A 72,089-nucleotide genomic window follows, 5' to 3' on the forward strand; every position below is an offset into this window, starting at 1 on the left:
CTGATTGTAAGCATTTGCTAAGAAGGTGATGATAATTATGTTCTCTCATAGAGAGAAGACCTGTGGTCAGCATGTGGTGCTGGCATGTTCTGCACTGAAGAAAGCCTACAGAAAAATCCTGACAACTGGAAAAAACTCGCTTTTTCCTGAGAATCGAAATGAACACAATGAAGATGACATTTCTTCACATACATTGTTCATTTACTTGCAAGGTTCAATGGAACTAATCTCTGAACGGATGCAGAAAAGGAGAGGACATTTCATGCCATTAACATTATTACAGTCCCAGTTTGACACATTAGAGCCTCCGGCAGATCCTGAGCATTTCATGGCAGTTAATGTTGAGAAGGATATCTCAGACATAGTATCTGAAGTCAAGGCTGAGCTAGAGTGTAAGACACCCAGACATCACGAAAAGTAGTTAGCCTGTGTTGCAAAATCCTCATTGAAAGAAACTATGTTCAAATCATGTATACGTCTAATGTGCCCATCATTCATTAGCCAGAATTATGTAAGCCAAAAGAGCGTCGTTTGCAAGTTTCGCCAGTATATCATTGCCTCAACTAGACTTTCTAATGGCATACAGTTGCATATGTTTAAAGGCATATATTTGGAGGACTATTTCACCCAAACATGGTTTGAACCTAGCCTTAGATTGTAGTTTCTGGACTCCATGTCAGTAAGTCTGTTGAAGAATACAGTGGAGGCTACCTTTCATTTGAATGGGGCTTGGAGAAATCTGTAACAGATTTTCAGTTACAGAAATTTCTGCAACAAACGTTCAGCATCTGAACAGTATACACAAACGTAATGTGGTAGTTTTTGTCAAATGCCGGGTAATTAGGGCCATATGTATACACTGAACATAGTTCCCAAACATGATGTGAACTGAGGTTTAGAAGTATACTTATAAGCAAAGCAAAAATAAAGAAAACATGTCGTTTCTGAATGCAATATACACTGCAACACACACCTGTAGTGCTATTAAAGGCGAGCGCTAAGCCGCTTGTTTTTTGATCGGCTCTTCTCGGAAAGCCGAACAGTTGGTGTACGGGCCCATAGACTTTCTATTGAGTCTGTACACCATTACTTCGGCTTTCTGATCAGGAACCAAGCGACTCAGCGCTCACCCGAGCGCTTCTGACGCTTCCTTTTACCGATTAGTGGGGGTCTAAGTGTCACAGTGGTCTTCACGTCCCTCTCCACTATGTGTGCTTTGCCAATCCTATCCCTTCCTTGTAGCTCTCTTCTACACCAGTAAAGTCTTTAATTCTGCTCATCTGAAATATGATGCAGTCGGTCGTTACGGTGCAGAGGTGCTTCTGCACAGATTCTTGGGAGAAACACAGGATTCTTCTGCACATGCTCGGTCACTTTACTGACAAACCTCAGCATGACTTAACCTAGGACACCTTGAAATAAACAGAGACCAGGACATGGGGTAAGGGAATATCTATGCAGTGTCTCATTATTTATAATGACGGTACTTAGCCTACGTGATTATGATTGCAATCTCTGTTTAACTAACCACATTTTTGTTAATTGGAGAACAACTGTCCTCAAATCTTTCATCTTAACTCTCATGTGGCTTAAAACGCAGAATCTGTAATATAACTGCATTTTTTAAATTGCTGTATACTTTTCCTGGGTTTTAACCACAGTCTTTGGCCCCATGCACACGAACATGCTTTTGCGGCCGCAATTCCCCCGAAAATCCACGGGAGAATTGCGGCCCCATTCATTTCTATGGGGTCATGCACATGACCGTAGTTTTTATGGTCTGTGCATGGCCCGGGAGCCCGCACCGCAGAAAGAACAAACCTGTCTTATTACGGCCGTCTTCTGCGGTCCGGGCTCATTGAAAATAATGGCCGCGGCCATGTCCCGCGATTTGCGGGCGGCTCGCGGCTGACTGTCCGCAGCCGGCCAACCCGAAAATCACGGCCGTGCACATGGCTTTGTGTGCATAAGGCCTTTATCTTTATCCAAAGTAAATCAGTCAATGGTACTACCGGTTGTTGTATATTTACTATGCTATGTTTACTTTTTCTTTTTAAGTGTCTATTAGGGGGGATTCAGACGAGCGCGATTTGCGCGCGTGCAGGCCGCGTATTTTCTGCGCATCACGCACAGCACTATAGAAGTCAATGAGGCAGTTCAAATAGTGCGTGATTCTTGCGCAGCGTTTGTTCGCTGCGTACTATACGCGACCGGTTCAAAAACTCTGCGTATTTCACGCATCACGCACCCATTGAAGTCAATGGGTGCGTGAAAATCACGCGCACCACACGGAAGCACTTCCATGGGACGAGCGTGATTCGCGCAACAGCAGTGAAAAGGATGAATGAAAACCGAAAAGCACCACGTGCTTTTCTGTTTCCGAACATCCAAACGGAGTGTCTTTGCGATGAGCGAAGCCGGACAAGCGTACCGAACTTCACCGGGTTCGGGCAAACTCGTTTTGGCCGATCCCGGCAAAAAAATTATCGGTACGCGACGTCAGGAGATAGTCACTGTCCATGGTGCTGAAAGAGTTAAACTGTTTCAGCACCATGGACAGTGACTTGCGATCCCAAAATACATTAACCTGTAAAAAAAAACCGAAGTTCTAACTTACCGATTACTCCTGTCTCCTTCCTGCAGTCCGACCTCCCGGGATGACACTTCAGTTCAAGTGACAGCTCCAGCCAATCACAGGCCAAGCACAGGCTGCAGCCAATCACAGGCTGCAGCGGTCACTTGGACTGCTGCGTCATCCAGGGAGGTGGGGCCCGATGTCAAGAGAGGCGCGTCACCAAGGACGCGTCACCAAGGACGCGTCACCAAGGCAACGGCCGGGAAGTTCTCGGTAAGTAGGAACTTTATCTTTTTTTTTTACAGGTTTTTCGCTGTTGTGTTCGGCATTCACTGTCGAGGGTGCTGAAAGATTTAGCTCTTTCAGCACCTTGGACAGTGACGGGCGTCGACAAGCCTCATCTCTATGATGCCGGCTGCGCGAAAATCACGCAGCCGCGCATCAGACACGCATGACACACGCAGCTGTCAAATGGTTTTTGCGCTCGCAAAACGCTGCGTTGTTTGCGCGCGCAAAAACGCAACGTTCGTGTGAATCTCCCCTTAGACTAACAAATTACTAAACAGAAACATTAAATATACACTATTCTAAGGGCAGATTTACACGAACGTGATATACGTCCATGCCACCCACGTGTTTTTCATGCAGACTGTCAGTGATTTTTGCGCAGCTGCGTAAAAGTCACGACAGGTCCTATATTTCTGCGATTTTCGTGCATCACGCACCCATTGAAGTCAATGGGTGCGTGAAAATCACACGCACCACACGGAAGCACTTCCGTGGGAGGCGCGTTATTCGCACAACAGCAGTAAAAAGTGTGTTTGGAAGCAGAAAAGCACCACGTGCTTTTCTGTTTACAAACATCCAAACGGAGTGTCATAATGATGGCGGCTGCGCGAAAATCACGCAGCCGCGCATCATATGTGATGACACATGGAGCTGTTAAGTGCCTTTCGCGCACGCAAAATGCCACGTTTTTTGCGTGCGCAAAAACGCACACGATCGTGTAAATCCCCCCTTAGGCTATGTTCACACGGAGTATTTTGGGGGAGGAATATCTGCCTCAAAGCTCCAAACGGAATTTTGAGGCAGATATTCCTCCCCCAAAATACTCCGTGTGAATAGCAATGATCGCGCCGTTTTTCGCCCGCGGCCATTGAGCGCCGCGGGCAGAAAACACGCTTTCTCCTGCCTCCCATTGAAGTCAATGGGAGGTCGGAGGCGGAAGCGCCCGAAGATAGGGCATGTCGCTTCTTTTTCCCGCGAGGCAGTTTTACTGCTCGCGGGAAAAAGACGCCGACGCCTCCCATTGAAATCAATGGGAGGCGTTCTCGGGGAGTTTCTGCCGAGTTTTGCGACGCGGTTTCCGCGTCAATAAACTCGGCAAAAGACCCCGTGTGAACATAGCCTTAGGGTCAGTTCACACGTTGCATAAATACTGTGGAAAATCCGCAGCATAATACAGAAGCAGCAAATGCGTAAATGCTGAGTGGAAAAAACGCTCAGAGATAGACATGCGGTGTGTTTTTTAATCCGCAGCATGTAAATTGCATTTGCGTAAACGCTGCTTATTTGTAGCGAGTTTTCCCCATTGAATTTAATGGGGAGGTAAATCCCACAACAAATAGCAGATGTTGCGATTCCGCCGCAAAAAAATCTTATACTTACCCAGAAGTCTGTGTCTCTTCCTCCAGGCCGGCCTCCTGGGATGACATTTTATCCCATGTGACCGCTGCGGCCAATAACAGGCTGCAGCGATCACATGGGATGAGACGTCATCCCAAAGCTGCAGAGCATCATGACGTCAAGACGTTGCCATGGTAAGTATCCATTTTTTATTTTATTTTATTTTATTTATTTTTTGTGTGCAGTTTACTCCAGGGGACATTCCACACGGAAAACGGCACCATTGAAAACTGCCCCCCATTGAAATCAATGCAATGGGGGTCAGTTTTTTGCCACTGATTCTGACATGGTTTCCGCATCAAAATCAGCGCCACAGAACTGTGTAAACTGACCCTAAATGGTATGTACACTTTTGAAGAGAACTTTTTTTTTTCTTTAATAAATCAATGTTTTATTTCATTTTGAGGCAAGGCTTAATAGTAAAGCACAGAGAACGGCAATACACTGCAATACAGAAGAATTTGCAGGAATCTATGACCTGCACATTTGCATTTGTTCTAGGGGTAAGCACAGCCACCTAGTAATAGCTGATGGGTGCAGGCGGCAGCCTTCCCAGGCCGTCTTCAACGTGATCGTGGCCACTAATAGCAGCCGCGGCCACGTGATCCCGGAGGGAGAGTTCTCGCGATACCACTGGAATTTTTCCAAGGAGGCAAGATTGCTAGTCCAAATCCCCATTAAACTAGTGGGAATTAAAAAAACATGGAAACGTGACCAGTAACGCTGTTTGAATGCTTTAATAACAATAAAAGGTCAAAACAGCGGTTTAAATGAGGTCTAACAGATGTCTGTCTCACCTGGGAATGATTGATAGAGAAAGAACTGAACTTGGAATTGAAAACCATTAAAACATAGGTGAAGGGTCCTGAGAGTGTTAAGTAAATCCCAGTCTAGGAATGAATCCTCAAGTCCAGTGTCTATTTCTTGGATTCGGCTTGCGCATGGCTCCATTGTCTCTGGTGTCTTAGCTGATACAGAAGATAGAGACAATAAAAAGGCAGCTACCACTGGCACATCTCCTTTGGACAATCTCTCTGAAAATTGGGCTACCACCTTTGACTATTTCCCTTCTGGAACTCTTATTGTACAGGCAGGACATCACGTTTAACTGAAGCCCGGAAACATGAGACTTTGAGTGGGTAGTAGAACCAATTTTCCTGTATTGATGGAAAATCCTGGTTCCCTTAGCCGTGACATTGTGGTATCTTTCGGAGAGAGTTGTGTGTCCATATTGGGATGGAAGAGGAGTAGTTTGTCTAGATATACGAGACATGTTATACCGGATGACCTTAGACGTGAAACTAGTACTTTCATGACCCCTCTAAAATATATGGGGAAATGGAAAGGCCAAATACCATCACATTCCAATGGTAAATTCTCATTTCCAACAGAATTGTAGAAGGCCTCTATGTTTTGAAGCCATAAAATAGAATGGAAGGTTTCCTTTAAGTCTATTGAAACTGAATACATATGCTTTTCTAGGAGGTATCTCAGTTCCGACATGTTCTTCATGCAGAACTTTAAGGGCATGTTTACACGGCACTAAAAAAAACAACAATGTGTAAACTTGTTAAATATGCTACCGTTTCTTGTGAAGTGTATTTTTTTTTTAAAAACAAGCGTTTTTGATGTGTTTTGTGCTCAACTATGGGAACATTTGGCGCGTTTTACTTAACAAAAAATTTACCTGACGCTTCTTTTTTCATGCGTTTTTTTATACGCTTACTTAATAAAACCGCATCACATGTACTAACTGTGCCCTTTCCCATTGATTTGAATGGGAAGCTTAATCAAGCATTTTCTGACAAGTATTTCAGCACGTAAAAAAACACCCAGTGTGACAGGGCCTAAGGGTTTTTTTTTTGTTTAGGAACCTGTTTAAGGGTTTTACCTTCAGGACTGGTCTTATGGACGTGTCTGATTTCTTGTCTGAGAACTTTTGTATGTATTACCTTTTGTGTGTTTTTGTTTTTCACTCAACCATTTTTTGCATTTTAACTTGACCTCTGCCCCTCCTGACCCTGTGTGATGTCAGAGGTGACCCCTGACCTGCTGTTTATGGCGTTTTTTTTTTCTCCCTCATTTCTCCATTTTCCCACTATTTAAAGTTGCTCCCTCACAATACAATGTATATAGCCTGATGAAGATGCTGGTCCAGCGTTGAAACACGTAGCCTAACTTAACCTGTCTCAAACCTAATAAAATTCCTTTATTACTAATTTACGTCTTAGTCTGGATTTTCAAATTGATGTTAGCAGCGCTGCATTCTGGTCCCATTTTTCCTCCTCTCATACATGCTGTATTGTGCGGTCGCCTTCATGCAACCGGCCTGGACCTCAGCTACAGCACTAATTATTACCCAGGGGCGTAGCTAGGGGGGGGCAGGCGGGCATGTGCCCCGGGTGCAACTTAGAGGGGGGCGCCAGCGCCACCTCCTCCTGCACTATACTTGTACCTGTGTCTATAGGACACAGGTACAATTAGAAGCAATGAATGACCGGGCACGTTCCGTGCCCGGCTATTCAGCGCTTTTGCACCAGTGAAGCTTCCGTCGATGAAAGTCATCCTGCCCAGCCAATCAGCGCCTTTCATAGAAGAGAGCAGGTCTCCATTGCTCCATTGCTGCCCGGACGGCGTGGGGGCGGGATTAAGGTGAGTTTGAATAGTTTTTTTTTTTTAATAGTAATAAAAAAGTGTGTGGCTGTATCTACAGGGGGGACTTTATCTACGGGGGGGGGGCTTTATCTACACGCGGGGGGCATGTATCTACAGGGGGGGGGGCTATATACTGGGGTGGGCTATCTATGAAGCACCATATACAGGGGTGGGCTATAGCTACAGGGGGGCTATATACAGGGGTCGGCGATCTATGGAGCACTATATACAGGGGTGGGCTATATCTACAGGGGGGCTATATAGTATATAGCCCCCCTGTAGATACAGCCCAGCCCTGTATATAGTATCCCACAAATAGCTCCCCCTATAGTGCTCCACAGAAAGCCCACCTCTGTATATAGCCCCCCTGTACATATAGTCCACCCCTGTATATAGTGCTCCACAGATAGCCCACCGGTGTATATAGCCCTCCTGTAGATATAGCGCACACCTGTATATAGTATCCCACAAATAGCTCAACCTATAGTGCTCCACAGAAAGCCCACCCCTGTATATAGCCCCCCTGTACATATAGTCCACCCCTGTATATAGTGCTCCACAGATAGCCCACCCCTATATATAGTATATACACGGGTGGGCTATCTGTGTAGCACTATATACAGGGGTGGGCTATATACAGGGGTGGGCTATATCTACAGGGGGGCTATATACAGGGGTGGCCTATCTGTGGAGCACTATATACAGGGGTGGGCTATATCTACAGGGGGCTATCTGTAGAGCACTATAGGGGGTTATTTGTGGGACACTATTTACAGGGGTGGGCTATATGGGGGCACTATCTACACGGGGCTCTATGGGGGCACTATCTACAGGGGGCACAGTGTGTGTTTGTGGGACACGGTGTATGATGCTATTATAATTAGAGGTGCAGTGTATGGTGCTATTATATTTAGGGGTGTAGGGTGTGGTATAACGAGAATGTAAAGGATCTGCCAGGCACAACTTCTGTGGATACGCCCATAGGTAATCAGTCTGCACCTGAGTCTATGTCTTTGAGACTGACTCCATCTTCCACCACTCAGGATGGCAGGCTTAGGAGTGGGAGAGCCTATCGCAGCCTGGCCAGACGGAGCTAGCTCCCGCCCTCTGTCTATTTATACCTGCCTTTCCTGTTCCTCCTTTGCTTGTGATTCTTCTCGTGTGGTTTCCTGGCCCAGCTACAGCTTCTACTATTTTATCCTGCTCCATACTGACCCTGGCTTACTGACTACTCTCCTGCTCTGCGTTTGGTACCTCATACACTCCTGGTTTGACTCGGCTCGTTTACCTCTCTTGTTGCTCACGGTGTTGCCGTGGGCAACTGCCCCATTTCCCTTAGCTTTGTGTACCCTTGTCTGTTTGTCTCGTGCACTTACTGAGCGTAGGGACTGCCGCCCAGTTGTACCCCGTCGCCTAGGGCGGGTCATTGCAAGTAGGCAGGGACAGAATGGCGGGTAGATTAGGGCTCACTTGTCCGTTTCCCTACCCCCATCATTACAGAGAACTTTATCTTTATTTATAGGTGTAGAAATGTTGGAAAAGTGAGAAGCTGAAGACATCTGAGCGGCAAACTGCAGAAATGGGCTGTGACCGGGAGAAGTCATCATAGAGGTCTGGACCAAATGGAGAAAAAGAACTAGAATCTGAGACGTCACCGGTGAGTCACTTAATGTAAATGTTTATTCTGCCTCTAATCAGTAATGTAGTCACTGTATGATCTGCAGCGTGATGATGGGTGGTATGATTATGATAGGATTTATTTTTTGTGAAACAGCATCTTCCAGCATATCCTTACCATTGTTCGGGCCATGCTGGGAGCTGTAGTTTTACGCCGTACATACCTATACAGCAGGGGTTGCACTAAATTGAGCTGTATTTGTGCTGGTGCTGTATATATGTAATGAGCTTGGTTCTGGGGCTGTATTTATGTACTGAGCACTATTCTGGTGTTGTGTATAGAACTATATTGCTTGTAAAATGTAAAAATGTTTTTATGCTCACGTTACACAAAAAGAAATGTGGAAAAGAAATGACACATCGATTGGTAGAGAAAACAAACACGGGGGAAGGAGATGTCGGGAAAGAGGTTGGGGGGGCGCCATACTGAATCTTTGCCCCAGGTGCTGGAGAACCTAGCTACGCCTCTGTATTACCTGCTTTCAGTAGGGTTGTGCCTACCCTTGCACAACAACCAAAGGTGAGCATACTCTGCACAATTGTTCATCGTTCATATTTCCCTTTGTGATCTGCACCATGTGGTGGCATGTTTTTTTTCTTCCTTTTTCTTTAGGTGTCTGATTTCTGGACAGGGAAGATATGTCCTATTAAAACCATTCTCTCCCAGCTTGGACAGAGAAATAATTCCCTGAGATAGCTAGTTCCAGCACCATGTCCGAGGAATTCTTGGTGGCAAACTTTGGGGTGTGCCTTTGAAAGAGGGAAGAACAAAGTGGCGACATAAGGCCAAGTTTCATTATGTTTGTGACCCAATGGTCCGTAGAGATTTGGGCCCCTATTTTAGTATGAACTGAAGCAAGAGAAATTGGGCTGCCCCGGATAATTCCGGGCCTGTCCTTGGGATCTCAACAGACGGCCCTCTGAACAATATGGCTTTTTAGAGATTATGGGTTTCTTTAGGTCAAATGATTTGCGTGTTCTATAACGGGCCTTCACTTCATGTATGAGATTTAGGAGCAAGTTCTGCCAGCTCGCAGCAATTTGGTTCTTCTCACATTATAAATATGATAAAGTCTGGCCTATTATTACAGCCCTACTGGTTGCTTTTAGTAATTCCATTTTGGAGGATAATAGATCCTTAGCGTTTAGAGGTGTGGAGAGTTCCCCTCTTACGCCAGTTTAGTTAACATAAGGAGCAAAGGACCCGTCCCAGCCGATATTTTTCTGTGAAGTGAAAACATGCAGTACAATCTCCCATGCGATAACCCAATCCCGATTAGCCGCCTTAGATATTGGACTGATTTAGATATTTTATGGGCGAACCATATCCATCTCTCACACCTTGTGTATGAAGTCACAATGACCCACAAAGCCAAATATGGTAACAAGTGCCCCTCTGTCTGATATTTCACCACATCTGTAGATAAAGATGTATATAGGACCCATCGGTTCAGGTCAAACCAACAATCAAAACATGAAACACACATATGCAGCTCTATAAGCTGTAGAAAAAACGAGGGATAGTCACTTAGGGCTTGTTACCCAAAGACATGACCGAACTCCCTGAGGCACTCCGTTCTTAGTATAGCAGCTCTTCAACAATTGTTCCTTCGACGAGGCATCACCACTTGCCATTCAGATGCCAGACGATGCGAAACAGCAGGATCAACATCTGTGAGGTCTGGAAGTGGAAGATTCAGCAGCTGAAGAAACTTTTTCCCTTCTGACACGAAGAAATTATGTGAAGGGATCCATCATGGAGGATTAAAAGTTTCACCGGAAAACCCCATCTGTATGCGATATAATTATCTCTCAAAATAGTAGTAATCGGAGATAGCTGCTTGCGCAGACGTAGTGTAGCCATAGACAGATCTGCGAACAATTTAACGTTGATATGGAGATGGCAGATCCCCTAGTGACCTTGCAGAGGCCATCAATGCCTCCTTAATATGATAAAAATGAATGCGAGTGAGAACATCTCTTGGCAGTGTATCCGGAAGGTGGTTAGGTCGAGGCACCCTGTGTGCCCTGTCAGTGATGACATCTGCCGTGGAGCATGTGGGCAAAACAGCCCTGATGAGGTCTTGAATGTAGGCCGTAAGTTATTTTGGTGGGACATCTTCAGATATGCCACGGATTTTTACATTATTCCGCCTTGAGTGGTCTTCAAGATCAATAACTTTAGCCTGCAGGCTAGCAATCTCAGCAGCCATAGCATTCTGCGTATCCGCGAGGTGATTATGTGCGTCAGCAAAGTCCCCCATTTTATTTTCCACGTGATGTATCCTATGTCCTAGGCCCTGCAGTGTAGCATTGACAGGAGCTAACAACGCTGTGAATTATTTTTGCATGGAGATGCGGAACGCCATCAGCATTTCCTTCATCAAGGAACCTGATGCATGACTATCGGTAATCGGTATGTCCATAAATGCCGTCTCTACCAAGTATGGTAAGGTAAGGGAAGCAGCAGCATGATCGCTTACCTCCGAATCCTGAGAAGTCTGATGATGAAACTTAGGCCTCTGCTTCACAGGACTCACTGAGGGAGAAGATGGCGACAGCCGCATGGAGCTTTTGGCGCCCATAGGATCCGAGGCTTCCATTGCAAGTGGGCTGTATCTGGAACCCGAAACCATCCCCGATCTATCAGGCCGAAGGCGATCTGAGGCTGTCGGGTTGCTGTCTCTCCTACTCGACGAGCAGGACGAGAGTGGAAAAGCTGGTTTCCCTGGACTCGAGGTAGGTGAACGGGAAGCAGTACTGCAGGCGCCATCATCCCCGTCGCAGTCTTTATCGAAGTAAAATTCAAGCATGCCCTGCTGTTTAAGGCTTCTCTTGCTTCTGGTCATCATTAGCAGGTTTGTCAGCGTCTTCCAGTGTCCAATTAAGTGGATTTGAAGAGCCGTGCTGTCACAATAGCTGCTATAGTGCCGGAGCTCGCGATTCAAGTGGCCATGTCTCTCGGCTGCCAAGCCACACGCCCCCCCCCAGCCGATATTTTATATTGGATGTGTTAAGGGTCTAATCAATATTGTCGAGTGGGAAAGCGGTTTTAGAAAGCAAGGCCAGGTCACTCAGGTGCTATTGGGGCCTGAATATCAGGAATCCCCACAAGAGTTCTAAGGCCTAGATTGTTTTCCTTCACTAGTGACGAACGGAAGGCGAGTTGCGCAAATTCCTTCACCTCTGAGGTGTCTGGTATAGCACACCTCAGGAGAGTACTTTAGAAGAATGTGTTCTGCTAGCAAGGCCCTCCCAATCTACCTCAGACTTGGAAAATTTAGCGTTATGGACAAACACATTTTTTTTCTATCTGTGGAGACATCTTGCACAGATAAGAAGGCTGCTAAAGACCAGACTTCTCCCATTTGCCACATGAAAAAATTCTGAGAATTCCTGCGCTCTCGCGAGAACGCGATCACGTGACCTTGACTGCCTTTAGTGGCCACGACAGAATTTAAAAATTGCCCGGGGAGGCTGCCGCCTTCACTCACTAGGTAGCTGTCCTTACCCCTAGAACAAATACTATTTGCAGGTTATAGATTCCTGCAAACTCTTCTGTATTACCGTGATCTGTGCTCTACTATTATGCCTTGCCTCAAAATTAAATAAAACATTTATTTATTAAAGAAAAAAAAAGCTATTGCCTTAAAAAAAAAGTGTACATGCCACTCAGTTCACACAGGTGTTTTTTTTGTCGCAGACTTTGACGCAGAAACCACATTAGAATCGGCCGCTCGCAGGAAAAAAAACAAAAACTCTGAACTCCCACTGAAAACAATGGGAGGCAGAAAAAACCAGACGCTTTTTTCACCCACAGTCCTTGCATTAGCTTCAATGGCCCGACAAACAAAAAAATATCGCAGTGTATTGCATGAGTGATCCAAAGATCGCATGTTTAAGTACCCTATGGGGTACCTAAGAAAAAAAAATGTTTAATAAAATTTTAAATAATAAAAAGTTTAATTTTTTTTCAATTTTTCATCAAAAATTACTTATAATGTGGTGACAGAGCCTCTTGAAGTGCCCATACATAGGTAGTGCAATGTATTAGAACATCAAACAGTTAGAACTTCATGCACCCTAGTGGGACTAAAGAAAATTGTAAAGTAAAAATAAAAGTTGCAAAAAATAACATAAAAGTTTCAAGTAATAAAATAAAACACAATCGCCCTTTTTCCCCTATAATTTATTAGTCATTTATTATTGAAAAAAAATGAAATAAAACCATATTTGGTATCTCCACATCTGTAACAACCTGAACTATAAAAATATTGTGGTATTTGTCCCGCGCAGTGAACGCCGTAAAAAAAAACAAAAAAAACTTAGAAATAAATACTGCCAGAGTTGCTGTTTTTTTTGGTCACTTTGTCCTCCAAAAATTGAAATAAAAAGTGATCAAAGAGTCGCATGTATCCAAAAATGGTACCTATAAAAATTATAACTCGTCTCGCAAAAAACAAGCCCTCATACAGCTCTGTCGACGAAAAAATTAAAAGGTTATGGCATGGCTCCTACAACATGGAGACAGAAAAAATACATTCTTTTTACAAAAGTGTAATTGTGCAAAAAGTAGTAAAACATAAAAAAGTTCTATAAATTTGGTATCGCCGGAATCGTACTGACCCGCAGAATAAAGTTAACATATAATTTGACACGTGATGAACGCTATATAAAAAAACAAAAACAATGCCAGAATTGCTGTTATTTGGTCACGTTGCCTCCCCCCAAAAAAAAGGATAAAAGTGATCAGAAAGTCGCATGTACCCCAAAATGGTACCAATAATTAGTAGAGCTCATCACGCAAAAAAACAGCCCTCATACCACGTCTATGAAAAAATAAAATAAGTTAAGGCTCCAATAAGTCAGGAAAGAAAAAGATGCAGTTGTGCAGGCACAAGAGGAACATTTCTTCTGTTTCAAGCGACAATATATCAAGGCCCTAAAATTAGGGAACCAGGAAGGGGAGGGCCCAAACATATCTGCTGGAAGTGAGGGTGCCCGTATTATACCAGGACAACACTTCCCCAGCAAAATTCCCCAAACTGCAAAGGTGCGAAGTGTGGACCAAAAGGGGATAAGAAAGGACACCATTTATCAGTGCAACACTGGCCTGTGCATAAAAGATTGCTTCCCAATGTAACAAATATTTATGGATTATTTTATGGTTATTATACCACCTGACCATGCCCCTGATTTACTCTGCCCAGTTTACATGTACCCCCACATTATAAACTGAAATACCAGCAATACTCTAACAAATCTACTACCAAGCAAAATCTGCTCTCCAAATACCAAATGGCGCTCCCTCCGCTCTGAACCCTACAGTGTGCCCAAACAGCAGTTTCCTTCCACATATATGGCATAGTCATACCCAGGAGAACCCTATTAACAATTTTTGGGGTGTGTGTCTCCAGTGGCACAAGCTGGGCACAACATATTTGCCACTGAAATGTCACATTTAGGGAAAAAATTTTTTTTTAACTTTGCACCATCCGCAGCGCAATCATTTATGGAAAAGAACTGTGGTGTGAAAATGCTCACTACATCCCTTAATAAATGCCTTGAGGGGTGTAGTTTCCAAAATGGGGTCACTTCTCAGGAGTTTCTTTTATTATTTCATATCAGAGCCTCTGCAATCGTGAACCAATACTGTGTAAGTCGCCAAATTAGGCCTCAACTTCGCATGGTACTCTTTCACTCCTAAGCCCCGTCGATAGTCCAGGCAAAAAGATTAGGGCCACGTGTAGGGTGTTTCTAAAACCGGGAAACAGCAATAATTAGAGAGCTGTCTTGTTATGGTGGCACAAGCTGGGCACCACATATTGGCATATCTATGGAAAAAAATCCCATTTTCACTCTGCAACATCGAGTGCACACTAATTTCTGCAAACCACCTGCGGGGTTAACATGCTCACTACACCCCTAGGTGAATGCATTGAGGGGTGTAGCTTCCAAAATGTGGTCACTTCTGGGGGGCTTCCACTGTTTTTGCAACATAATGACCAGAAACCAATCCAGAAAAATATGTACTCCAAAAGCCAAATAGCGCTTCTTCCCTTCTGAGCCCTACTGTGTGCCCAAACAGCAGTTTATGACACATATAGGGGTATTGCCGTACTCTGAAGAAATTGCTTTACAAATTTTGTGGTTCTTTCTTTCCTTTATTTGTCGAGAAAATGAAACATTCTGAGCTAAAGCTACGTCTTATTGTAGAATTTTTTATTTTTTTTTCCACTGCCCAATTCTAATAAAATCCATGAATCTTCTGTGGGGTCAAAATGCTCACTACACCAATAGATGAATTCTTCAAGGGGTGTATTTTTGTGAATGGAGTCACTTTTGGAGAGTTTCCACTGTACTGGTACCTTAGGGGCCTTGCAAAGCAGCATGGTGCCAAGAAATCAATACAGCAAAATCTGTACTCTAAAAGCCAAACGGCGCTCCTTCTCTTCTGAGTCCTGCCGTCTGTCCAAACAGCAGTTTGACCAAATATAGAGTATTTCCGTACTCCAGAGAAATTGCTTTACAAATGTTGGAGTTCTTTTATTCCTTTATTTGTTGAGAAAATGAAAAATGTTGAGCTAAAGCTACATCTTTTTGAAGAAAAAGGATTGTTTTTATTTTCACCGCTCAATTCTAATAAAATCTATGAAACCCGTTGGGTCAAAATGCTCACTACACCCCTAGATAAATTCCTCAAGGGGTGTAGACTCCTAAATGGAGTAACTTTTTGAGCGCTCTCTGTTTTGGCCCTTTAGGAGTTTTGAAAACACGACATGGCCTCCACAATCCATTCCTGCGAAACTTGAGCTCCAAAAGCCACGCTTTCCCTTCTGAGCCCTGCCGTATGTCCAAACAGTCGTTTATGACCACATGTGGGGTATTGTTTTACTCGGGAGAAATTGCTTTACGAATGTTGTGGTGCTTTTTCTCCTTTCGTCCTTGTGCAAATTAAAAAAAAAATTAGCTAAATCTACATTTTCTTTGAAAGAATGTAGATTTTCATGGCCTGCTTCCAATAATTTCTGCAAAAAACCTGTGGGGACAAAATGCTCACTATACCCCTAGATAATTTCCTTATGGGGTCACTTTTGGGGGAGGATGTTCACTGTTTTGGCACCGCAAGAGCCCTTCAAACCTGACATGGTGCTTAAAATATATTCTAATAAAATGGAGGCCCAAAACCTACTAGGTATGCCTTTGCTTCTGAGGCCTGTGTTTCAGTCCATAAGCACACTAGGACCACATGTGGGATATTTCCTAAAACTGCAGAACCTGGGCAATAAATATTGAGTTGCATTTCTCTGGTAAAATTTGTGTTGCAGAAATTAAAGTTTAATCAATTTATTTTTTTTGTAACAAAAAAAATGAAATTTGTATATTTCACCTCTACTTTGCTTTAATTCATGTGAAGCATCTAAAGGGTTAAGAATGCTTTTTTGAAAACTTTGAGGGGTGGTTTTTAAAATGGGGTGACTTATTGGGGGTGTCTAATATATAGAGTCCTCAAAGCCACTTTGCAAAAATAGCCTTTGAAATTTTCTTGAAAATGTGAGAAATTGCCGATAAAGTTCTAAGCCTGGTAACGTCCTAGAAAAATAAAAGGATGTTCAAAAAACGATGCAAACATAAAGTAGACATATGGGACATATTAATTAGCAACAATTTTGTGTGGTATAACTGCCTGTCTTATAAGCAGATACATTTAAATTGAGAAAAATGCTATTTTTTGTAATTGTTCGCAAAATTTTGGTGTTTGCCACAATTAAAGAGGCTCGGTCACCAGATTTTGCAACCCCTATCTGCTATTGCAGCAGATAGGCGCTGCAATGTAGATTACAGTAACGTTTTTATTTTTAAAAAACGAGCATTTTTGGCCAAGTTATGACCATTTTTGTATTTATGCAAATGAGGCTTGCAAAAGTCCAAGTGGGTGTGCTTAAAGTAAAAGTCCAACTGGGCGTGTATTATGTGCGTACATCGGGGCGTTTTTACTACTTTTACTAGCTGGGCGTTGTGAAGAGAAGTGGATGATACTTCTCGTCAGAACGCCCAGTTTCTGGCAGTGCACACACAGCCGTGTTCTCGAGAGATCACGCTGTGTCGTCACTCACAGGTCCTGCATCGTGTCGGACGAGCGAGGACACATCGGCACCAGAGGCTACAGTTGATTCTGCAGCTGCATCGGCGTTTGCAGGTAAGTCGATGTAGCTACTTACCTGCAAACGCTGATGCTGATGCAGAATCAACTGTAGCCTCTGGTGCCGACACGATGCAGGACCTGTGAGTGACGACACAGCGTGATCTCTCGAGAACACGGCTGTGTCTGCACTGCCAGAAGCTGGGCGTTCTGAAGAGAAGTGGATGATACTTCTCGTCAGAGCGCCCAGCTAGTAAAAGTAGTAAAAACGCCCCGATGTACGCACATAATACACACCCACTTGGACTTTTGCAAGCCTAATTTGCATAAATACAAAAATGGTCATAACTTGGCCAAAAATGCTCGTTTAAAAATAAAAACATTACAGTAATCTACATTGCAGCGCCGATCTGCTGCAATAGCAGATAGGGGTTGCAAAATCTGGTGACAGAGCCTCTTTAAATACTGAATGTATCGAGCAAATTTTACCACTATCATAAAGTCCAATGTGTCACGAGAAAACAGTCTCAGAATCGCTTAGATAAGTAAAAGCATTCCGAAGTTATTACCACATAAAGTGAAAAATGTCAGATTTCAAAAACGAGGCGGTCAGGAAGGTCAAAAGTGGCCAAAGCGGGAAGGGGTTATCTGTAACCACATTATTCAGTCTTCTGTTTTTATTTTCATCTTACTTTGCAATAAATGTACATCAAGCTGGACTTTTCTCAGACCTAGCTCTTTGGCGGAGGTTCAGAAGGCAGGTAAAACCCTGTGTACAGCATTTCTGAATTATAATAGCTTCCCAGGAGAATACAGAGACAAGTCTGCCTTTCTAGATCGTTAATTTGCCTAAAAGTCTGTGAAATACATCAAAGGACAAAAATGCAACTTCGTTGAATTGTGGCATGTTTACCCGGCTGCTACAAGTGGCATTGGAAGAAAAACTTCCATTGGGCCACTCCCCTTAACCAAGGGAAAAATTAAGAAGTAATAGGTGAAGCTGGTGGCAATGCAGAGTTCTCACTCTTTATTTAGATGAATATCAGAAATTGGTTAACACCGCCCTCTTGTGGCCACACAAGTCATAGTTTTCTACTTTTTAGGCTTCAAACGAAATCCAGCAACAAATATGCAGTGGGAACAAAGGTAAGAGGGGAGGGGTGGTCAGGGGCCCCTGTTCTAGGGATAAGTGCGGGTCCCAGAGGTGGAACCCACATCTATTAGACATTTATGGCATATGTCATAAATGTCAAAGATTGAAAAGCCCTTTAATATTCATGGTTTTTACCCCTTATTCACAAACACCTCATTTACCGAATAACTGCAGTTCTGGAAGCCCAAACCAAGGACTTGGGATATAGAATATGACTTGTACAATAAAAAAGTAATTCCGATTGTGGGGGTCAGATCCTAGTCTGAGGTTTCTATCCCTTGTCCTCCCTACCCACAAGGAAGCAGAACAGACTAGAAGTTGTAAGTGTTTTGGCTCTTTTTGTAAGCACTGTACCTTTTATATGAAAACTTAAAAAATATTAAAATTTGTATGCTCTAAAATATTCTATAGCCTATTGTTAACTCTTTGACTGCTGAAGAGAAGTGTATGTTGGGGTACAAGCATGTGTCAGCTGAGAACTCAGTAGGTGGTGGCAGAAAATTATGTATCTGGGGTGTGTTGACCGTGTTGGGGTGTGTTGACTGTCGGGGTGTGATTTAACGGAAATATTGTATAAAGAGACCCTAATAGTTGGCGGGCACAAAACTACAATAATGCAAAGAGCATTGCCAAAGGCAATAGCCATTTTTTCCCAACTACTTTTAACTGATAGAACTAGTTTAAATATATAAGATAACTTCATTTATTAACGAAGGACATACAACAAACTTTGAAATGACAATAAGTGCTGGCAAGTAAGGTAAGTGCACTGACAATCCTATGTATAATTAAAGAGACTGTCACCATATAAGTGCCATATCTCCTACATAAGGAGATCGGCGCTATAATGTAGATGACAGCAGTGCTTTTTATTTAATAAAACGATCTATTTTCACCACCTTATTAGCGATTTTAGATTTATGCTAATGAGTTGCTTAATGCCCAAGTGGACGTGTTTTTACTTTAGACCAAGTGGGAGCTGTACAGAGGAGTGCATGACGCTGACCAATCAGCGTCATGCACTCCTCTCCATTCATTTAGTCAGCGCCTCTTTAAGATTAGGTAAAAACCTGATTCAAGTGGTTTCTTCTAGGTGTCAGCGACTATTGAATTTGAACTAAAAGAATTAATACAGCTCCCACTTTATTCATGAATAGATTAAACCCCCTCCAGGCAATGGTCAAATGATGTTATCTGTAGAACAGACACTTTCCGGTCTTCTATCTGCATTATTACACACACAGCCTATTGGTACATTCAGAATAGATCTTGCCACAAACACATAATTATAGTGACCACCATATATCATTATCACTATTACTTGGTGCATGGATCCGTGATAATATATATATATATATAAAAACTACAAAAAAGGTTCAATTAACACAAGATGTAGAGAGATGCAAAAATTACTTTATTTAAAAGACACGCAAACAGTTTAAAAAAATGAGTCATGCAGAGCATGAAGAAGGCGTCTGTCTATGCAAGGAGCATATACAAAAAATGGTATAGCAGAGGCATGAAAAACAGATCATGTCATGAGGATATAAATATATCTGTAAGGGGAGACCCTAAGTATAGGGTGAACCCAAATAAATAGATAATTAAAGTAGGTTTACATATAAATTGAAGTATACACTTTTAAGATCGATAGAACCTTAACAGGTAAATTGAAACAGAGCTATGAAACATGCCCAAATCTTCAACATAGTGAGAATAGAAACCTACCCATAATGCTGCTCCTGCAACATAGTGAGGATAGAAACCTATCAATGCTGCTCCTGCAACATAGTGAAGATAGAAACCTACCCATAATGCTGCTCCTGCAACATAGTGAGGATAGAAACCTATCAATGCTGCTCCTGCAACATAGTGATTGAAACCTATTCATAATGCTGCTCCTGCAACATAGTGAGGATAGAAACCTACCCATAATGCTGCTCCTGCAACATAGTGAGGATAGAAACCTACCCATAATGCTGCTCCTGCAACATAGTGAGGATAGAAACCTACCCATAATGCTGCTCCTGCAACATAGTGAGGCTAGAAACCTACCCATAATGCTGCTCCTGCAACATAGCGAGGATAGAAACCTACCCATAATGCTGCTCCTGCAACATAGTGAGGATAGAAACCTACCCATAATGCTGCTCCTGCAACATAGTGAGGATAGAAACCTACCCATAATGCTGCTCCTGCAACATAGTGAGGCTAGAAACCTACCCATAATGCTGCTCCTGCAACATAGCGAGGATAGAAACCTACCCGTAATGCTGCTCCTGCAACAGTGAGGATAGAAACCTACCCGTAATGCTGCTCCTGCAACATAGTGAGGATAGAAACCTACCCATAATGCTGCTCCTGCAACATAGCGGGGCTAGAAACCTACCCATAATGCTGCTCCTGCAAGAGACACCAGACCTGACACGGGTTGTCAGAATGCCTTTAAACTGTTTGCACATATTTAAATAAAGTAATTTTTGCATCTCTTTTCTGCATTATTACATTGTACAGCTGCAAAACGGAAAGAGATCAAGTGAGGTGGGAAATGAATAGTGACCAAGAAACAGACTTGTTGGCATTTATTTATTACCTGTGCACAGGAGAGAGAACTACTGATAAAAACGCAGGATAATTGGTTTGTACAATGTGGTTAAAAATTATTAGAGCACAACACTTTCTCACATCCTGAAATCAAGTCACATGAAACAGAACTGGACTGTGGCGCCCCCTGCCTGTGTGAACACAAACTGGTGTTAGAAGCAGGAACTGGTAGGACTGCGGGTTAAGTTGGTCTTGACTTGATACTAAAGCAAGGAAGCCACCACAAAAGGCCTTGCATTGGATGAATGAAGACCTATGTATTCTCTTCTACAACGTCTCTAGTAAAACCTACACTCCGTGCCCATAGTAATGTTGCCGCTACAGTGGGTCTCTGACCTCAACAGTTCTTCTTCAAAGGCTTACTACTTCACAATTTCCTAAATACACTGGATTACCTGATCTGTGTGTGGGTGCGCGGTCATCACTACTTGAAACGTATTGCAGAAAAATCATAATCTTTACATAAAGGGAGGCAGAGGAAAAGTAGAACGCTGAATGAAAACCAAGCAGTATGAATGGTACAGCAGTATGCTAGCAAAAAGACATGCTCAAGTCACAAAAAGTGATATTGGATCACCAATTAGAACATTATTCCTTTTCATTTCGTATATGGTCTCTTTGTTTTCTATATAAATTACTACCAATGGTTACGGAATTAAACAGAAGAAATAGTTAGTTAAAACCTGTTTACCAACTGCATCGAAAGTCAAGATAAGAGGGGAGAAAAAAAAAATAAAATAAAAAATAAGTCACAAGGAACGAAGTATAGGGAAGAGGCGGCCTGTGATACATGCGACACGTTCAAATGAGAAAGCTTGGATTCCCACGGTTCAGATAACTACTGCACTTCATCCAAACGTAAAGGATTCATTAGTTTGTAAGGACAATGAATTCCAGGAGTCAAACTGAAATAAAGCAGGTGTTTTATCGGGACTTAAAAGCCATTATCAAAAATAAATTACACTTTTTTCTGTGTCGGAAGGGGTCGCTATGATGGTTGGGATCCCAGTAGTCGTTCAATAGCTGCATTGATGTCTCCTCCGGTTGCTATTAAAGCCTGTAAATTTGCTTCTCGGTTTAGGAATCCCATTGCAGTGAGCTGGTCCAGCTGCTGCTGAAATCGGACTTCTGGATTCTGAACCTGCTGCAGAAAAGAAGAAATAAAACCATTACAACAGCCACTAATAGTTCAAACTTTATTGTATAAGAAGGATGTCCTTGTAGATCTTTTCAAAGAAGCGAACGGTTAAAAAAAAAAAAATCCTTTTGGACATCAATGCAATAGCCAGAAACGTGCCAAACCAAGGCAATAGCCAGAAACGAGTGATCTTTGCCAATAAAGCAGATCAGATAAAGTCCCTCTAGGAATCCAACCGGTCCGCCACCGGGTATACGACCTTGTAACTGTGGCACATGGTACTTAACCAAAAATTGTGGCCGGCTCCCACATGATTACTTTAAAAAGGACGTTTCTCATTGTAATTAATCTACTGCAACATCACTCACAAGACAACGACATTGGAAATCTGGATGTATCGGTGAGCGGTCAACGCTACCAAACAAGTGGCTTAGAATGCCGGAATCTCTTTTTTTGGAATCTTTGACATTGAAAGCAGTGGCACAAATTTAATGGAGCTTCATATATTTAGTGAAGGTTTGTATGAACACGTTATTTTTTTTTTATAAGTGTTTTTATAATTTAAGCAGTTATTAATATTGATATGGTCCAGAACTTAAAAATGTGCTCAACGTTTTACATAGCCTTTATTTAATTTAGAATATAACATATTAAATGGATTTTAGGCAACTTTGTGTTTTGTTTTTTTTTATACTTTGAGGTACAGCTTCTATGTATCCTGGATACATAGAAGCTGTATCTTGTGCTCAAACCCAAATCGGTAAGGTCAGAGGGACTGCCGTATTTGGTAACAGCGAGTCCAGAAGGAACCAGCCGTTATCGATCACATCTAAATTCATGACATAGATGTGATCAACAGGTGGATCCTTATTGTCAGGCACGCAGGACCATCTGTTACCAAAGGAGTCAGTCCCTCGGACCTTACGGATTTGGGTTTGAGTGGAAGATACAGCTTCTCTGTATCCAGGATACAGAGAAGCTGTATCACAAAAGATACATATAAAAAGAAGAAAAAAAAAAAAAAAAAAAAAAAGTCTAAAATCCTCTTCTACATTTTTTTATTTTTTTTTACATAAGGTTCACATAGCCTTTAAGCGGGACTTGCACATAAAGGTTACCTGAGTATTAGCACCAGAAAGGGCCTGAAGCATTTGCTGTACAAACTGCTGGTGACCTGGTTCACTTATTCCAGACAATGGACTTGTGTTCTCAGTTGGCCCAGAAGTGGCCACGGGTGCAGGATTTGGGTTGGCAGTGCCTCCAACACCACCCAAACCAGTAGTCCTAGACGTTACAAGACACAAAACCCTTTTAAGAGACGTTTTTCTTTATAACTTCAGTGCACTGCCCATTTTCAGTGGACCGCTCTGCAGTATATACAGGTCCTGCTCAATGAATTAGAATATCAAAAACTTCATTTATTTCAGTAATTCAAATCAAAAAGTGTACCTCATATTACCGTATTTTTCAGACTATAAGATGCAGTTTTTAGCAAGAATAAATCTTGCTAAAAAGCCCCTGCATCTTATAGTCGGTAATCAAGGGACCCGGCAGCACTGGGCCCCCTCTGACAGCTCCTTAACCCCTCCCCGACCCGTGATGTGCCGGCACATCATGGAGCAAGGAGGGGATGATGTATGGATCGGGCTAACGCGCTGAGCCCGCACCATACACTGCAGGTGTCAGCTTCTGACACACTGCTCTAACGGCCAGGAACAGCGATGGCGCTGTTCCTGGCCGTTTAACTAGTTAAATGCTGCAGTCAATAGCGACCGCGGCATTTATAGTGGTATTCCCATGAAGGACACTTATGACATATCCACAGGATATGTCATAAATGTCAGATAGATGCAGGTCCCACATTTATCTCTAGAACAGGGCCCCCTAAACCCGGTTCTATCTTACCTGGCTCTGCTGTGTTCCGGCCACTTCCTGGTTACAGGGTTGGGTTACACTGCTTCTGTAACTGCCATTCACTACTATGGGAGTTACGGAAACAGAGTAGCTCAGCGAGTTACGCGGTTTTCGTAACTCATCCATGGATTGCAGTGTATTGTACCAACGATCTAATGATGGCTGGTTCAAGTCCCCTAGGGGAACTAATAAAATGTGTATAAAATAAATAAAATTTTGTCAAGAGGAAGATGACACCAGACGAGCTGAAGGCCGCTATCACAGCAACCTGGGCTTCCATAACACCTCAGCAGGGCCACAGGCTGATCACCTCCATGCCACGCCACATTGATGCAGTAATTCATACAAAAGGAGCCCCAAGTATTGAGTACATATTCTGTACATACTTTTCAGTAGGCCAACATTTCTGTATTAAAAATCATTTTTTGAAATTGGGCTTATATAATAGTCTGATTTTCTGAGATTAAATTTTGGGCTTTCATTAACTGTTAGCCAAAATCAGCAACAAGAAAAAAATGCCGGAAATAGATCACTCTGCGTAATGAATCTATAGAATATATGAGTTTCACTTTTTGAATTGAATTACTGAAATAAACTTAGATGATATTCTAATTCATTGATAAAGACTAGTATATTCAGATCACTCCTGCAGCTAAAAGATGAAATTCTGATTATATTGGGGAGCAGCCATTTATTCCAAGCCTTTATCTTTATTTTAGCGAAGCACAGCTCTAACTTACCCTGGGACAAGTGAGGGAGCTTCTCTAGCCAGAGTCTGCAATCCCTGCTGGATCTGCAACAGAGCCTGCATTGCTCTGGGGTTTGACATCGCTGATAACGTATCAGGATTTTGCATCTAGAAGGCAAAAAGAAGAAAGTAATAACCAACGACCCTAGATACATTTTTAAAAGGATTTCACAAAAGGTTTCCCATTTTTACCAGATAAACATTTAGCATAACACAGACATTTGTAGCAACAAAATGTTTGTATAAAAAAAAAAAAAAAAAAAACAACAACAACAACCACACATACTAATTTATACAGCAAGCGTGAAAATTAGAAATCTATTCAGTGTTCAGCCTGTTTTGGCCTTGTAGACACAGCAGATTTTTTTTTTTAAATCTGACACGTGTCACTTTCTGTGGTAATAACTTGGGAATGCTTTTACCTATCCAAGCGATTCGGCGATTGTTTTCTCGTGACATATTGTACTTTATGATGGTGGAAAAATTTGGTCGATAAACTCAATATTTATTAGTAAAAACACCAAAATTTAGAGAAAATGTGCAAAAATGTGAATTTTTCTAAATTTAAATGTATCTGCTTGTAAAACCGATAGTAATACCACACAAAATAGTCACCATTTCCCATATGTCTACATCGTTTTTTTGAACATCCTTTTATTTCTCTAGGACGTTACTTTAGCAGCAATTTCTCGCATTTTCAAGAAAATTTCAAAAGGCTATTTTGTTGTGGACCAGTTCAGTTCTGAAGTGGTCTGAGGGCATTATAGATTAGAATACACCAATACCCCATAAATCACCCCATTTTAAAAACTGCACCCCTCAAAGTATTCAAAACAGCATCCAGAAAATTTAACCCTTTAGGCGTTTCACAGGAAATAAAAGCAAAGTAGAGGGGAAATTTAGCACCTAGAGGATTTTGGGGGTCTGTTTTTTTTTAAAATATATTTTAGGCACCATGTCAGGTTTGAAGAGGTCTTGTGGTGCCAAAACAGTGGAAACCCCCCAAAAGGGACCCCATTTTGGAAACTACACACCTCAAGGAATTTATCTCGGGGTATAGTTAGCATTTTGACTCCACAGGTATTTTGCTATATCTATTGGAGTTAGTCTTAAAATGAAAATCTACTTTTTTTTGTGTGAAAAAAACATAGAAATTTGTAATATTTACAAGGAATAAAGCAGAAAATGCACCCCAACATTTGTAAAGCCATGTCTCCCGATTACAGCAATATCCCATATGTGGTAATAAACTGCTGTATGGACCCACAGCAGAGCTCAGAAGGGAAGGAGCACCATTTGGATTTCAGCACAGATTTTGCTGGATTGGTTTTCAGTGCCATGTCGGGTTGCAAACGCCCTGGAGGGACCAAAACAGTGGAAACCCCCAAAAGTGACCCCATTTTGGAAACTACGCCTAGAAAAATTCCTTGAGGGGTGTATAGTGAGCATTTATACTACACAGATTTTTTTGCAGAATTTAGTGGAATTAGGCCGTGAAAATGAATATCAACATTATTGTCCACTAAAATGTTGAAAAAGTCGCCCTAAATTTGTAACGCAATCTCTCCCGAGTACGACAATACCCCACGTGTGGTAATGTTTTTTTTTTAATAGAAATTAATTAACCTTTGCAGGACTGATCCTTTCTCGCTTTTCCATTTTAGTTTCACTCCCCGCCTTCCAAACTGCATTGTTTTTTTATTTTTCCATCAATAGGGCAGTGTGAGGGCTTATTTTTTGCAGGAGGAGCTGTAGTTTCTATTGACACCATTTAAAGGAATATATAATGTACTGGGAAACTGAAAATAAAATTCTATGCGGGGGGTGAAATTGGAAAACTGCGATTCCTCCATAGTTTTTTGGGTTTAGTTTTTACCACTTTCACCGTGCGGTAAAAACGACAACTTAAACTTTATTCTGCGGGTCAATACGATTAGGGCGATACCAAACGCATATAGTTCTTTTTTTATATTTTACTACTTTTACAAATAAAAAAAACTATTTGTTAAAAAACAAAAATTTTTTTTCCATCAACACATTCAGAGAGCCATAACTTTTATTTTTTGGTCGATTGATCGGCGTGAGGGCTTATTTTTGGCAGGACGAGCTGTAGTTTTTATTGGTACCATTTTTTGGTACATAAAACTTCTTGATTACATTTCATTTAGAGCCAAGATGACCAAAAAAATAGTGATTTTGACATTTTAAATCATCAATTTCTTACGGCGTTCATTATGCGCTAAAAATGACTGTTTTACTTTATTCTGCAGGTCGATACGATTACGGCGATACCATATGTATATAGTTTTATTATGTTTTGCAGCGTTTGCACAATAAAATCACTGGATTATAAAATAATTAATGTTTTTGCGTCACCATATTCTAAAAGCCATAACTTTTATTTTTCAGTCAAAAAAGCTGCGTAAGGTTATGTTCACACAGTTTTTTGACGCAGAAACCTCTCCGCAAAACTCGCCAAAAAAGCCTCCCATTGATTTCAATGGGAGGCGTGGAAGAAAGGAGGGACATGCCCTAACTTCGCACGATTACGCCTCTGACATCATAGGGAGGCAGAGAAAACTAATATTGCGGCGTTATCCCCGGAGCGCTCAATGGCCGCGGGCGAAAAACGCAGCGAAAAATCGGCGTGCAGGCTGAGGAAAATCTGCCTCAAACTTCCAAAACGTAATTTTGAGAAAGATTTTCCGCCTGCAAAAAACGTTTTTTTGCGGGACAGGTTGTAGTTTTTATTGGTACTATTTTGGGGTACAGTCGACTTTTAGATCACTTTTTATTCTATATTTTGGGAGGGGTGGTGACCCAAAAAAAAAGTTATTCTGGCATTGTTGTTCATAGATTTTTTGTGGCGTTCACCGTGCGGGAAAAACATTATAGTTTGGGTCATTACGAAAGCGGTGATACCAAATAGGTGTACTGTTTAACGGTTTCATTTTTTCCTATAATAAAAGACTTATTATAGGAAAAAAAATTAATCTTATTTGTACACTTATTTTACACTTTATTTTTCACCTGTAGCACTGATCGCTGCTAGGTAGTGTAATGTATTCCAACTGTCAGTGTGACATCACAGTCACTCTGACAGTAAGTCCACAAGGACCAGCCAGAAGGTTTCCATACATGGCAGACCCGGAGTTTGGCCTCCGGGTGCTATCACAAGCATCAGCAACCGCCACAATTGCATGGGGGCTGCGGATGTACTACAAACCCCCTAAATGCGAGCGCTGCATTGAACGGGTTAATTGCCGAAATCAGCGGCGATGAGCCGCTAATCGGCAACAGTGGAGTGTCAGCTGTCGGGGACAGCTGACCTCCTGGTTCCCGATGCATACGGTCACCGACAGTGTGCATCAGGAATGACACAGTGACGTCTTGACATGCTGACAGGAAGTCTACCAGGAGGCTGGTCCTGATGGGCTTCCGTACATGACAGACACGGAGGCCATTACTTGGCCTCCGGTTGCCATGCTAGCCATCTGCAAACCTCACGATTTCATTGTGAGGTCTGCCGATGTGCTAGAAACCCCTAAAATGCGGCGATTGCAATCGGCGCATTTAAGGGGTTAATTGCCGAGATCAGCGCAACAATTCACAAGTGTAGCAGTTTTGCGTATACTCTAACATTTCCCACTGGTTAGAGTAAACTGCCCTTAAGTGTATAGTGAACAAAACCTTTTCAATACTTGTACAGTCTTCCAACATTGTAGCATTACGATGTGATCCTTTTAACATACTTGCTGTAGAAAAGTTGGCAACTGTTGCCGCATCTGATCTTGAAGCTGAGGATTTCCAGCAAAGAGTGGATTATTTTGCATCATCTAGAATACAAAAAGCCAATAGTCACACGTTATGCAAGTAGAAATAAGACACTACAGTATTAACCCCTTTAGGACACAGCCTGTTTTGGCCTTGTCGACACAGCCGATTTTTTTTCCAAATCTGATGTGTTACTTTATGGGGTAATAACTTGGGAATGCTTTTACCTATCCTAGCGATTCTGAGATTTTCACATGACATATTGTACTTTGTTAGTGAAAAAACTTTGGTCGATAAAATTCAATATTTACTTGTGAAAAACACCAAAATGTACAGAAAATTTGCAAAAATTAGCACTTTTCTAAATTTAAAAGCATCGGCTTGTAAAACAGATAGTTATACCACACAAAATAGTTACAAGTTTACATATCCCATGTCGGCTTTAGATTGGGATTGTTTTTTGAACATTCTTTTATTTTTCTAGGACGTTACAAGGCTTAGAACTTTCGCAGCAATTTCTCATATTTTCAAGAAGATTTTAAAAGGCTATTTTTTCAGGGACCAGTTCAGTTCTGAAGTGGCTTTGAGGGCCTTATATATTAGAAAGTCCCCATAAATCACTCCAATTTAAGAACTGCACCCCTCAAAGTATTCAAAACAGCATTCAGAAAGTATTTTAACACTTTAATTCCATTCCTGTGAAACGCCTAAAGAGTAAAAACACGCCCACTTGGGCATTAACCCCTTAATGACCAGCCTATTTTGGACCTTAATGACCAAGCTATTTTTTACGTTTTTCAATCGTCGCATTCCAAGAGCTATAGCCTTTTTATTTTTGCGTCGACATAGCTGTATAAGGTCTTGTTTTTTGCGGGACAAGTTGTATTTTTTAATAGCACCATTTTTAGGTACATATTATTTATTGATTAACTTTTATGAACTTTTTTGGGGGGGAATAGAAAAAAATCTGAAATTTTGCCACTTTTTTGCGTCCTAAATCTACGCCGTTTACCATGTGGTATAAATAACACAATAACTTTATTCAGTGGGTTGTTGTGATTGCAACGATACCAAATTTGTATAGTTTTGTATGTTTTACTACTTTTACAGAGGAAAAACACTTTTTTTTCTAAATTATTTGTTTTTGTGTCTCCATGTTTGAAGAGCCGTAACGTTTTTATTTTTTCGCCGATGCGGTTGTAGGAGGGCTTTTTTTTTGCGGGGCGACTTGTCGTTTTTATTAGTACCATTTTGGAGTAGATGCGACTTTTTGATCACTTTTTATCACATTTTTCTAAAGTCAGGATTCACAGAAAACAGCAATTTTTCCATAGTTTATTAATTTTTTTTACGGCGTTCACCGTGCGGGTTAAATAATGTAATAGATTTATAGTCGGGGTCGTTACGGACGCGGCGATACCAAATATGTGTAACTTTTTAACTTTATTTTGTTTTTTTAATAGTAAAGCATTTTGTAAGGGGAAAAGCTGGGTTTCCCTTTTTTTATTAACTTTATTAAACTTTTTTTTCACTTTTTTACTAGTCCCACTAGGGGACTATAATATGCGATTCTGCGATTGCATTTATAATACACTGCAATACTTTTGTATTGCAGTGTATTACTGCCTGTCTGTTTAACACGGACAGGCATCTGCTAGGTCATGCCTCCGGCATGATCTAGCAGGCATTCATTACAGGCAGACCTGGGGGCCTTTATTAGGCCCCCGGCTGCCATCACAGACACTCGGCGATCGTATCGCCGGGTGTCGGTGGGGGAGAGAGGGAGCTCCCTCCCTCTCTCCAAAACCACTCAGATGCGGTGCTCGCTATTGAGCAACGCATCTGAGGGTTTAAACGTGTGAGATCGATACTAATATCGATCTCACCCGGCAGAGCAGGGACGCTCCCAGCCCTCAGCTGCCTCTAGCAGCTGAGAGCAGGGAGATCTGACAGCTCCCTGCTCTGTAAACTTATTCCGATGCCGCGACGTAAAAAGTCTATGGCATCGGAATAAGGCCCGTTAGTGACCGACGTAGAAACACGATGGGCCGGTCACTAACGGGTTAAGCAACTCAATAGCATAAATCTAAAAATCGCTAATAAAGTGGTGAAAACAGGGGTTTTTTTTTAAATAAAAAGCATTACTGTCACCTACATTATAGCACTGATCTCCTTATGTAGGAGACAGGGCACTTATAATGTGGTGACAGAGCCTCTTTAAATCTACAGGCTTTTACACGGTTTCGAAAAGACAGGACAAATAGGAAAGGTGGTGGTGTCTGGTCTGTCTGGTGAACGGGAGTGTGAAAGGGACAATTGTGGGTGAAGATTGTGAGGAGGTTGAAACCTTGTGGGTGGATTTACAAAAGGGAGGTAAAGACTGAAAACATTACTTTTGGTGTAATCCTATCGACCTCCCTCCCAATATACCATATTTTTCGGACTAGAAGACGCACCCAGGTTTTAGACAACACAAAATAGGAAGGAAATTCATATTTTACTACTTTTACAAAAGAGAAACCTATGTTAGGGAAAAAATAAAACAAAATATATATTATATATTTGTTCTATTTCACCACATTCGGAGAGCCATAACGTCTATACATTTTCATCGATTAAGCCCTCACACCGCTCATTTTATGCGGGACGAGTTGATTTTATTGGCACCATACGATTATCTTTAATTTTTTTTAGCGCTAAAAGGTGACCAAACAACGATTGTGGGATTTAAAAAATAATAATTAATGCCGTTCACCATGCGAGTCAAATAATGGTATATTGTAATGGTTTGGACTTCTATGGACGCAGCAATATTTTTTTTTTTTTACATTGTGCTCTGGAAAAAACGTTTTTTGTTTTTTTTTACACTCCTTAAAAAGTATATCTAATTTTTATTTTTTTTATCAGTAACTATGGGACTTGAAGCAGCGATCGTTGACCGCAGCATTTAGTTAAATGTCCAAGAACAACCTGATCGATGTTCCTAGCAGTTAGAGCAGCGTGTCCGCTGTAAAACACAGCGGACACCTGCAGTGTATGGAGCGAGCTCAGCTCGTGAGCCCGCTCCGCTCAAATCATCATCGCCTCCCCATGAAGTGCCGGCACATCATGGGTCAGGAAGGGGTTAAGTAAAGAAGCGATCAGGATACCCAGCGCAGCCAGGTCCCTTCACTGCGGACTATAAGACGCAGGGACTTTATAGCAAGTTTTATTCTTGCTAAAAACTGCATCTTACAGTCCGAAAAATACGGTAACTGAGGAGATGGAAGTTCAGCTATATAAACAGATGGAGCGGGCTGCACAGGCGGGTACTGTAGTGATAATGGGAGATTTTAATTTCCGGGATATTAATTGGTGTCATGGTTCGGCTTCAACTGCAAAGGGGAGACATTTCCTCAACCTGTTGCAGGAACATTTTATGGGCCAGTTTGTGGAAGACCCGACTAGAGGTAAAGCTCTGTTGGATCTGGTCATTTCTAATAATGCAGATCTTGTTGGGAATGTCAATGTTCATGAAAACCTCGGTAACAGTGATCATAATATAGTTACATTTTACCTATACTGTAAAAAACAAACGCAGGCTGGGAGGGCAAAAACATTTAATTTTAAGAAAGCCAATTTCCCCAGGATGAGGGCTGCAATTCAAGATATGGACTGGGAAGAACTAATGTCAAATAATGGAACAAATGATAAATGGGAGATTTTCAAATGCGTCCACACAAAACAGACCATTTCTTATGCATATAAATGTTCCTGTTGCATCAGTGAGGTTTCCGTGTCATCAGTTTTTATCCTCTGCAAGCACTTTACTGGTTTTACTTTTTTTCCATACATAGCTTTAGAAACTGGCCCGTGAAAAACTGCCAGTACACCGATGTCGTCCATGTGCTGTCAGTTTTTTTCACACACCCATAGATTTTAATGGGCAGGACCGGCCTGCATGAACTGAACAGAATAGGACATGCTATGAGTTTCGTGCAACGGACACATGCTCCAAGAAAAAAACAAAAAAACGGATGTGCGAATAGCTACATTGAATTGCATAGACTTGACAGACGGCAGTCCAAAAATAAAGGATTTCAAAGAACCTGGTTTAATTACCCCATATGTGCAGAAAAAAAAGACAACGTTTCAGCTGCTCAATCAAGCCTTTGTCAAGCAGTTGATCGGTGTGGGGTCCAGGTGTCTGGTCCCCCACAATCCTATATACGGATGACCTATCCTGTGGATAGGTGGTCACATGTCCACACCAGGACAACCCCTTTAAGCCTAATTGAAGTGTATCCCTACAGAAGACTTAACTAAATTTAAGCAATGTATAGTATGTTTACAGATTTTTCACCATTGCTATACTGTACTAGATTTAAAGATTTAACCCTTTAATGGTCTATTTTAAACCTTAATCACAAAGCTCGTTTTTAAATTTTTCCATCGTCGCATTCGAAGATCTTTATTTTTGCGTCAACATAGCTGTATAAGGTCTTGTTTTTTGCGGGACAAGTATTTTTTTAATCGCACGATTTTGGGGTACATAGAATTTCTTGATTAACTTTTTTTTTTTGGGGGGGGGGGGGAAAATAGAAAAAAACCCAGAAATTTAGCCACTTTTTTGCGTCCTAAATCTACGCCATTTACCGTGTGGTATAAATAACACAATAACTTTATTCAGTGGGTTGTTGGGATTTAAATGATACCAAGTTTGTATAGATTGTAAAAGTAGTAAAATACACAAAGTAAAAAAATTTTTTCATAATTTGTTTGTGTGTCTCCATATTTGAAGAGCCATAACTTTTTTTCGCTGATGCAGTTGTATGAGGGCTTTTTCTTGGTGGGACTACTTGTCGTTTCTATTGGTACCATTTTGGAGTAGGTGTGACTTTCAAAATTTTTTTTTTTTTTTTTTTTTTATAAGGCAGGATTCACAGAAAACAGCAATTTTTCCATTTTTTATGGCGTTCACCGTGCGGGCTAAATAATGTAATAGCTTTATAGTCGGGGTCGTTACGGACGCGGGGATACCAAATATGTGTAACTTTAACTTTATTTAGTTTTTTTTTTAATAAAGCATTTTGTAAGGGGAAAAAAGTGGGTTTTAAATAATTTTTTTTTTCACTTTCTTAAACTTTTTTTTTTTTTTTTTTTTTTTTACTAGTCCCACTAGGGGACTTTAATATGCGATCCTCCGTTCACATTTAGAATACACTGCAATACTTTTGTATCGCAGTGTATTACTGCTTGTCCGTTTAAAACGGACAGGCATCTCCTGGGACATGACCTAGCAGGCATTTACTATAGGCAGACCTGGGGGCCTTCATTAGGCACCCGGCTGCCATCGGTGACAGACACTACTCGATCTTATCGCCAGGTGTCGGAGGAAGCTCCCACACCCGCCTCCAAAACTCAGATGCGGCGCTCTTATGAGCACCGCATCTGAGGTGTTAAACGGGCGAGATCGATACTGATATCGATCTCACCCGTTCGAGCAGGGGTGCCCCCCCCAGCCCTCACAGCTACATCTGGTAGCTGAGAGCAGGGAGATTTAACGGCTCCCTGCTGTTTATTTATTCTGTTGCAATGTAGTGAAAAGGCGTATGCATCAGAATGAAGCCCATTAGTGGCTGCCGTGAAAAGGCGCATTGGCAGTCACTAACGGTTAAAGAGGATCTGTCAGCTCACCAGACACATCTGTTTAAGCAATTACTTGTGTTCCCTATAAAACAATTCTAAATTATCCTCTTAGAACTATGTTTGCCGTTCCTCGGTTATTGCTTCTGGAAATGTTGATAAATGGGTGTTACCAGTTGAGGTCCCTACACAGACTGAATGTCCAATCAGTCCCAGACTGTAGGGACACAACCTTTCAACAAGGAGAATGAGAAGTTAAATTTATTCACACATTTTAAGAGGAGGAATAACAGAGGAACAGCACAATGCAGCGTTCTAAGAAAAGATACTTCAGAATTATAGTGTTATGGGTTAATACAAGCATTTATTTATTAACCCATTGGCGCCGCAGTTTTTTTTTTTTTAAGGTTTTTCAATTTCGCTTTTTACTCCCCGCATTACAAAGCAATTACTTTTTAGATTTTTCGTTAACATAGCTATGAGGGCTTATATTTTGCAGGACGAGTTGTAGTTTTTAAAAGGTACTATTTAATGTACCACAAAATTTACTGTGAAACCCAAAAAAAAAAGAAATAAATAAAAAAAAAAAATTGTTCTTTGTGTGGTGGATTGGGAAAAAAAAACAAAAAAAAAAAAAAACAGTGATTGCTCCATAGTTTTTCGGATTCCATTTTTACGGTGTTCACCGTGTGGTAGAAAACAACTTGTTAACTTTATTCTGCGGGTCAATCCAATTACAGCGATACCAAATTGCTAGTTTTTTGTGTTTGTTTTTTAGGTTTTACGACTTTCACAAAGAAAAAAACTTTTAAAAAAAAGAAATGTTTTTTGTTGCCACATTCTGAGAGCCATAACTTCATTTTTACGTTGATTGAGTGGTGTGAGAACTTGTTTGTTGCAGGGTGAGCTGTAGTTTTGCGACTTTTTAAAAACCTTATCCCTTGATTTTGGGAGCGAAGGTGACCAAAAAGAAGAAATTTTTTATTTTTTAAATGGCGTTCGATGTGAGGGTTAAATAACATTATATTACAATAGTTTAGACTTTTACAGATGCAGTAATACCAATTATGTAACTAATTTTAAAAAAAACACACTTTATTTTTAAAGCCCTCTAGCTCCTACCTGACCGCCCACTGTCTTGACGGCAGGCGGTGCAGGTCCCGAGGATACGACGACGTCTTTTGGCATCGCTGTAGGGGAGGCTGATGAGCGCTCATGTGAGCGCTCAGCCTCTAAGCAGGAGCTGTAACAGCTCCTGATCTCAGAGCAGCCTCCTGAACACAGGTGGGGTCGGAAAACATTCGGACCCCAGCTGTTTAACCCTTTGATTATCGCGGTCCGTGACCGCTGCATGATCAAAGAGAATTCCCCTCTTTGATCAAAAACACCGACCTACAAAGGACCCCAGGGCTGTCTGTTCCGTTTGCCTGCTGTTCGGGCACACTATGTGCTGCCCTAACAGCAGCCTTAATGTATTAGCGTACAGGAGTATGCTAATACATTACAAGTTAAAAATAAAATAAAAAAAAGAAAGTTACAAATAAAAGTTATCCCTTGATGGGATTAAAAAAAATAAAAAAAAATAAAAAAGTCCCAAAAAGAGTCTTTATTTTGCATAAAACACATTTTATTGCCCCTACACTAAATAGAAACAAAAAAAACGTACACATATTAGGTATCTACACGACCGTAATAACCTGAAGAATTAATCTAATAGGTTATTTAGCGTGAAAGGGATAAGAAAAAGAAGAAAGAAAAACTATGCTGAGAAACGCTTTTTCCTATATTCACGCCGTAAAAAAATTTTTTTACCCCCAAACTGTGGGAAAAAAGAAAAATACTATCTCTCTCGCATAAAACAAGGCCTCATACAGCCACGTCAATGAAAAAAAAATAAAAAAAGTTATGGCTGCTGAAAGGCAGAGAGGCAAAAACAGAAATATTGAGATGGTCATTAAGGCCTTTTCAGGCCCGGTCATTAAGGGGCTAGGGAACTTTAACCAAGAAATAGTCTGATCGCCAGTACCACACACTTATAGTTGGTAACTCCCCTCTGATCCCAATGGTAAGATATATAAATAGGGATATCGGATCACTCTCCTGTGTTATTGAAATGTATCCTTCCGGGCCCCGAGAAACCCAAGGGATGGAAGATACACCCCTTTTAGCAGAATCTGATAGGCACACAGGATCGTATACCCGGAACAATTAGAGGTGTTCAGTACAGACCATAGCTTGTTTGAGGACTTGAGTATTCTCTGGGTTACCATGAAAGCGTATCTTAGGGGATGCCTTCGCTCTACCATTTCTTATTTGAAGCGAGTCCTGTAGGGATGAAAGATATGGCACAGCAGTGTGACGCACTGGAGGAGCAATATGTAGCTGACCCAACTGAGGCTAATAGGGATTTGTGGTTACAGGCGGGGAGGGGGTATCTTATTCTTACAGGAAAAAGCGAGTAGGAAACTTTTTTTTGCAAAACAAACGTACTATGAGATGGGAAAGCAATCCAGTAAACTCTTGGCCCACTTGTAGGGAGATTACTGGATCTTATTTGACAGATACTCCGAGAATAGTAGCTAGATTTGTAAAATTTTACAAAGATCTGTATTCTTCTCAGTCCTCCTAGGATTTAACAGACTTTGTCATATGGACGGTATACCGTTTCCTACTTTGGACACAAGAGGGAGAGTAGCCCTGGAACAAAACATTTGCCAGGACGAAATTCTCCAGGCCTTACGAGATATGTCTAAGGGGAAGGCACCCGGACTGGACGGGATCCCTATAGAGGTATATGGCAGGTACTCCAATCATCTCACCCACTCATTATGCTCCATGTATTCCTAGGCTATGCAAGCCGGCAAATTGCTTGATAGCATGTACGGTGCCACTATTATAGTTCTGTTGAAACCAGATAAAGACCCATTTGACTGTAGTTCATATCACCCTCTATATCATTCTTGAACAATGATTACAAAGTGCTTACTAAGGTTCTAGCCAACAGACTCAATAAAGTCATGTTGCAGGTGATTCATGCAGATTAGAGGGGTTTCATGCCTGGGAAATCCATGTCAGATAACATTAGGCAAGTACAAGTACTTACTCAAACAGGGGTGGCTACGAATTCTGATTGGGCTTTGGCATCTTTGGATGCGGCAAAAGGCCTTTGATTCAATAGAATGGCCATATTTGTTGGAAACACTGAAAAGATTTGGCTTTGGCCCGCATTTCATCAGATGGGTTTCAATTCTATATAAATCACCAAAAGCACAAATACTGGTAAATGGTATTTTCCCCATATTTTTCTTTACATAGGGGAACTAGGCAGGGTTTCCCTCTCTCCCCGCTCCCGTTTGCCCTAGCTATTGAGCCCTTGGCAATTCGTATTAGACATCATTCAGAATATAGTGGGATTATCGTAGGACCTAGGGAAGATAGGATTAGTTTATATGCCGATGACATGATTGTGTATATGTCTGACCCGCAGATTTCTCGATCATTGGCCATAGATACGCTTGATGGGTTTGGACATTTCTCTGGTTTACACATAAATTGGAGTAAATCTTATTTTATGCCCTTGCAGGTGGTGGGGTGGTCAGACACTGCGCATGGCCTGAGGGTGGTATCAACATTCAAATACTTGGCTATTATCATAAAGAGATCATAAGGAGGATCATGCTGCTAACGTCCTGCAGTTATTGCCATACATTAGAAGCAAATTTAGAGTATGGTGTTCACTTCCTCCAGCTGTGCCTGGTAGAATTAAATTAAAATGGTTATCCTGCCTAAATGTCTATATATCCTCGAACACGCAGCTAGTCCAGTGTACAAATCCTTTCTTGAACAGTTGCATGCGCTATTTCCAGCCTTTATATGGGGATCTAAACACTGGAAAGTGAGTTTGACTACCTTGCAGAGACTAAAAACCTTGGGGGGGGGGGGGGGGGGACCGCTTTGCCCGACTTCTACTACTTGGCGGGTCAGCTACAATACATATCACTATGGGTTGCCAATAATCCCCTACCGAATAGAGAACACCACTTAGCGACTTTCTTGCAATTATCACATATGTGGCTGGTACTGGAGAGTCTGCTAAGGGTCTTAAGACATGTTGCCTGTACACAAAGTGGCGACTCAGGTGCGGTCAGCAGCGAAAAGTATACATGGATATAGTGATGTTCCTACAGCTATGCACTTGTACTCAAATCCCATTCATACACACTTGACTGCAGTACTAAATCCGTCTTTTTGGAGGCGATATAGGGTGTGCACTAAAGGCGATTTATTTATCGATAAGGTCTTCAGATCCTTCACACCGATGCAATCTGATTATAACTTACCTAAAGAAGCTTTCTACAGGTACCTGCAGTTACGTCATGCCATTAACAGTCAATACCCAATCTCGGAGGTTAAAATTTCTCAATTCCCGTTGATTGGTATTTTTAAATCCCAAGGGTCGAGAGGCCTAACTTCGGCTATATATATATATATATATATATACACACACACACACATACATACATACACACACACACACACACACACACACACACACACACACACCTCTCACACAAAAATATGCTGGCTGCCTCACTTCTGCCTGTGAAGGACAAGTGGCAGGCCCAAATATCTGATTTGACAGATGGTGATTGGAAAGAGGTACTTTCCTCTCCACTTACCGTATCACCGGCAGCCAACAATAAAATGATACAGCTATCGATTATTCATCAAAGTTACCTTACACCCGGGAGAATGTACAAAATGGGAAGACGATACCAGAGTACAGAATGCCATAGGTGCCGCTATCCCAGATCGGACTTTTGGCATCTGATCTGGGATTGCCAGCAGGTTTATTCTTTTTGAGTGGAGGTAGAGAAAGGGATGACAGGGTCCAGTTCCAAACCCCCCACAGGTATGCTTGTTTGGAATTTTACCTGACGACCAATGGACATACTATACTAGAGTTTTCCTAAGATAAGTGCTGTTTATGGCGTGAAAAACCATTGCGATGGATGGATGGATCCTAGACCAGCCAAGTTATCCAAATGGAAATCTTTAGTCAACTCCATTCTCCCCTATGAAAAAGTTCTATATAGACGCAGAGGTTGTGTAGACAAATTTCAAAGGATCTGGGGAAATTGGTGTAGTTCTCCGCTTTCTAATTATGGTCCACATAGATACTTAGATCTGAGAGACTCCGTACTGCAGGGATAATGTATGTATTCGAATATATTTTGTGCAATTTATACACATTGTTCATATTATACGATATTCCAGCTGTGTGTAATTTATCTCGAATTAAAGATGTTAGATAATAGGCATGTATTCTTACCTTGGTAATCCTCAATGCAATTCTCCTGTGCAATATATTATTCAGTATGCCTGTATTTATGTTTTCTTAAGTTTCTTTACTGTGATAATTATGCCTTCAGTACTATTTGCTGTGAATTGTATACATTTGTACTGTAATTTCTAAATAAAACGAGTTAAAAAAAAAAAAAAAAATATATGAATAAAAAAAATTGTTGGACCTTCCTCCAGTATATACCCCTCCTACAGGCACCAAGCTAGTCAGTCTGCACAAATGCAGATCACAAGGTAAACAACAATAATATCTGAACCATAGAAGAACAAGAGAGCAGGAACATGAGGAAAAATCGCCCTCCATTCCAAAATGTTGATGGGGAGATTGGCTTCCTAGTGGGACCAAAGGCCCTGGGCTGTGAGATTTTAAAAGGCACCTCCCAAACCCCAAAGGCTTGACAGAGAAAAGAGAACCGGTATAAAAAAAAAAAAAAAGTGGGAAGAAGGGGGGGGAATTCGGCAGTCTAGTGAACCTGGAGAGCGGTTCCACCAGGAGAGGGTCGCCCTCTGAAGCAGACGAGTGTAAAACTAAAGCAAATTCCAGGTCACAAACTGGTAGTGGTGAAGGAGTACTGCAAATTGCAGGAAGTGCTGCTGTGGCAGGCAAATTGTGACCTGAAGGTATGCATCCCTGATGTCCACGGTGGAGAGGGAAAGGGACCTACCAGAAACATATAAATGGATTTTCTTGTACATTAGAAATGTGAAACTTAACATGATGGCTTCATGACATTTCCAGTTTGACTGCTTTTAATAAAAGCAATCAGGAGATAGTGTGTGGATCTAAATCACAATGCGTGTAAACGAACGGTGATCAGAGACACAACTGGAACTTGATAATGCTTTAGTGACTCGTTTCCATAAAATTTCTCCATTAGAAGGTTGAACAAGGACCAAGCAAAGGAAGACGTTGTCATGAGAACAAATCCCACTACCTTTTAGTGTGAAATTATTTTCACGAAATATAAAAAAAAAAAAAAAAAAAGAAGTAAGATGAACTAAAAATAAAAAACACCCCTTTTCCATGTATATTATAAGAAAAGCTCACCTGGGCTGCAAGTTCTGGATTTTGACTAAGTGACTGCATCATGCTTCTCATGTAAGGAGCAGACAACATGTTCTGCATTAGCTGAGGATTTTCAGATATCTGCTGCATCAGGCTCTGCATTCCAGGTGTGTTAAACATCCCGGCTTCAAGACACAAAAGAGAACATTCCATCAATAAATGCAGAAGCTTTCGATTCAAAATTTTACAAGCACAACGGTCAACTTTCTTTTGCAGCTCTACATCATTCAGCCATAACACGGTTCACCTCTCTAATATTGTGTAGGTCCCTCTAATTCCACCAAAACAGCTGTGACCCATCAAAGCATTGACTCCACAAGATCTTTGAAGGCGTCCTCTGGCACCAAGTCCTGTAAGTTGTGAGGTGAGACCTCCATGGATCAGATTGGTTTTTCCAGCACACCCCACAGATGCTCAATCAGATTGAGATCTGGGGAATGTCGGCCAAGTCAACACCTTGAACTCGGTCATGCTCCTCAAACCATTTCTGAAAAAGGTTTGCAGTGTGGCAGGGCGTATTATTCTGCTGAAGGAGGCCACTTCCATTAGGGAACACGGTTGCCATAGGGGTGTACTTTGTCTGCAACAAGGTTTAGGTAGGTGATAAGTGTCAAATTAACATCTACACTAATGCCAGTAGCCAAGGCTTCCCAGCAGAACATTGCCCAGAACACCACACTGCGTCTACCGGCTTGCCTTATTCCCATAGTGCATCCTGGCGCCATTTCATCCCCAGGTAAGCGACACACACACTTCCAGCTATCCAGATGTCAAAGAAAGCGTTATTCATCATAGAATTCCTCCTTCTTCCATTGCTCCATGGTCTCGTTCTTATGCTCACGTACCCATTGTAGGGTCTTTCAGCAGTTGACAGAGGTCAGCATGAGTACTTGGAATGGTTTGTGGCTACACAGCAATGCATTGTGTGTTCTGACATCTTTCAATCAGTCTGCATGAACTTTTTCAGCAATTTGTACTACAGTTCTGTGGTATCGGACCTGACAGGCTAACCTTCTCTCCACGTGCATCAGTGAATCTTGGGCACCTATGACCTATGTCGCTAGATCACTGGTTGTCCTTCTATGGTCGGTACTAACCACTGCATACATGGAACACACCACTAGTTGTCTAGCCATCACAATATGGCCCTTGTCAATGTCACTCAAATCCTTACGATTGTCCATTTGAGTTACATATCCCACTCTTTGACAGGTGCCATTGTAACAAGATAATCAATGTTATTCACTTCTCCGGTCAGTGGGTTTAATGTTACGGTTGAAGGATGTATAGAAAGTTAGTTGAACCAAGTTGTATGTGATTGTAACCATCAGACACCATTTGTGTGTACATTTGTTTGCTTGCAGTACCACAGAGGACACCTTTCAGGCTACTTTAGAGAAGTCTGATGAGCAAAGACGTTGTTTGCTTTCTCATCCGTTACACACGAACACCTTGACGGTCATATTTTGCTGCTTTTTATAGAACGGTAGAATATATTTCACCAAATAACACCAACAGTCGTGTTATAAAGAGAATCTTTCACCTGCCCAGACATGTGCAGCATGCAATAGTCAGGGCTTCAAACAGTGTTTCACTTTAACTTTCTCTGTTATTTACAGATCGGTGCCGTTAGATTTGGCGCCCGATATGTAAATAAGTTCCTGAACCGTCACAGGGGCGTTTCTATCTAACTGGATGGCAAGGGGGCGTGAACTCTTTGCTCTAGCACTGTCCAATCAGCTGCGGACAGTGTCAGGGTGGCTTGCGCTGTGTTCACTCCCACGAGAACACCCGCGGTCTGTGTGTTCTCGCGGGAGGTAACACCGTGCAAGCCGCCCTGACAGTCCATAGCAGATTGGACATTGTTAAAGTGAAGGGATCACGCCCCCTTGCCATTTAGATAGATAAAAACGCCCCATTGACCGTTCAGGGGCTTATTTACATATATGGGGCGCCAAATATAACGGCACCGACATGTAAATACTGGAGGAAAATAGGAAAAAATGTAAAGTGAGACCGTGTTTGTGAAGCCCTGCCTATTACATGCTGCACATGTAAGGGGAGGTGAAAGGTTCTCTTTAAGGGGAGGATTTATAAAAATGACATTAAACAAAAAAAAGTGATGTTTGACAACCAGATTCTGTTGGGCATTATTAATAAAGCTACTTTTTTTTTTTACACAATGAATACCATTGTAATACAGAGCCCCTTCCATCAATATTGCTCTTATATTTCTTTAAATTAGTTTGGGTGCAAATTCGAGTATGAAGACTAGACAAGGTCATGTAGTACCTCCTAGTCCAGATGACAGATTTGGTAAGGAGGAACCTGTTCCTGAAGTGGTACTGTTTCCTGCGCTGTTACCAGTTGAGTTAGCTCCACTTCCTCCCGTTGATGGAGAACCTGGAGAGCCGGACAGTTGAGCCCAAGGATTAGGTAAAGGATCTCTGTTTTCAGTTCGTGAAGGTTGATTTTCTGCGTTTGCCGCGGCGGCATTGTTCATTAATGAAGCAAATGGGTTACCTCCAAACTTCAAAGAAAAAAAAAAAAAAAAAAACACGTAATAAAAATAAAATCAGAAACCAAAATTCATAGAGCGTTTAAAATTAATGACATTTTCTATATGCAGCTTATCTAACTCAATGCAGGGTTTACTGAAGGTAGCCACAAACAAGATTTTTGCCAATTGTTTTGCACTTAAAATGATAGTCAATATGGTGACATACAAAAATAGATATTTTACATGGAAACTACATGCTTTTGCATTGCCAAGTGCACTTTTCTTGGACAATCGAAAGATAAATTCTACAAATCAGCATTTACCAATGAAGAAAATAAATAAATTATATATATCAAATTTGGGTACTGCCTCTGGGACCCACACCTATCTCTAGAATGGGGGCCCCCTAAACCCTGTTCTACCTTTCTCGGCTCCAGCTGCCTCCCGTCCACTTCCTGATTTAGATGGTCAGGAGTTACGAAAACAGCGTAGCTCGCTGGTATACGCGGATTCCATAACTCCAATAGAAGTGAATAGCAGTTACGGAAGCGTAGCACGCGAGCTACGCCATTTCCGTAGCTGCCATTCACTTCTATGGGAGTTCCGGAAACCGCGTATACCAGCGAGCTACGCTGTGTTCATAATTTCCGACCATGTAATCAGGAAGTGGCCGGGAGGCAGAAGGAAGCCGAGAAAGGTAGAACAGGGTTTAGGGGGCCCCCGTTCTAGAGATAGGTGTGGGTCTCAGAGGTGGGACCCGATTCTGACATTTATGGCATATCCGGTGATTATGACATACCGTATTTTTCAGACCATAAGGCTATGTTCACACGGAGTATTTTGGGGGAGGAATATCTGCCTCAAAGCTCCAAACGGAATTTTGAGGCAGATATTCCTCCCCCAAAATACTCCGTGTGAATAGCAATTATCGCGCCGTTTTTCGCCCGCGGCCATTGAGCGCCGCGGGCATAAAACACGCTTTCTCCTGCCTCCCATTGAAGTCAATGGGAGGTCAGAGGCGGAAGCGCCCGAAGATAGGGCATGTCGCTTCTTTTTCCCGCGAGGCAGTTTTACTGCTCGCGGGAAAAAGACGCCGACGCCTCCCATTGAAATCAATGGGAGGCGTTCTCGGGCCGTTTCTGCCGAGCTTTGCGACGCGGTTTCCGCGTCAAAAAACTCGGCAAAAGACCCCGTGTGAACATAGCCTAAGACGCACCCAGGATTTAGACAACAGAAAATAGGAAAACAATTATTTGTTAAAAAATAATTTATTCTGTTTCACCACATTCTGAGAGCCAAAACTTTTTTTTTATATTCTTTATCGATTGATCGGTGTGAGGGCTTATTTTGTTGCGGGACGAAATAATTTAATTTTTTACATTGTGCTTGGGGAAAAGTGGGAAGTTTGTTTTTTTTACACTTTTATCGAACATATTTTTTATTCTTTTATTTTATTAGTTCCCCTAGGGGACTTGAACCAGCGGCCACTTGGTTACATGTATTAGTGAATGGCAGTTACGGAAGCAGCGTATCATGCGAGCTACGCGGTTTCCGTAACTACTGTTCAGTTCTATGGGAGTTACGGAAACCGCGTAGCTCAGCGAGTTACGCTGTTTCAGTAACTCCACATGTAATCAAGTGGCAAGGAAAGCACAAAAAGCCATAACGGGGTTTAGGGGTCCCCGTTCTAGAGATAGGTGCGGGTCCCAGAGGTGGGTCCTGCATCTGACATCTAGGACATATCCTGTGGATAGGTCATAAATGTCCTTCATAGAAAAACCCCTATAAATGCCACGGTCGCTATTGACCACGGCATTTAACTAGTTAAATGGGTTTGTCATAAAACACATGTTGCCCCTATCCACAGGATAGGGGCTACCTGTGAGATCGCTGGGTGTCAGACCGCTGGGACCCCCAGCAATAAGGAGAGCAGGGGAGCGAAAGTCACCCCGAGCGCTACATGAGAAGCCTGGACTTCCGGGTTCTGTGTCCGGCTTATCTGTTCCGCAGCTCCATAGAGATCTATGTGGAGCCGCTCGCGCATGCGCAGAAGAATCCCATTGATCTCTATGAAGCTGCCGGACACAGAACACGGAAGTCACAGTTTCTCATGCAGCGCTCCTGGTGACTTTCGGTCCCCGTTCTTATTGATCACACATGTATCCCCTATCCTGTGGCAAGGGGATACATGTGTTTTATGGCACAAGCCCTTTAAACTGCCAGGAACAGTGAAATTGCTGTTCATGGCCATTAGAGCTGCGTGTCAGAAGCTGACACCTGCAGTGTATGGAGCGGGCTCAGTGCGTGAGCCCGCTCCATACATCACCCTCCCTCCACCTCCATGATGTGCCGGCACGTCATGGGTCGAAAACGGGTTAAGTAATGAAGCGGTCAGGGGGCCCGGTGATGCCGGGTCCCTTGACTGTGGACTATAAGACGCAGGGACTTTTTAGCAAGAATTATTCTTGCTAAAAACTGCGTTTTATAGTCCGAAAAATACGATAAATGTCCATGATGGGAAAACCCTTTTAACGAATAGCATGATTAGTTCCTCCCAGGTGAATGAGGCCATACAAAAAATAACTTTATTACATAGTACAGTCATGTACTAGATTACATTCACATTAATAGGCCTTCCCTAATTTCATTAGAAAAGATTCAAAAGCAACCCTGATGCTAAAGCACGTTCCATCTTAAGACTTAGATTCAGCAATTTGTTGTTTTTTTTTAAAGACCTTTCCGTGTCTCAACCAACCAAATAGAGCAGAGGATTAAAAATACCTGTTCTTGAGCAGCATTGAGCATGGGCTCTTGGATGTCAGTGTACATTCTGCGCAAGGCATTGTAACCTCCAGGAATGCTTTCAAGATTGCTCAAGGCTCTGTCTTGGTTCCTCATCATCTCCTGCATCATTGCTGGATTTCGTGCCAGTTCTAACGTCTAGAAATCAAAGTAAGTAATAAGACCGAAATGGTTTATTGTAAAGAACAAGTGATACGTTAGATAGAATGCTCCTATTGAAACAAATTAGAAACAGGTACGGTCTGGGTGCTTTTGCAAAGCAACAATACTTTGAATACTATAAATTTTCAAAAAGATAAAATAAAAAGTTACTGCTATGGCCCTTGGAGCACTAGAAGTCCCAGCACCAGACAGAATAGAGTTCTCAAATGGGTTCAAATAAAAATCCCAACAGGTGGTTTGTAAGATAAGCAATAGCAAGACAATGAAGGTAGAGAAATTCCACAGCGCTCAATACAAAAGTTTTGCTGAATGGTGATTGCCGTGGAATTTCTCTACCTACATTGCCTGAATACTATGCTGCAGCCACATAAGTTACTTTGCTACAAAGCAGAAGCTACTGTATATGCAGGTTATCTAAAGTTTTTATCCTACGGTCAATATATTATGCAATGATGTATACATGATAGCCCTTGGGCTTTGTTCAAACCCCACAAAATTGCCTGCAACCCCCCTTATATTCCAGCTGCAAAAAGAGAGAGAAAGTCACAATCTAGCAATGGCTGACTGTGGTCAACTTCCGCTCACTGGCTGCTGGGATCGGAAATGCAAGTCCGGCCCTTCATCTCTAGCGACAAGTGGGTCTACAGGAGAGTGCCGATTCAGTGTTGTCCTCCTGCATCTATATTGCTAACAAGGGGAAAACAAACAACAGTATAAAACTACATACTTGTCGCATTATGTCTGGATTATTAAGCATGTGACTGATCTCAGGATTTCGCTGGATTAGTTGCTGCATTTGTGGATTGGCCATGATCAACTGTCTCATTAAGTCAGGGTTAGACAGCATGCTCTGAACAAATGGGTTTTCCATGATCTGAACCATCATCTCAGGATTGGACATGAGCTGTCTTTGCATTTGGCTCTGCAGTTCAGAGAAGTTTGATGCATTCATGCCTAAGCTGCTGAGCCCAGGCAAGCCACCAAGTCCTCCTAAAAAAAAGACACAAAAATAGAAAAGTTAAACCGTTCATAGAACTTCAAATAATTGGTAGAGTGTGTGTGATAGCACAAAAACGGCTGCCAATGCCCTATCTACTAACACATAAAACATTACGGATATCCAATGGATACATGCTACCAATTAAAAACTTGAGACCTTTTTACAGGGGCCAATCAGGTAAACGTGCGCAATTTCGAACATCCGTCCCGATCAGCCGAAACTCGTTTGTCTGTTGATCACCTCTTTTTCGCGGGCATAAAAATCATTGGTTGTCAGCAGCACATACGATAAAACTGTATGTGCCAGAATTATCACATTAACGATGGTTCAGTCATATACACTACAATGATTGCTTCATGTAAAAGGAGCTAAACGAGCGTCGATCAGCTTGCTATATTGTCGATCGCCACTTGTAATCAGCAGAAAAACTGCCCGTGTAAAAGGACTCTAAGGCCTCATGCACACGACCGTAGTGGTGTGCACGGGCCGTTACTTGCAGCTCGGACGGCCGTGGAGCATCACCCGCAAATCACGGGCTGTGCACATGGCTGGGCGCATTCATTTCTATGAGCATAGACCGCAAAACAAGGCCGTAATAAGACATGTCCATTCTTTCTGCGGTCCAGGCTCCTGGGCAATGCACGGACCGTGGAAACCACGGTCGTGTGCATGGGCTCATTGAAATGAACGGGGCCGCAATTCACCCGCAGAATTGCGGGTGAACACCGGCCGCAAAAATAAGTTAGTGTGCATGGGGCCTTAGTCTTAAATAGCTTTCTCTCCAAAATAACTCTAGAGAACACATCAAATAGGGATAGTTCTAGTGTGTCCTTACCCAGGCCAAAAGGGGTACTTGTGGCAGATGTGGTAGTAGAGGTACTGTTAGAGGTCGTAGAGGTGGGTGATGGACTGCTCGGGCTGTTTGGTTGAGAAGAGGCAGTTGCGGTTTGGGTCCTACACAAAGAAAATGACTTTAAACGTAACAAAGAAAACCATATCAAAATCAGTGTTGGAAAACAATAATTTGATATATGTACAAACCTGTTCTGTGTCTTTATGACCAGATGCACAGTGAGCCCGTCATGTATGCCATGCTGACTGAGGGTGTCCTGGTCTTTTAAAATTTTTCCGGCAAATATAAGCACAAGTTGGTCTGCGTTGGACTTAAACCGTTTTGATATATCCTCCTTAAACTTAAAAAAAATAATAAAGTGAGTGACAAATACAACTGGTTTGCATTTTTTGATACCTCTGTTGCGGGTTTTACCTAGCAAATTGCAAAGAGTGTAGGGTTTAAAGGTGGACAGACACATTACAGAACGGTTGGTCAGAAACTCAATCAGTGGACTAATGTTCCTCACAACTCCCCTATAAACATGCGTGGTTGGGCTAAGCGTGAACGTTTGTTTATCGGGGAGAGGGGAATTAGCCGCTGCCACACACCTCTAAGGCCTTATTCACACGACAGGGTCAGAGTCTCGGCCGATAAAAATCGTCAGTTTTGGGCCGTTTTGCATCCGTTTCGATTCCGTTCCGTGTTGCCGTTTTTAACGCGTTTTGCATTAGTTTTTTTTCCCTGACCGTTTAAAATAGGATGAATTAGTAAATTTTTGCCACACACTGCCCTCTGCAGGTAATGCCACACAGCACCCCCCCCCCCCATAGATGGCACCCCGCCTACCTGTCTGTAGATAGCGCAACCGCTCCAGGAGAAGTCCCTGACTTCAATGTCCAAATATGGACAGTGAAGTCAGGGACTTATCCTGGAGCGGAATCCCCGGCCACATCGCCGGGGATTCCGCTTCAGAAGTCCCTGACTTCACTGTGTTCATATATGGACACAGTGAAGTCAGGGACTTCTGCTGGAGCAGAATCCCCAATCCCCGGCCACAGCGTTGCCGTAGTTGAGGCCGGGGATTGGGGATACCGCTCCTACAGACAGCAAAAAAATAACAAAATACCCTCCTCCTCACATGCACTTCACACTGTGGGGAGGAGAAGGAGAGAGCGCAAGCGACGGAAGACACGGCCGTCACTTGGAGCACATTCAAGTGATGGCTGTATATTACCCGACCCCATAGACTTCTATGGGGGCCGGGAGAACAGCCGAAAATGGGGCATGTCCCATTTTTTGACGGCCGGGTTTCCCGGTCCGTAAAAAAAAAAAAAAAAACGGTCGTGTGAATAGCCCCATTAGGGGTCTATTGTTGCTACTGCAGCCGTGTGACGGACGTTTTTTTGAACGGCTGTCACACGGTCCCGGGAAAACCTGTCGGGGGCATAAGGGAATAGGAAATGCCGATAGACACATCAGATAGTCAGTCGTTCCCACCTAAATTGTCAGGTTTGGCCCAAGTTTTGTCTAATGTGTATGCTGGCACTTTAATGCTAGCCATAGACATATTATATATATGCAGACAGATCAAGCCAATTTTGATGGACTCTGCCAGTTATCGAATGTCAATTTGTCACCATACACATTGCATTGCCCTGGGACCCCACAAAAGTTAGCTGGATCAGACAAATATTCCATATTTATGGCTGCCCTGCAAAATAAAAATAAATGAACAAGCAGTGTAGCATGTGAAAAGGTCATGGTAAATGACTTTTTACACAAATACTTTAAAATATTGTAAACTGGACATCTTCACAACGGATGGATGCAGAGAGATAGAAAGAGAATTTATCAGGCTGGACTACTCCAAAAGAATCAGCATCAAAAACATACAAAAAGGTATCTGTAGAGTAATAAAGAAAAACAAAACAACACAGTCTTAACAGAGAGAGAAGGTGAGGCTAGGTGGCATGCTATAGAACAGAATCAATATATGCCACTTTGACCGATAGACTTCATTGCTACCTGAAAACCTTAAGAAAAACTGAAAATAAAGGAAAAGAGAAAGATCTATCATGGAGATTCCAGATTCTTACATTTGCTGACTACATACATAGACAGGTAGAGCTTTATCTGAAACTGCAGCAAGAGAGACACCGTCATCTGTGCTGTGTAATTCTAGGTAAACAAGAGCTTAAACTAAGGGTATGTTAACACAGGGCAGATATGGTGTGTAAAAGTATACAGCATATCCGCCCTTGATGCCGCAGGGAACTCCGGCCAAAAAAATAAATAAAAAACACCAAAAATTGTGGTGCAGTTTTTAGGCCAGAATATCCGCCGCGGAAAGTAGCACATTAAAAAAAAAAAAAAAAAGTCTATACTTACCCGTAGCCATGACAGTTCTGGGCAAGCGAGTTTGTTTTTTTTATTCCCGAGTTGTGTTTTTTGCGGTGGAAAAGCTATTTGTTGCAGGTTTTACCTCCTCATTACATTTAGGCTATGTTCACACGGAGTATTTTGCCGAGTTTTTTGACGCGGAAACCGCGTCGCAAAACTCGGCAAAAACAGCCCGAGAACGCCTCCCATTGATTTCAATGGGAGGCGTCGGCGTCTTTTTCCCGCGAGCAGTAAAACTGCCTCGCGGGAAAAAGAAGTGACATGCCCTATCTTCGGGCGCTTCCGCCTCTGACCTCCCATTGACTTCAATGGGAGGCAGAGAAAGCGTATCTCACGCTGTTTTATGCCCGCGGCGCTCAATGGCCGCGGGCGAAAAACGGCGCGAAAATCGGCGTGCAGGGAGAGGAATATCTGCCTCAAACTTCCAAACTGAATTTTGAGGCAGATATTCCTCCTGCAAAATACCCCGTGTGAACATAGCCTTAACCTGGAAAACCTGCAACAGAAAAGCAGCGACTCCGTGTCAATTTAAGAACGTTATTTTACGCAGCTTGTTGATGAGATTTGTTCAAATCTCATACACTCTGCTGCTACTGCAATACGCTGCAGATTTTCCACAATGAAATCCGTTGCGGAAAATGCAAATTGTTTACGCTATATGTGAACCCGGCGTAAAGCTCCCAACAAAGCAGGCAACTTTTGGAATTGTTGCTATGTTTGTTTAGAAATCATTTTAACTCCTTAATGACTGCCCACCGTCTTTTGACAGCAGGCGGTGCAGGTCCCCAGCCTACGACGTCGTCTTTTGGCGTCGCTGTAGATGAGGCTGATGAGCGCTCGTGTGAAGGTTCATCCTCTAAGCAGCTATAACGAACAGCTCCTCATCTCAGAGAAGCCTCCTGAACACAGCTGGGGGTCGGAAAACATTCGGACCCCAGCAGTTCAACCCTTTGATTGCAGCGGTTCGTGACCGCTGCATGATCAAAGAGAATTCCCCTCTTTGATCACATCACCGGGATTTCGGTGATGTGATCAAACACCGGGGAATCCCTCTGCAGTCAGCCCTGTGTCATAGTGACAGAGTATAATGTAGTAGCATACAAGAGTATGCTACCATAAATGTTAGCGGTTTCACTTTTTTTTTGTCCCACTAGGAGACTTCACTTTGCGATCTTCTGATTGACAGGCATGAATGCTTTGGTATACTACGTATACCAAAACGTATCTGCAGTGTAAAACTGACCAGCAATGCCTCTAGCAGTTGCTGAAGGCAGACCTGGGGGCCTTTGTTAGGCCCCACCTGCCATGGAAACTTATCGGCGCCCTGCGACCTCGTCACATGTGTGACGACGGGATGACAGAGGGAGCTCCCTCCCTCTGTCAAACATTAGATGTCGCGGTTGCTATTGACAGCGGCATCTGAGGGGTTAAACCGACAGAATCGGAGAGCTCTTCAATTTCCGGTAGTTGCGACAGGAGCCTGGCTAGGTATAAAAAATGTGCACCTGATCTCCTGTCGCTGATCTCGTGGGTACAGTGGCAATACCCACGAGATAAGAGCAATGGATATATGTCATGATGCTGGAGCTAGCACCTGCTTGTGATGGACATATCAGTCATTCGTCATTAAGGGAGTTTAAATTAAGTGGAGGTGACATTTATAAATGTCATTTTTTTTTTGCAAATATTAATTCTTCTAAATTGCTCAAAATTTATTTTATTTTTTCAAAAGTGCTGCCAAAATAGAGTAAAGAGATGGAAATATATAATTAAAAAAAAAAAAAAAGTATACAGTACATATGTACCATATTGCAGTTCCAAATAGGGAAACATTTACCATTACCATTAAAATAAAGTACAACATGTGGCGAAAAAACAATGTCAGAATTACTTGGATATGCAAAACTATAGCAGAGTTATTCTCTGATAAAGTCAGACATACCAGATATGACAAATTTGGCTTGGTCATAAGGTCCAAACAAGCTTGGTCGTTAAGGGGTTAAAGAATGTATGATAGTGCTGAAAACCCATCATCACATTGCTTTACTGAATGAATTACACTTAGGGTATGTTCACACGACCATGTTACGTCCGTAATTGACGGAAGTATTTCGGCCGCAAGTCCCGGACCGAACACAGTGCAGGGAGCTGGGCTCCTAGCATCATAGTTATATACGATGCTAGGAGTCCCTGCCTCGCTGCAGGACAACTGTCCCGTACTGTAATCATGTTTACAGTACGGGACAGTAGTTCCACGGAGAGGCAGGGATTCTTAGCGTCGTACATAACCATGATGCTAGGAGCCCAGCTCCCTGCACGGTGTTCGGTCCGGGACGTGCGGCCGAAATACATTCGTCAATTACGGACCTCGTGTGAACATACCCTACCCGTGTTAACATTAAAATGTAGCTAAACGTTTGACAAGCTTCTGACCCCCACCAATCTCTAAAACTAAGCAGCTGAAGCGCTCGGGTGAGCGCTCAGCCGCTTAATTTCTGTTAGGCCTTATTCACACAAACGTCAATGGGTGCGTGCAAATCGCGCACGGCACACGGAAGCACTTCCGGGTGCCGCTCGTGATTCACGCAACAGTAGTAAAAACTATGAATGAAAACAGAACACCTCGTGGTTTTCTGTTTGTAAACCGTGTCATAATGATGCCGGCTGAGCGAAAATCACGCAGCCACGCACCATATGCTGAGGACACACGGACCTTTTGCACATACAAAATGGTCACGTCCGGGTGAATAAGGCCTTAGTCTTTTTCCAGAAAGCCGATGTATCGGAGTAAGGGCTCAGACTCAATTGAGCCTGTACTCCGATACACTGATTTCCGGAATAAGCCGAACAGACATGAAGCGGCTGAGCGCTCTCACGAGCGTTTCAGCTGCCTCGTTTTAGTGATTGGTGGGTGTCTCAGTGCTCGGACCCCCACCAATCAAAACTTCTGACATGTCAGAAGCTGGTCAAACGTTTAGCTACACTTTAACCCCTTCCCGACATCCGCCATATATATACGGCACACGCCGGGTGGGGGAATATGGAGCGGGCTCACGGACTGAGAGCGCTCCATAGAGCGAGTGTGTCGGCTGTGTGTTACAGCGGCGAGATGTCGGGGGGAGCCGTTTGTTGGCACGGCTGCCTGGGGGCCTGACGAAGTCTCCCAGGCCCGCCATCTTTGTACTCCTATGAAGCTCTGCCTCCGGCAGGGCTTCATAGCAGACTGTCAGAATCGCAATATATTAGTATTGCAGTATATCGTGCAAGCGATCTAACGATCGCTGGTTAAAGTCCCCTAAGGGGGACAAGTAAAACAAGTAAAAAAAAAAAAGTCAAAATTTAATTTAAAAAAAAAAAAAAACCTTTTCCCTCAAGCACAATGTAAAAAAATTAAAATTAAAAGCTAACATAACTGGTATCGACACTTCCGTAAATCTGAACTATTACAATATATCATTATTTAGTCCGCACGGTGAACGCCGTAAAAAATTAAAAAACATCAGAATTGCCGTTTTTGGTCCCTTCTCCCACAAAAATTGAAATAAGAAAATAAAAAAAAAGTCTCACGTACCCCAAAATGGTACCAATATAAACTGCAGCTCTCCCCGCAAAAAATAAGCCATCACACGGCTAAATCGTCAGAAAAATAAAGACGTTATGGCTCTCAGAATGTGGCAACAAAACTGGAACTAGAATGGAGAGCGGAATCCCCTGCCAGAGCGGGCCGGGGACACCTCTCATAGACTGAGCCCCTGACGTCTCTGTCCATATATGGACAGTGAGGTCAAGATAGCGGAATGCCCTGCCAGAGCAGATGGGGGATTCGGCTCATGGAGAAGCCCCCAGAGTCACTCTCCATATATGGACAGTGACATCAAGGTGTTACTCCTGGAGCGGAACATCCTGCCAAAGCGGGGCCTGCCCACCAGGGATTCCACTCCTACAGGGAGCTACAGTGGCGTGCCATCTACGGGGGATAGGCGGGGTGCTTGCTATCTTCAGGCAGGAGGGTGCGATCTACATGGAGGGGTGCTAGCTACAAGACTGAAGTCCCCGGCCAGAGATCTTGCGATGCTCTGGTCGGGGATTCAATTGTTGAAAGCACGTCATGACTGACCTATGGACAAAAAGACCCTCACTGGGGTCGAAACGTCGCTTTTTAAGGTGAAATAAAGACATCTTTTTTTTTTTGATACCTGGATAACGAGTGTGCTGCAGTTTTTTCTACCTTCTTCTATGGACAGTAATGTCAAGGGCTTCCCCAGGCTCAGAACTCTGCAAGGATCAGTTTTAACCAGCTGTTACAGGGATAGTTTCCTAAAAAACAGCCTGTAAAAACTGATCTATGGACTTCTATGGGAGCCGTCTGTCCGTGAAAACGGACAAAAATAGGATATGTCCTATTTTTTGATGGCCAATATTCATGACAACATTTGTCTATCTATTTAATTGAATAAACAGCGACTTTGGCCACGACACAGGTCTCCCAGCCATAGATCACATTGTCCTGTAGCCTACACTGCAAGTACTGACAGCCAATGTGGTCGTGTCATTGTAATTTTACTTGCAATGTAGGCTACGGAACAAATCTATTATTGGCCACGTGACCGGTGTCATGGCCAAAGTTGCTGTGTAGCCCCGGCCTGAAACTACACTATATCAATAGATATAGGAGATAATTATAACCTTTATTTGTAGGACACAAAAAAAAATCCACTTTTAGAAAAAGATATTGTAATTATCATGATCTACCTAAACGAGGATTTTTCGTGTCTATTTCTATCTCTCTCATATATATTGATGTTATGAACTTAGATAGGAATGGTAACAGCTCGTCTGACACGCAGGACCCGTCACAGACCCCATCAGTCCTGCTGACCTGACAAGTACAGATTTCAGCGCAAGATACAGCTGCTTTGTATACAGGATACAAAGCAGCTGCATCTCAAAAAGTTTTTTTTTTTTTTTTTTCTTTCCCAAAAGGTGTACATAGTCTTTAATAGGGGTTTTCCAATCTTGGACAATTATGGCATATCCACAGGATATGCCATAAAAGTACGATAGGTGCGGGTTCCAGAGGTGGGACCTGCATCTATTTCTATAAAGGGGCCCCCTAAACCCTGTTCTAGCTTACTCTGCTCCGCTGATTCCCAGACACTTCCTGGTTAAGTGGTCGGGAGTTACGGAAACAGCAGAGTGCTCGCTCATATACGCGGTTTCCGTAACTCCCATAGATGTGAATGGGAATTACTAAAACAGCGTAGCACGCCGAGCTTCACTGTCTCCAGAACTCTGTCGTTCGGAAACTCACAATCACTTCTATGGAGTTACAGAAACAGCATAGCTCAGTGAGCTCGGCGGTTTCCATAACTCCCGACCACCTAACCAGGAAGTGGCCAAGATGCAGAGTAAGCTAGAATGGGGTTTAGGGGGCCCCGTTCTATCTGACTTTAAGGACATATCCTGTGGATTGTCCATAATTGTCCAAGATGGGAAAAACCCTTTAAGCTGGCTATAGACATTAGATCAAAGTCACTGTACCTGCCAACTTCAGCTGAAAATCTAATGTTTGTGGACCTCCTGACTGTTCCCCCGACTGTTCCCCCGATATATGCAATCGGAAAAAAAAAGGAATTGCCCGTACTCCACTACGAGCCTATACGCCGCTACATTGGCTTTTCGGAAAAAGCTGAACAAAACCGAAGCGGCTGAGCACTTATACGAGCACTTCTGCTGCTTTGTTTTAGCGACTAGTGGGGGTCTCAGTGCTCGGACTCCCACCAATCAAAACTTCTCACATGTCACTATAACATGTCAGAAGTTTGATGAACGTTTAGTTACCCTTTATGGGCTCATTCAGACAAACGTGAATGTAGTCCGTGTGATGGTCGTTAAAACAACGGCTGTCACACGGACTCAAGTATTTTAATGGGGCCATTCACACGACCGTTGTTTCAACGGAGCGTGTGAAGGGCGTGAAATAAATAGGACAGGTCCTTATGTCCTGCGTATCACGCATTCCTCCATAGACTCTAGTCTATGAGGGATCCATGACAACACGTCCTGCATGGGTGAACCTCGGATGTGAAAAACTGCAATTTTTCATGTCCGAGGCTAGTTACGTTTATCTGAATGTAGCCTAAAGGATTATTCTTATCTAGGACATATATGGCATATCCTGTGGATGTGCCATAAATGTCAAAGGTGGGTATAAACCATTTAAGCAAGGGCCCATTTACACAGGCTAATTATCAGGAAAACGAGCGTTCACAAAACGCTCGTTCCCGATGATGGCTGATTGTATCGATTAGGCAGCATAAAACATTATTGTTGGCAGCACATTCTCCTTGTGTAAACAGGGAACCGTGCCGCCGACACGATAGGAACGTATGGGAATGAGTGATCAGAGTAACGAGCGCTGGTCCCCATACATAGCTCCTTGTGAAACGAGCTGTCTCATTGATCGCCACTTGTTTACACGGCCCCTGGCGGGCCGTGTAATAGGACGTTAACCCTGACTGTATTCTGGTGGATTGGTTAGGATGTGACTAATATATATATATATAGCACTATTACATTCACAGAGAAGACCAGGTGAAAACTTTTAAGGTTAGTATATTGTTGAAAGTTTTGTCTTTACGATTTTTGGCTCATATGGATTTGCGGTTATAGGGTTTAAATAGGACCTGTCAGTTCTCCTGAAATGTCAGTTTTAGTAAATACTTGCATTTCCCATAACAATGCCATACAATCTCTGCATTGTGCCATTCTTATGTTATTGCTCCTAGAAATTTATAAATAAAAATTAGCAACTGGGTGTTACCAATCTCCTTGTCAATGCCGTGTAACACTACACACTGACACTGTAAAATCATTGCTGCCTGTCTTAAGTTGGGTTCACACGGTGCGTTTTTTTGCTTTGGTAGATGAACCCCCATGTCTCTTAATGGGCATTCATCAGCTAAAAAACAAAACAAAAAAAAAAAACGGAACAAGAACGCATGTGTAAACCCAGCCTCAGACTCTGTAGGGACGCACCTTGACAAGAGAAATGGTAACGCCCAGTTGCCAATTTATACACTTCCAGGAGGAACAACAGAGGCACAGCAAAACACACAGTTCCAAGAAAAGATTCTCTAGAATCAATTTTTCATGGGGAATGTGATTTAGTAAAAAAAAAAAGAAGCCAGGAGAGGTGACAGGTCCTTTTTAAAAAGTGATTAGTTGTGAGAAAAACCATGAAATATATTTAACCGACACCTGTCTATTGCCCAGCACAGTGTCGTGTACCCCCCGCCCCATAACATGAGCGTGGCAGCCAATCCTTGTGTACGGTGCGAAGACCAGCAGCGATTGGCTGCCATGCTCAGGTAATGGGGACCAGTTTCTTGCTCTTAGAGAACCCCCTATATTGACAGTGTTGGAGGCTTACATAAGTGACACTAATGCTCACACTACCGCCTGCCAGCGAGGTAAAAGTTCAAAGACCACAAATCCCTTTACGTATAAACTGAGCACTGCTACATGTTACCACCCATGACTGGAATGCTTGGTGAATTATTATTCCCATCTGATTGCCCAATAGATATGACAAACTGCTCTCAACCAAGATACCAAGCAGGACAACCAAAGGAGGAGATCTCAATCAGATTGAAGACCGTTCAGAGCATTACCGATAATCTTGTCTACGGTCACACACACTGACCCGAGCAATGAGACGCTGACGGCAAGCTCACCTCTCTGACACTGCTGTTCTCAGGGACAGCAAACTCTTCCTTCTCCTTAGGAGTCTTTACTGTCACTTTAACAATCCGGGGGGAGTCGGAGGAACTGGAGGAAGGGGTGCTGGAAGAAGTTGGGGAGTCCGACATGACGCCAGTAGGACTGAGGAGCGAGAATGCAGACCGGTCGGGGCGTCAGGAGCTGAATACAAAGCCGGCCAGACAGCGTTATGTATGCGACGGTAATGGAGACGTACGGCTCAGCTGCTATACATGTGTGAGGATCCTGGCCGGCTCACGGGTGGTGCTGGCGCAACTCAGGCCGCACTAAGAGCGCTTCCTCATACCACAGCGTCACAGCGACGTCACCACCGGGAACTCTGGGAGCCAGTCAGCAGCCGGCCTTACTGTACCACACGATAGCCTCTTAGTGTGCACTTCCACCGGTATAACGTGAGGGGAGCGGTGACCTACAGCAGCCCTCACAGCGAATTAACATTAAACTACCATCTTCTACAAGTAACCGACCGGATTGCTCGCTGGCGCGCTTTGATGACGTAAGCACTGCCTTAGAAACTGCTAGAACAGAACGCTGGAGTTCCATAAACACTAGAGGGTTCGCTGCTTACCTCCACCTTATGTGTCGCCGCCCAGTGATACCACGGCCATTTTGACGGTTTGGAAAAAAAAGTACAATACGCAAAGTGTAGTTTACTATTATAATTTAGTGACAGAAATCTTCAATATAAAATGTATGACAACTGTAGTCGGGTTTAGAGCCATTTTAGAATTAGGAATTCCAAATTATATTGTTTATGGCAATTTGGAAATTTGACAAAGGCTCTCAGGTTTTTGACGGCTGTTGCTAGAGAGTTTATCATCTTGTTTTTTTTTGTTTGTTTGTTTTTTTACCCTATTAAAACGTTAGGGAACACCGGGATCCGTACCTACATTTGATTAAAAAAGACGTAGGGAGAGCGGATCTCCCAAAGATGTAATTAAATCAGCCGTACCGCCATACAATGTCTAACGCCCCCTCGCCTGCCCCAGATGGGATTATTACGATAACCGCTCCCTAGTATAAGGCCGGATTTACACGAGCGTGTGCGTTTTGCGCGCGCAAAAAATGTGGCGTTTTGCGCGCGCAAAAGGCACTTAACAGCTCCGTGTGTCAGCCGCGTATGATTCGCGGCTGCGTGATTTTCGCGCAGCCGCCATCATTATGACACTCTGTATGTTTGTAAACAGAAAAGCACGTGGTGCTTTTCTGTTTTCAGTCATAGTTTTTACTGCTGTTGCACGAATCACGCGCAGCACACGGAACTGCTTCCGTGTGCTACGCGTGATTTTCACGAACCCATTGACTTCAATGGGTGCGTGATGCGCGAACAACGCACAAATATAGGACATGTCGTGAGTTTTACGCAGCGGACACACGCTGCGTGAAACTCATGGACAGTCTGCACGGCCCCATATACTAACATAGGTCCGTGCGAGGCGCGTGAAAATGACGCGTGTTGCACGGACGTATATCATGTTCGTCTAAATAAGCCCTAATACTTTAAAACAGTGAAGGACTCCTGGACTTCATGAAGTCTGTCTGACGGGTGGTCAGTCACTGAAGAATAGCACTGTGTGGCACTGACCCATACCATTCAACATTCTGACTACTAAAATAAGTACCAGCCTCCCTAACATACACATGCAGCAGATTTTTCACTTACCACAAGCGGGCAAGCCACAGTGCTCACATAGTAGTCACAGTACCCCATAATATACCTATAGTGCACCCAAAAGGAACTATTGGTGCCCTTATTGCATACCTCCCAACTTTTGAATCTTGAAAAGAGGGACATTTTAAGCCACGCCCCCTAACAGCGGCCGATATCTCGCAGATATCTTGCATAAACACTTCAAATCACGCCCAGCTCCTCCTTCAAATAACAAGAGCATATTCTCACTGCGGATCTCTAGACTTACAAAAAAAACTATATGGATATTATAAATATTATGGATCCGGTTACATCTTCTTTATTTTAGTTTTCGTAACTTGGGTATAACATTTGTTTTTGCTTTGTTTGCATCTATTGAGTATGATATGTGATAGATAGATAGATAGATAGATAGATAGATAGATAGATAGATAGATAGATAGATAGATAGATAGATAGATAGATAGATAGATAGATAGATAGATAGATAGATAGATAGATAGATAGAATGTCCACCATCCAGCAGCACCAGCCAGGAATATAGGTGGGTGCACGTCCCAGGAGCCCGATCACCGCTCCCAGATCCTCAATATTCGTCCAATTGGAGTGCTGTCTCTTATTGGACGAATAGATAGATAGATAGATAGATAGATTATGCAAATGTTATTTTTCGCTGATTTTCCTAAATAGTCGATGCAAATGACAGTCAGTATAATCTTCAAGCCATCAACCGTTGGAGTATAATGCAAATTTTATTGAACAAATCTCCTAACGATAACAGATTTTTTTTTAGAAGTTAAAAACTCAAAATGTACTGTTTCAAATTATTATGCACAACAGAGATGAAAACATTTTAAAGGTTGTAAAGAGAACTAAAATGGTAATTTGTTGAATTTGCAGCATCAGGAGGTCATATTTACAGAAATCAAAAGCTCTTTCAATCAAAAAAAACTTAACAGGCCAGGTTACATGTTATCATAGGACCCCTTCTTTCATATCACCTTCACAATTCTTGCATCCATTGAATTTGTGAGTATTTGGACAGTTTCTGCTTGAATATCTTTGCAGGATGTCAGAATAGCCTCCCAGAGCTTCTGTTTTGATGTGAGCTGCCTCCCACCCTCATAGATATTTTGCTTGAGGATGCTCCAAAGGTTCTCAATAGGGTTGAGGTCAGGGGAACATGGGGGCCACACCATGAGTTTCTCTCCTTTCATGCCCATAGCAGCCAATGACACAGAGGTATTCTTTGCAGCATGAGATGGTGCATTGTCACTCATGAAGATAATTTTGCTACGGAAGGCACGGTTCTTCTTTTTGTACCACGGAAGAAAGTGGTCAGTAATAAACTCTACGTACTTTGCAGAGGTCATTTTCACACCGTCAGGGAACCTAAAGGGGCCTACCAGCTCTCTCCCCATGATTCCAGCCCAAAACATGACTCTGCCGCCTCCTTGCTGACGTCGCAGCCTTGTTGGGACATGGTGGCCATTCACCAACCATCCACTACTCCATCCATCTCGACCATCCAGGGTTGCACGGCACTCATCAGTAAACAACACGGTTTGAAAATCAGTCTTCATGTATTTCTGAGCCCACTGCAACCGTTTCTGCTTGTGAGCATTGTTTAGGGGTGGCCGAATAATAGCTTTATGCACACTTGCAAACCTCTGGAGGATCCTACACCTTGAGGTTCGTGGGAATCCAGAGGCACCAGCGGCTTCAAATACCTGTTTGCTGCTTTTCAATGGCATTTTAGCAGCTGCTCTCCTAATCCTATTAATTTGTCTGGCAGAAACCTTCCTCATTATGCCTTTATCTGAACGAACCCGTCTGTGCTCTGAATCAGCCACAAATCTTGTCACAGTACGATGATCACGCTTAAGTTTTCTGATAGGCTCTCCCACTCCTAAGCCTGCCATCCTGAGTGGTGGAAGATGGAGTCAGTCTCACAGACATAGGAGCAGGTGCAGACTGATTACCCACGGGCGTCGACACAGAAGCTGTGTCTGGCAGATCCTTTACAACGGCATTCTATTGAACCCCGGATTGCAGCAATCCTCTCTGGAGACAATTTGACTGTCATCGACTAGGAATTCACCATGAACCCTAAAAATTTCAGATTCTATGATGGTGAGAGCTGTGACTTTCTGAAGTTCACTAGGAACCCGTGAAAGTGAATAAACTCCAATGTGGTTTGGAGATGTTCTTGTAGAAGGGACTCTGATGATGCTTTTATTAGCCAGTCGTCCAAGTAAAGGACCACACATATCCCTTTCAGCCTTCGTGCTGCTGTTAGGACCACCACGATTTTCGTGAACACACGGGTTGCCGACGAAATCCCGAAGGGTAGGCAGGTAAATTGGAAGTGCTGTACTCCGCCTTGCGTCTGGGCAATCGGAGGAACCTTTTGTGCGTGGCCAGAATCTGGACATGTAAGGGCTTATTCAGACGAACGGGATATACGTCCGTGCAACGCGCGTGATTTTTACGCGCGTCGCACGGACCTATATTAGTCTATGGGGCCGAGCAGACATGTGCGTGATTTTTATGCTGCGTGAGTCCGTTGAGAAAAAGCCACGACATGTCCGTTCTTTGGGCGTTTTTCACGCATCACGCACCCATTGAAGTCAATGGGTGCGTGAAAACCACGCATGCCACACGGAAGCACTTCCGTGCCGACTGCGTTTTTCACGCAAGACTTGTTAAGTCTATGTAAATGAGTTGAGAAAACTTGGCCAAACAAGCACCAACCAGGAAGTGGATTTTCACTTGTTAGGCACATGCTTGATCTTGAAACTGACAACTGCTGGAATGCCTCGTGCTTGTGATGTCGAGAAGATGATCTGCCTGGTCCAGGAGAGGCCACAGTTGTGGGACACACGGGCTGAGGCCTACCACGACCGCACGGGAAAGGAGGTCGCTTGGGATGAGGTAGCGCAGACCATCTTCAGCCATGAGTGGGCTAAAGGCAGCACACTAGACCGCAGGAGCATTGGTAAGTACATTGTTTTATATATGCCCTGTAAAACACACATGCTGTACTGTATCCTTGTGTTAACATGTTCCCAATGGCCAACGTAGCGGGTGTGTCACAGCATCATTGAGCTTGTGTATCATGTATTTTGGTGTGTAAGGGAATGGCAAAGTTTACAACAAGTGCATATTTCGGTTATGCCACCTGGTGACAGTACAATTTTGTTTTTTTGGTCCTTTCTACAGTTGATGATGTAAAAACCTGGTGGAGGAGCTGCCGGGATCAATTCCACCGTGAATATGGCGCCAGAGGCCTCAGTGGTGACGGGGGCCAGCAAAAAGCGCAAATACATCTACACCCAGCAGCTAGTGTTCCTCAAGGACATTATGGAGATGCAGCCGTAAGTAATGACTGTACCTTGAAGAAATGTCTGTGTTCACATGTCATGCAACCAAAACTCTTTGTTTGTCCCTTGTGGCAATTTTACGAAGAACTGTACATTTTTTATTACAGATGCAGTGACAATCTTCTTGACACGGAAGAGGAGGCTGGCCATGAGGAGGCGCAGGCGCAACAAGAAGAACATCCCAAACTGCCCTTAACCCCAGAGGCGACTGCACCAGAACCAGCCCCACAGGCGTCCAGCCAACGGTGCCACGGGACGTTCCGCCTGAAACCACCGCAGCAGCCAGGCGCAGGCGCAGCCACATTGGATCCGCAGCTGCCCAAGTAGACTCCAGGGTACTCGAGTACCTGCGTCGCAGCGCCGAGGAGGACGGCTGTGACGCCTTTGGCCGCAGGATTGCCCCGCTACTCCGGCGAGTACCCGACGACCGTACGGCGCGCCTTCAAGGCTCGATACTCAGCCTCATAGACGCGGCCACACCTCCTAACAACCCACGCCAGTGCTTCCAGGCAATTGAGCATTGGCGTGGATTGCCAGAGCCATCGGTGCCCTTCACTGCACCTGGCCCTTCACAGCCTTCCACCCCCTTGGCACGCCAACACTTCCACCGTCCAATGCCGGCCCGCATGTCACCTGTTCCTGTGCCGATGCGGGACCGGCCTGTACCAGCCTACAGCCGACCCATGGTAAACTTTCCACACGGCCCACCTCTAGGCTACAACACGCAGCATCAGCACCACTATGCTGTGGAGGAACATCCTCTGCAGGCCCATGGACAGCATAGTGGTGCCGAAATGGGCAGCTACAACTCCCCATCCCACCATTATCAGCAGTAGTAGTGCTGGTGCCGCAGCATAGTTTTGGTGCCGAATTTAGGCCTTATTTGGCCAAATGTTTCCAGATTGTGCATCATGTTGGTGCGTTGTTTTGTTGGGTTTTTGACCTATATTGTATGTAATGTTTTATTGGCCCATTACACAATAAAGTGTGGTTTTGTGGAGCAACAAAAGTGTGTGTGTTTCCCTACATATATGTTATGTTACATGCTTTCCCAAACATGTCCTTAGGTAACGTTGCAACATGCTGGCCAGGGCCCAAGGTAGTTGCATGCCATAATTGAGGTATTAGTGTATCCTTTGCGGTTTTGCTCGAAACACAAACGACTTCTCTGAGGCCTTGCAGTGCTATGATAATGGACGCACTAAAGAAATTTGTGATTGTATTTGCGAACATTGGATTGGCCAATGTGATTCATATACAATTAGTTGTTTGGCAGCAATACAATACGGCAAAACAACAAAAGATATAAGCTCGCAACCCACGTCAAGGGTCCTCATTTCTTGCGAGTCCCTAATACTAAATTCCCCCCCACAATTACTATCATTGCCTTCAGTAATGAGAAATTGTGGCAATAATCTCCACAAAGCCACCCTTCATAGAGAATCTTCCTGCCATGGCAGTGCTCCATCGGGGCTGTCAAAATATTCGGCCAAAATTTTGCGCACTCGGATACCAGATGTTTGTGCCCGTCCTAGTGGAATTTGGCCCAGAATGGTTGATGTGGTTGCATTTCTCCCAATATATTCAGCATCAAAACCGGCGTCATGTATGCGGCTGAAGTTATGAAGAACGACAGACGCTTGTATGACACGGGTCACATTCTGCGGCGTCAGTTTCATTGTTGTGAGAAACACCCGCCATTTGGTTGTCATAATGCCAAATGCACAATCAACACATCTTCGAGCTCGGCTTAGCCGGTAATTGAAGATGCGCCTACGGTCATCCAAGCCCCTTCTTGCAAAAGGACGCATAACTTGGCTTGTGAGGCCAAAACCCTCATCTGCAACGATGACATATGGGACTGGTGGTCCTCGCGAGCCAGGGAGGATGCTCGGTATCGGCACAGAAAGTTGATTGCTCATTAGACGATGGCCCATTCTGGATGAGCGAAATATACGTGCATCGGCAGAGCTTCCATACAACCCTATGTGGACTATTGTAAAACAATAATTACTGTCGGCCAAGGCCAACAAGACGATGGAAAAATACTGTTTGTAATTATAGTATCTTGAGCCAGAGTGGGGGGGGCTTCTTCACACGAATGTGCTTCCAGTCTAGGGCACCAATACAATGAGAAAATTGGGTGGCGGACAGAAAATCGTCGGAAATTCGAAGCCAGTGCTCCTCCGTGAGCTCAGACATCACTGTGGGCTTTAATCTCTGCCAAAGCACCACACATGTGCCTGTCACAATGCCCGAAATTGTGCTCACTCCCAGAAGGAATTCAAAATGTAATGAATGGTAGCTATTTCCGGTTGCAAGAAATCTAAATGCGCGAGAAAAAAAGACACAAACAAATATACACTTTATAGGTAGGACATGACACCCCAACACCATCCTGTAAGCACTAATTGTATAAAACACACATACCTCAACGTCACAAGGAGTCGCTCCTCGGGGGAAATGCAGCGCCGCATGTTTATGTCCTGGTAGGTGATTCCTGTACGAATCTTCTCCAGCAGAATATCAAACGTGGCTACAGACATGCGGCAAAACAACCTAAATTTTTCGGGGTGACGGCGGAGGTCATCATAGAGAGTATGAAAGTGCCCTTTGGAGGTGCGCTGTGCCACAAGCGGATGAACCCAAATCCTCCCTCTTCTCCGGGTTCCCTCCTGAAGCATGGGTCGGCGCTCGCCAAATCGCCGAGAAACCATCCACCATAGCAGCACACGGCCCAGCGGAGTCAACGGCATAATTTGGCTTTTAGACGCCAACAAGCCAAGAAACACAGTAAACGACCCAAAGTATTTTGCAAGGTGCAAAAAGGATGAGAACATGTGCTCACATCAAGCAGGTGTTTGAGAAGGGTGCCTTTTTGTAGGCTGGCCTCTCCATTACTCCACCCTCCGTTTTATTTCACGCGCGTGAAAAACGCATGGCACAAGCGCGTAAAACCGCAGAAATGCAGCCAAAACACATGCGACACGCAACTACAACGCACGCAAAACTTTGCGTTTTTTACGCGCACAAAAACCACACGCTCGTGTTAATCCAACCTAAGTATGCGTCCATGAGGTCGATTGTTGGCAGCACGTTGTTCCGTTCCAGAAGGTTCATCACTGACCGGATAGTCTCCATCTTGAAGGTTTTCCTCACCAGATATTGATTGAGGAAAATCAGGTCTATTACCAGCCTTCAACTGCCATCTGATTTTGGCACAGGGAACACTGAAGTAAACTCCTTGCCCTTTTTCTGAGACTGGGACATCTTCCAGTTCTGCTTTCTGGAGAAAGACCTGCAGAAGCTGATGGACTATCGGGTTGTGATGCCAGTTGAGGAAAAAGTGGTCTGGGGGGAGAGTTCTGAACTCCAAAGAGTATCCTCTCCTGATGGTTGCCGTCACCCAGTCGTCGGATGATGTCACCGACCACCGAGAGGAGAATCTCTGAAGCCTTGCTCCTACTTGTAGGATTGGCTGGGCATCATAAACTGTTTGGATTTTGAGCGGGGATTTTCTTCCGAAAGGAGGAAGGGTTTTCCCGCTTCGTTTTAAACGTGCACTGACGGTCTGGAAACCTTCTTTTGAACTTCGGGGATTTTCTTCTCTGATCTCGAAAGTAACGCCTGGTATCCTTCCTTTTAGATTCAGGAAACCTAGCCCCTTTGCCTTCCCCTAAGGAATTAAAAATATCCGTTAATTTGGGACCAAACAGATATTCTGGCTGAAAAGGGAGGCTACAAAAATAATTTTTGGAGAGATTATCCCCAGACCATAACTTAAGCCAATGAGTCCTTCTGGCCGCATTCGATAGGGATAAGGCCCTGGATGCATACTTGATGTTATCCAGCTGGGAGTCACAGAGGAGGGGAGAGACTGGAGAATTTCTGCCCTTGGGACTCCGTCATCTAGATCCCTTGACAGGTGGCTTAGCCAGACCCGGAGTGCTCTAGCCACCGGTACTGAAGACAAGGAGGCTTTGCACGAGCCCACTGCTGAAGTATACACCTTCTTTAGAAGTAAATCCGCCTTGCGATCCATGGGGTCTTTCAGCAGGGCTGATTCATCGGGTGGAAAAACAGCTTTCTTTGCCAATTTAACCACTGGCAAGTCCAGTTTTGGAATATTCTCGCAATCATTGGAGCCAGTTTTATCCAGTCTGTAGAACTTTTTGAACCGAGAGCCCAGTTCTGATTTCCTCTCAGGCTTATCCCAATCCCGTTTCATCCATTCCATTAGGACAGGATGGCTGGGAAAATTTTTCCCCTTCGTAATGGGAAAATAAAACAGTCTGTATCATTCACCGCTCTGAGGAGATCATGGAGCTTATCCTTACTCAGGATGTAACATTCCTCGGGGTCGTCAGAGTCTGGGGAGTCAGAGACCACCTCTGAATCTGAACCTCCTGCAGAGGAGGAATCCTCCTGATATTGAGGAGGTGGAGAGGGAGAGTGCCTAGCCCTCTTAGCATAGTGTGATGATTTTACATCCTCAAAAACTACAGACAGCTGTTTAAACCATTGCATAAATCCCCTAGAATCTTCCCTGGGAGGGGAGGCAACTGGGGTGGAGCATGAGATACACAGATCTGACACAATGTCATCAGGCAGAGGCTGGAGGCATTCCCTGCAAAGCCTGTGCCTGGATTTGTGGGTCCTTTTCCTACCTTCTCTTCTGGCAGACATCTAGAGAAGAGGCAGAAACTAACGCATGGTAGGAAAATGTGCATAGCCATCAGCATCAAGATACATCAGGACCCATCAATGTAAACAGCCTTACTAACCTTAGCAAGCAGAGGACTGTCCAGAGGCAGAGCGCGCCAGGTTTAAAACAGGACGCCGGCATTATGAGCCTGCTGCGTCCACGCGTCACATCCGGGGGCAGACGAACCCGGCGGCGGGGCCAATGATGACATCACTTCCGCCCCCATCCATGCCTCTGTAACGCCGAGCAGCACTTCCGGGTAACCGGGAGAGCGCGGGCAATCCACTTCGGACCTAGACGAACGGGGGATGCTCCAACAGGGGGTCCTCCTCCCCTGCTACCATTACCTGGATCAGGTAAGGTGCCCCGTCGCCGTGTACCAAGACGTTGACCGCCATCTTGGTACACCTTCGCGGCTGAGGGACAGAGGCGCAGCCCTGTATGCAGCCCGGAATAATCTTTCCCTCTGTTAGAAGGATAGGGTACTGTCTCTGTACTGACCTAAGAGACAAAGAAAAAATACGCTGGGGCCCGGTTTCCGATACATACTTATAGGGGAAGTCCTTAATTGTTTAATTGCTTAATGCTTATTGCTAATTAACCTGTCTCTGCTTGATTGTACCTAGGGGACTAAAACCTATATGTGTTGTGCTGCCAAGGACCATCAGGAAATATATATATATATATATATATATATATATATATATACACACCGTGTTCCAAATTAATATGCATATTGGATTTAAAGGACGAGTGTCGCGAAAAAATATTTTTTAATATCAATTTGCTTTTAGTATTTTATTAAAAAAAAAATATTTATTTGTGTGTTTGTGTTTTACTTTTTTTTATTTTTTCACTTTTTCTTGTCCATGGGGGCTGCCATTTTTTTTCCATCTCTGTATGTGTCGATTAACGACACATACAGACATGGAATACGGCACATACAGTCCCATAGTGAATGCGAACGGGGCCCGTTCCATCCACTATGCTGTACGGCGTCTGTGTGGGAACGGCGCATGCGCCGCTCCCACACAGTCCAAATTGAAGGTCTTCGGCCGAGCGACGTCCGGCGCCATTTTCTTGTGGACCGGAAGCCGCGGCCGGACAGTAAGATTACTACTTCCAGGCGCGGCTTCCGGACTTGTGCACTTGGAGCGGAGGGAGCAGACGGAGCAGACGTACCGGAGGGAGCGGCGGCGGCAGGAGCAGGTAAGTTAGGTCTGTGTATGTATGTGTTTTACTGTGTGTTTACTACTGTATGTTAACCTACTACACTGTGTGTTAGCTCGAAAAATGGCGACACACAGTGTAGGAGGTTTGACTTTTACTAGCTGGGCGCTCTGATGAGAAGTATCATCCACTTCTCTTCAGAACGCCCAGCTTCTGGCAGTGCAGATCTGTGACGTCACTCACAGGTCCTGCATCGTGTTGGACACATTGGCACCAGAGGCTTCAGTTGATTCTGCAGCAGCCTCGGCGTTAGGTAAGTCAATGTAGCTACTTACCTACAAACGCTGATGCTGCTGCAGAATCAACTGTAGCCTCAGGTGCCGATGTGTCCTCGCTCGTCTGACACGATGCAGGACCTGTGAGTGACGTCACAGCAGTGATCAGGCAGAAGCTGGGCGTTCCGAAGAGAAGTGGATGATACTTCTCGTCAGAAAGCCCAGCTAGTAAAAGTATTAAAAACGCCCCGATGTACGCACATAATACACGCCCAGTTGGACTTTTAATTTTAAACACACCCACTTGGACTTTTGCAAGCCTCATTTGCATACCTACAAAAATGGTCATAACTTGGCCAAAAATGCTCGTTTTTAAAAAATAAAAACGTTACTGTAATCTACATTGCAGCGCCTATCTGCTGCAATAGCAGATAGGGGTTGCAAAATCTGGTGACAGAGCCTCTTTAAGAAGGACGTTCCACATTATTAAGCAGGCCACAGGTTTCAAGCAATATGGGAAAGAAAAAGGATCTCTCTGCTGCTGAAAAGCGTGAAATAGTGCAATACCTTGGACAAGGTATGAAAACATTGGATATTTTAAGAAAACTTAGGCGTGATCATCGTACTGTGAAAAGATTTGTGGCTGATTCAGAGCACAGATGGGTTCGTTCAGATAAAGGCATAATGAGGAAGGTTTCTGCCAGACAAATTAATAGGATTAGGAGAGCTGCTGCTAAAATGCCATTGCAAAGCAACAAACAGGTATTTGAAGCCTCTGGTGCCTCTGGAGTCCCGCAAGCCTCAAGGTGTAGGATCCTCCAGAGGTTTGCAAGTGTGCATAAAGCTATTATTTGGCCACCCCTAAACAATGCTCACAAGGAGAAACGGTTGCAGTGGACTCAGAAATACATGAAGACTAATTTTCAAACCGTGTTGTTTACTGATGAGTGCCGTGCAACCCTGGATGGTCCAGATGGATGGAGTAGTGGATGGTTGGTGAAGAGCCACCATGTCCCAACAAGGCTGCGACGTCAGCAAGGAGGTGGCGGAGTCATGTTTTGGGCTGGAATCATGGGGAGAGAGATGGTAGGCCCCTTTAGGGTCCCTGACGGTGTAAAAATGACCTCTGCAAAGTACGTAGAGTTTATGACTGACCATTTTCTTCCGTGGTACAAAAAGAAGAACCGTGCCTTCCGTAGCAAAATTATCTTCATGCATGACAATGCACCATCTTATGCTGCAAAGAATACCTCTGTGTCATTGGTTGCTATGGGCATAAAAGGAGAGAAACTCATGGTGTGGCCCCCATGTTCCCCTGACCTCAACCCTATTGAGGACCTTTGGAGCATCCTCAAGCAAAATATCTATGAGGGTGGGAGGCAGTTCACATCAAAACAAAAGCTCTGGGAGGCTATTCTGACATTGTGCAAAGATATTCAAGCAGAAACTTTCCAAATACTCACAAATTCAATGGATGCAAGAATTGTGAGGGTATGTGCACACGATAGCTGCCTTTTACGTCTGAAATTACAGACTGTTTTCAGGAGAAAACAGCTCCGTCGTTTCAGACGTAATTGCTCCTCCTCGCATTATGCGAGGCGTCTTTGATGGCCGTAAATTTGAGCTGTTCTTCATTGAATTCAATGAAAAACGGCTCAAATTATGTGTCCTGCACTTCTTTGACGAGGCAGTCATTTTACGCGTCGTCGTTTGACCGCTGTCAAATGACGACACTTAAATTACAGGTCATCGGCACAGTACGTCGGCAAACAGATTCAAATGAATGGGCAGATGTTTGCCGATATATTGTAGCTGTATTTTCAGGCGTAAATAGAGGCATAATACGCCTCGTTTACGCCTGAAAATAGGTCGTGTGAACCCAGCCTTAAAGAGGCTCTGTCACCAGATTTTGCAACCCCTATCTGCTATTGCAGCAGATAGGTGCTGCAATGTAGATTACAGTAACGTTTTTATTTTTAAAAAACGAGCATTTTTGGCCAAGTTATGACCATTTTTGTATTTATGCAAATGAGGCTTGCAAAAGTCCAAGTGGGCGTGTTTAAAAGTAAAAGTCCAACTGGGCGTGTATTATGTGCGTACATCGGGGCGTTTTTACTACTTTTACTAGCTGGGCGTTCTGACGAGAAGTATCATCCACTTCTCTTCAGAACGCCCAGCTTCTGGCAGTGCAGACACACAGCGTGTTCTCGAGAGATCACGCTGTGACATCACTCACTTCCTGCCCCAGGTCCTGCATCGTGTCGGACGAGCGAGGACACATCGGCACCAGAGGCTACAGTTGATTCTGCAGCAGCATCGGCGTTTGCAGGTAAGTCGATGTAGCTACTTACCTGCAAACGCTGATGCTGCTGCAGAATCAACTGTAGCCTCTGGTGCCGATGTGGCCGACATGATGCAGGACCTGGGGCAGGAAGTGAGTGACGTCACAGCGTGATCTCTCGAGAACACGCTGTGTCTGCACTGCCAGAAGCTGGGCGTTCTGAAGAGAAGTGGATGATACTTCTCGTCAGAACGCCCAGCTAGTAAAAGAAGTAAACACGCCCAGATGTAACACACATAATACATGCCCAGTTGGACTTTTACTTTAAACACGCCCAGTTGGACTTTTGCAAGCCTCATTTGCATAAATACAAAAAGGGTCATAACTTGGCCAAAACTGCTCGTTTTTTTTAAAATAAAAACGTTACTGTAATCTACATTGCAGCGCCGATCTGCTGCAATAGCAGATAGGGGTTGCAAAATCTGGTGACAGTGCCTCTTTAAGGTGATATCAAAGAAGGGGTCCTATATTAACATGTAACTTGGCCTGTTAAGTTTTTTTTGATTGAAAGAGCTTTTGATTTTTGTAAATATTGACCTCCTGATGCTGCAAATTCAACAAATTACCATTTTAGTTCTCTTTACAACCTTTAAAATGTTTTGATCTCGGTTGTGCATTAGGAGATTTGTTCAATAAAATTTGCATTATACTCCAATGGTTGATGGCTTGAAGATTATACTGACTGTCATTTGCATCGACTATTTAGGAAAATCAGCGAAAAATAACATTTGCATAATAATTTGGAACGCGGTGTACGTAGTGTATTGTGCTTTTTACCAGCTCGTATTAAGCCCTACCTGACGAATAACATATACTTACGTCATAACCGTGTAGGGAAAGTATGGAGTGGGCTTATGGGCTGAGCCCGCTCCATACAACGTGGGTGTCGGGTGACACTTCACTGTAATGAGCAGGATCATGCTTGAGCGCAATCCTGCTAGTTTAACCCTTTAGATGCTGC

The 72,089-nt window shown here is 43.3% G+C and overlaps 2 protein-coding genes across 7 annotated transcripts in view; one reads left to right on the top strand and one right to left on the bottom strand.

The window, feature by feature from the left end:
- The window catches only part of IDNK (IDNK gluconokinase), a 358,457-nt gene extending 357,007 nt beyond the window's left edge, over positions 1-1,450 (top strand). For all 3 annotated transcript variants that reach the window (XM_075828489.1, XM_075828496.1, XM_075828502.1), the window contains one exon: positions 52-1,450. In XM_075828489.1, coding sequence (XP_075684604.1) covers positions 52-421 — 370 coding nt within the window. In that variant the 3' untranslated portion in view covers positions 422-1,450. The remainder of the gene's footprint in view (positions 1-51) is intronic.
- Positions 1,451-20,461: 19,011 nt separating this feature from the next.
- Positions 20,462-58,104, bottom strand: UBQLN1 (ubiquilin 1). 4 transcript variants are annotated; one of them, XM_075828529.1, is made up of 11 exons: positions 57,558-58,104; positions 47,628-47,779; positions 47,422-47,540; positions 46,314-46,576; positions 45,404-45,562; positions 42,415-42,652; positions 40,105-40,247; positions 28,046-28,129; positions 24,286-24,401; positions 22,750-22,915; positions 20,462-21,634 (listed from the first exon to the last, which is right to left on the bottom strand). In XM_075828529.1, exons 1-11 carry the CDS (start codon positions 57,690-57,692, stop codon positions 21,482-21,484), a joined length of 1,728 nt encoding a protein of 575 aa, XP_075684644.1. In that variant the 5' UTR covers positions 57,693-58,104; the 3' UTR covers positions 20,462-21,481. The 4 variants fall into 4 exon arrangements, with proteins under 4 accessions (XP_075684644.1, XP_075684642.1, XP_075684638.1 ...); XM_075828527.1 differs by having other exon boundaries at positions 20,462-21,637; positions 57,558-58,103; XM_075828523.1 differs by having other exon boundaries at positions 47,422-47,779.
- Between the last annotated feature and the right edge of the window lie 13,985 nt (positions 58,105-72,089).

Source organism: Rhinoderma darwinii, chromosome 1 (genome assembly GCF_050947455.1).
Source record: "Rhinoderma darwinii isolate aRhiDar2 chromosome 1, aRhiDar2.hap1, whole genome shotgun sequence".
In the NCBI taxonomy this organism is placed as follows: domain Eukaryota; kingdom Metazoa; phylum Chordata; class Amphibia; order Anura; family Rhinodermatidae; genus Rhinoderma; species Rhinoderma darwinii.

Excerpts from the sequence above, each read along its gene's own strand:
- UBQLN1 (XM_075828514.1), bottom strand. The coding sequence starts at position 57,692 with ATGTCGGACTCCCCAACTTCTTCCAGCACCCCTTCCTCCAGTTCCTCC. Across the intron at positions 46,577-47,421 it reads AAGTACCCCTTTTGGCCTGG|GAGGACTTGGTGGCTTGCCT; the intron begins GTAAGGACACAC and ends TCTTTTTTTTAG. Across the intron at positions 21,638-22,749 it reads TTTCTGGTGCTAATACTCAG|CAGGTTCAGAATCCAGAAGT; the intron begins GTAACCTTTATG and ends TCTTTTCTGCAG.